General features: G+C 32.2%; 3 protein-coding genes and 1 non-coding gene across 4 annotated transcripts; 1 reads left to right on the top strand and 3 right to left on the bottom strand.

Moving 5' to 3' along the window:
- Positions 1-31,573: 31,573 nt before the first annotated feature.
- On the top strand, positions 31,574-38,890 carry LOC123660782. The gene is made up of 5 exons (XM_045595817.1): positions 31,574-31,744; positions 31,989-32,214; positions 34,184-34,357; positions 36,161-36,392; positions 37,721-38,890. Exons 1-5 carry the CDS (start codon positions 31,574-31,576, stop codon positions 37,941-37,943), a joined length of 1,026 nt encoding a protein of 341 aa, XP_045451773.1. The 3' UTR covers positions 37,944-38,890.
- On the bottom strand, positions 32,645-32,715 carry Trnag-ccc. Its single transcript has one exon. It is a non-coding gene; the product is annotated as a tRNA-Gly (tRNA).
- Positions 38,891-42,192: 3,302 nt separating the features above from the next.
- Positions 42,193-54,121, bottom strand: LOC123660790 (deoxyribonuclease-2-alpha). The gene is made up of 8 exons (XM_045595827.1): positions 53,757-54,121; positions 52,633-52,807; positions 47,263-47,368; positions 46,671-46,886; positions 46,036-46,261; positions 45,337-45,519; positions 43,751-43,913; positions 42,193-42,813 (listed from the first exon to the last, which is right to left on the bottom strand). The coding sequence occupies exons 1-8, from the start codon at positions 53,876-53,878 to the stop codon at positions 42,712-42,714; spliced, it is 1,293 nt and encodes a 430-aa protein (XP_045451783.1). The 5' UTR covers positions 53,879-54,121; the 3' UTR covers positions 42,193-42,711.
- A 1,772-nt stretch (positions 54,122-55,893) lies between these two features.
- On the bottom strand, positions 55,894-62,945 carry LOC123661261 (probable methylmalonate-semialdehyde dehydrogenase [acylating], mitochondrial). Its single transcript, XM_045596248.1, has 9 exons — positions 62,932-62,945; positions 62,319-62,429; positions 62,136-62,242; positions 61,320-61,433; positions 60,588-60,754; positions 60,137-60,257; positions 59,126-59,275; positions 56,897-57,037; positions 55,894-56,550 (listed from the first exon to the last, which is right to left on the bottom strand). Exons 1-9 carry the CDS (start codon positions 62,943-62,945, stop codon positions 56,066-56,068), a joined length of 1,410 nt encoding a protein of 469 aa, XP_045452204.1. The 3' UTR covers positions 55,894-56,065.
- Between the last annotated feature and the right edge of the window lie 9,144 nt (positions 62,946-72,089).

The following is a 72,089-nucleotide window of genomic DNA, read 5'->3' as shown; positions in this document are numbered from 1 at the left end:
TTCAAATATCAGTTTTGCATATCAATATTTTATATTTAGTATACATCTTTACACTAAATTAAAAAAAGATTTAAATTTAGTATTTAGTGTTTTTAATACCCTATAACATATGTATGTCTACAAAATTGTATAAAACGAGTTTGCGAATTTTTTTACTGTAATAAACTGTCGCAACATAATTTTCGAGTTCACTTTTAAAACCAACAAATTATTAGAACAAGGTTGCTAGCAAAATTTACAAACGTAAGAATACTTTCGTCAAAGTAAAACTTTGAAGTTTAAAGTAACGTTTGTTGTATTTTATTTATAATTTCGTTAGGAATTTAAAAATTCTATAGGATTTATTCGTACGTGATTTAAAGTCACAGGTATCATAAGGGATATCAGGCATCTAAAATAAGGTTAATTATCGTAAATTATACTTACTACACCTTGGAGTACGCAATATTGCAATAATTTGTAGATTTACTTATTTTAGCTGGCTTGAAATAAATTAGGAGATCCAGAGGAGTTCACGTCATCTCGGCCTTAACCTTGACTCGTCCGTTACGCTCCGAAGGTCATAGGTATTGGTGAATTTTTTACCACCGTGTATATCAGGACTCAGAATGAGATCTCATTATATTGTTTTTATGTTGCTTCTGCGAATAGTGATATTTCATCACAACAATAATTTAACTAAACATTGTATCTAGTAAAATAAGTATCCTTTTCATATGGATCCAATATTTATTGTTGTCATCAAACTTAATAGAGAAACAGAAGACAATAATAACTCTCTTATATACTTTAAAGGCAAAATATAAATAGTATATAGTAAAATTGTTTAATATACTTTCTCCCAGTTTCAGCTGTTGATTAAATACTATGAATTCTAGAGTTCTGTTTTATAGACTCCATTGAAAATAATAAGTTAGCGCTTCAATTCATTTATTTCACACATACAGTTGCTTTAAGCATCATCTACTGCTAAACGAGCAATGTTACGGTCAAAAGGTGCAAAATTAATGTGCAAATAAATAAATATTTTGCTCCTCTCCAAGGACATTTCGTACGGCAAGCCGTGATAATAAATACACCTTTTATTAAGTATTAGGAATAAAGATTTTTTATTTATTTAGTTTTAACGATTGTTTACACGCAAACGCCAAAAAACGACCTTAATTAATATTGTCAAGCAATAAAATTACAGATCAGGAATAACTCAAAAGTACTCATCAGATTTCGATTAAATTTAAATGGAACCACGTGACAATTAGCTTTCGAATAAATATTTGAAGTCGGTTAAAAATGAATTTTGCATTAAAAAACTAGACAAATATTTGGTTATTAGCAGAAATTAAACTTATTACAGAAGCAAAATAACGGACGCCGCGAACATTAAATTTGATTACCCCGAATTTTTTTACGTAATATAAATTAGAGGCAGTAATTCTAGACGATTTCGTAACACGTAAGCTACAACTTCGTAATAGATAATTTGTTACCGTTCAATTTTAACAATAACTTATCAATATTATTTCGCACTGTAATATAGTAATGTTCAATTATCTTTAAAGTGTTATTAAGTTTTCTTTTATTTTAAAATATTACGATAATAAATTTATAGTGTATTACATAAGTTTTTGTAAAACAAAAAAAAAAGAAGAAACAATAAATGGGTGAAAAGTGTAGTGAAACAAATGTAAAACCTATATATAGGAGATATAGGAGAGAGATTTAATTTTTCTAATGTTTTGAATTAATCAGTACATAACCTTAAAATCTGAAATATTGTAATCGAATTTGATATAGCAGAAGACTGAATTAGTGAATTTTAAAAATATGTCACGTACAAATTTCATAATTTTATGTTCGCATGAAATTAAAACTACTTTATTTAAATTGACAAGTAATGCGACGTCGGTAGTCGATATAACAATCAATTTATTGCATATTATTAGGGATCAGTTAAAAAATACTCGTCAGATTTCGATGAAATCTAAATGCGATCACTTGAGAAGCACATGCTCTCGATATAAAAAAAAATCTAAATTGGTACATACTGGGTGTAGTTAGTAAGTTATGAGGTATAATACAAAATAGGTAGAAGAAAAAATAATCTAAAGCAATGAGGTAACACACATGAAAGTACAGTTGTATTTAATACTTGTTCCTTTTTAGAAGTCGATTATAAATACCTATAAGAGTCTGATAAATCGATGAAGTATCAATTCTACTCGTTTCTAGTCATGAATAAAAAAACACAATGAAATACGATAACTAAGAAGTGTGAATGAACTTCGAACTAAAAATTAAATCCTAAACTAAATTATTTTATCATAATTTGTTAAATATAATTTAAAAGTATTATATTGAGTGTTTGTTATAAGACGGTTTTATGTAACTCGCTAAGTGAAATTACGCTAGGCGCAGGTTCTTCCTTCACGTAATCATTGAAATCCTAAACCGTGAAATTTCACTTCGTGCGAATCGCTCAATTGAATACTTTGAAATATATGTAACTCGCGCGGTATCATCTATATTGATATTTATTTTTACTGCCAATAACACACCCTAGTAATGTAGTTTTGTAACGTAGAACCTTGAGGTTGCCGTCGAAAACAAACAAACGCTTTACATTAATTATTACTATAATTAAAAATTACAAATAAACAAGTAGGTAGTCAATGTAAATTTAATATTAATCATGACCTCGTGAGTGGTAGTAGTAATACTTATAGTAAATTAAAAAAAAATCGTAGGTGTTAAGGATGTTTTCAACATATAATTCAGAGTTTGTTTCTTTGTTTTTGCAAGATATGTAAGCAATTATTCAAATTGCATTTAATGCTACAAATGAGCATTTATGGGGAATGGAAAGAAAAAATAAATAATAAATAAACGCTTCATACTCAACGGCCCCCAGTAGGATTTTCTCCTGTGTCGGGGGTCCGGAAACATGCACAATACACAAGCACAAACGCCCAGACCAGGACAAACATCTATATGGCCAACAAAATACAATAATGGCTTGTTTGTTGATTATGATTATGAGAAACCTAATCTGACAAGACGCATGGATCCATGGGGTACGGTTCCTTATCTGAAGCTTCCTTATTATATCTAGCTACCTTTTTACAACTAAATTATAAAATGGTTAATTAAAAGGTATTTGATTTTAATTTTAAGAAATAGTTTCTTCGAGTGTTTAAGGTAAAATTTAAAAAACTTGAATATTAAAAATAAAAATTCAAACAGTAGTAATTAAACTTATTAAAAATATAATAGTTCATTTAGTTACAATTCATTATTAGTAATAAACAATTTATATTTGCTACATACCTCGCACATTCAATTTCAACAAATTTCACGCTTAAAGAATTGGACAGATTACAGCCACGGTCCATAAATTATAGTGTAAAGAATTACAGCGCTTTATTATGAAACGAAGATGTGTAAATTGTGCAACAGTTTATAATTAACATAATTACCCAATATATTGATATTAAATAATATCTCTGATTAAAAAATATTGCCTAATGTGCCAGAGAGATAGTTATAAATACTTTCATTTTAACAACTAACAGAAAACTTTTACTATGTGCCTTCACTCGTGAATAATGTATAAAAGTCGATTTTGTCGCAAGTATAACATGAAATACATTAATTTCTTTTTTTACTTTATTTCTTTCAATAGTAATAATTCTTACTTTAACTTTGGTTGTTTCGAAATAATTTTTTTAATTTCTTTATTTTTTAGTAGATACTTTGCAATTCTCATAACAGCGGCGGTAATAAGGGGGCGTTCATAACATACGTGAGATGTTTAAGGGTCGTGTCAAATCTCATCTTACGTTAGAGAGATGGGGGGGGTGTCTCGGCAAATATCACGCAATTTTTTTTATTGCAACAAAAAATATACTATTTTGGTCCATTTAATCTAGATTGTACATGCTTAAGATTTAATTTTTAAGCGTAATCCTAATACGACCATTCACTTCAGATCAGATCATTCACTTATTCTTCTTCGTTCGAAAGAAAATAATTTCATTCATACTTCGACGTTATACATCTACTGACTGTCAAACCACCATATTTGTTTTATGCCAACGGCTTAGAGTGGCTAGATCAGAACAAAGTTGAAGGAGCAGATAATTTTACTGAAAATCATATGGACACGTTGGTTCCAATAGTCTCGTTCAATTTTTAAATTTTTATTACACTTATAATTAAACTCTCAGCAATATTGATTACTAAGTCTTAACTAGTTGCAAATAAAAGCACGAAGCATTTTTTTCTTTCTTTTTACAATAACAATCTAACGCGTTAAGGTAAGAAACCTACATTTTGAAAAAATCTCACGTGAGATTGGGGTTTGGGGGAGGGGGTTGAATAAAATCTCACGACATCTCACCAGGGGGGGAGGGAGGGACAGAAAATTTAAAAAAACACCTCACGTAATTTATGGACGCTAATAGGTATAAGACTTTTATAAACAGTGATATTTTTTTTTTATAAGCCTAGTGTCTAATTAGGTTCCGTTTTGCCTGCTATTATATACGAAACCCTAAAAGCAGCTGTTACATTACATTAAAAACAATAAAATTAATATAACTTGACGTATCGTCGTATGACGTATTGACGTTGGTTGATCGTAGAGGGTTGAAAATTTAGGGTTGTATGCATTTTTTAATGTTGTTTCACAAAAAAATAAAAAATAAACAATTTATCTAAAAATTAAATATATATATATTTAGGGGTGGACTACCCTTAATATTTGGGGGGATGAAAAATTAGATGTTGTTCGATTCTCAGACCTATCCAATATACACACAAAATTTCATGAGAATCGGTCAAGCCGTTTCAACACCGCGACACGAGAATTTTATATATTATATAAAAAATATGTGGGGACTGCATTTCTTTATTTTTTTAATTCGCTTTAAGTAGGTAGGTTACATATACACTTTTAGAATTCAAATCAAGGCCCAAATAAAATTTTCATCTAAATAAATTACATTCAATATGCGAAAACGCAGGCAATGCAACAGATACACACGCAATCGAGTCAATTCTTTTGTTACTTTATATCAAGCGAAATAGATATTTACGACGTATGAATTAGGGTTCTTTTTTAAATGTATCAGTTAGTTGATTTTTGTATCACAGACAAATCGCTGATAGTTTCCCGTCTCGGTGACCTTCTTGATTAGTGATATGCATTCGGCCTCTATGAATAGTGATCGATACGTAAGGCATACGTTTCCGTTGAGTTACGACACACGTTAAATTAAATTTATAGCCTATTTTGTCTCGTACATTACTATTGAAACTTAGTTATCAATACTGCCAATTGTATTGTATGTAGGTGACATATTAGAGGTATAATAAAAACGTTTAGGTGTAGTTAATTTGAAACCATCCTACTTTCTATAATAACAATTCTTAGAAACAAATATTTGTGCTTAGGTGTTAATGATACCATCATAAATTTAATACGCAATTCTAGAAGATTCGTGTAGTTTTACTCGTTGTTGCTTTACTTTATTAGATCTTTACGAAATGTTTTAGAGCCCAGCTCCTCTAGACCAGGTCAGAGTATCTGATTCAAATAATAAAAAAAAATACTTACTAAATTTACTATAAATATTAATACAATGTGGAAAAAAACTGAAATTAACTGAATTCCAACATCGTGTGAAAATATTGTAAGTATCACACATACAACCTTTTAACCTTAACAAAAAGTAAAATATTTTTTAGTTGGTAAACTTATTTTCCACAATAATTAACTTAACACACATGCAATAAGTGCGCAAAATGTGCTAGCACGACCGCTCCTAATGCTTTATAACTGTACGGCTTGTTTTTGTAAAACGAAAAAAAAAAAACATTTCCTACAACAATGGAACAAGAAAAACAATTTTGTTTGTAAACACTGAGCGTCCGTCAATTCAGGCTGACCTACTTACCTTACCTTGCCGCTCCTATTATTCGACTTTGAACCTTAAAACAAGCTTAAAACGATCGTTATACACCACCCACAAAAATCTAAACTCGCTGATATTATAACGCTTAATATTTTGTTTGTATAAACGCAACAATCTTGATATATACCTACTGTTTCGATGCTAAAAATTCTTTTAACGTTATAAACTTTGTTGCGATAGATTAATATGACGCTAAGATATTCAACTGTACGTTAAATTATTATTATTGGTATTACATTGGATAATACCTACTTAGTAGTAGGTATTTGGATATCAAACAACATTGTTTCGTAACCTATAAAGTATAAAATAGACGAGAAAGACGCGGCGATAAAATTAGAAAAAACTTATTATAGCGGTACTTGTCGAAGATAATTTTAATAAAATGTTTATTTAAAATTATCCTTCATATTATTTTCTTGCTTACTTATTCATGGCATACTAATGAAAACTTATGGTAGGTACAAAAAACGTAAACGATTGTTAATTGCTTATGTAAATTTGTTAAAGAATATGCTAATTAATTTGTTTATTTTTCTTGATATCTGTCGTTAAATCTAGTGACATTCGTAAAAGGTTTACATTGGCATTAGATGGAAAATTAATAATAACCTATTTAGTAAATAAAGCGATAGTTATCCGCAACAATTTAAATTATAAAAAACAACCTTCTAATTTTTAACATCAAGTGCCTAATTTGCTATCTAGTTTTAGCTATTTTTTGTTTACTTTGTCTAATAACTATTCGATAACAATATCCAGCGCGACTAGTCTCTCATTATTATTACGATAAAATCACTGCCATGAGCTATTATTACATAAGTATTCGTGTTGTTTGCGTTTAGTTTAAGTATATATCTTATTGAAATTTTCGTGCAAAGTTTTATTTATTAAAGTAGAAGATAAAAAAAATAGTTATTATGGGTTATCCCTATAAGATAGACATATACCATTGCGGGCTTTTTGTAGACCTTTTTAAGGTGTCCAGTGCTGTAGTACATTATTTTGATCTATCTCGCAGGGTTCAGCCAGCGTTTGCAGTGTAAGCGCAAAAAAATGTGTTTATTTACGATATCACATTGGAAACCTCTAAAATTATCAGTGTTCCTCTACTATATTATGCATGTATTATACCTTCCTCTTGAATCGCTCTATCTATTTAAAAAACTTCATTAAAATCCGTTGCGTACCTTTAAAATTCTAAGTATACATAGGGACAGACAGACAGCGCGAAGCGACTTTGTTTTATACTATGTAGTGATTATACATATATGTACTAAAATTTTAGAATAACTAAATATATGTAGAAGTAAACAATAAGACATGAATTTTGTATCAGTTTCGACCCGCCTCTGCTTCTAACGGTTGTTGGGCATCTATTTTTTTTTATTAAACACACTTGTCACGAAATGTGCGTGGTTCATCGCAGCACATTTCTAGTAGAAACATCTTGCAATAGTTTATTTAAAAGAATTTTTTTATTGGTAGTTCATTTTAAAGCAAATTGTTCTTAATTTAAAAAGAAGTAAACAATGATAGTTGACTAATATAACCCGTTCATGCAATTTTGCAGTGACCCTGCTTTCTGCTCCGGGGGTTGTGGGTTTGATTCCCGCCCTGGCTCTTGCTGTAACCTATACGTTTATCTATATCTATATGTATTATTAAAAAAAATTATATCCACCATCTGTTACCCTGTTACCTTAAACACGGGCATTCAGTTCAGGTATCTTAGGAACCGGCGACCGTATTTGTATGTCAAACATATTTATTTAATGATCTATTAATTATTTATAGAAAAGCAGAGATTTTCTTAAATACTAGGAACTAAAGATAATAATTTACATCAACCTTGCTGTTCTACGGGGGTCGGTATGTGAATTAATTCTGGAACACATTGGTGTTTTCCTTCAACATTGAACTCTAGTTAAATGTAAACAAAGAACAAAACAAGCTGTGTAGCTACGGCAATAAAGAATATAGCCACACCCTCTCTTCCCGTGGGTGTCGTAAGAGGCGACTAAGGGATAACACCGTGGAACTTATAAAGCCGACCGATGGCGGGATAACCATTCAACTGATGCTTTGAAATACACAGGCCGAAGACGGGCAGCGGCGTCTTCGGTGCGACAAAGCCAGCCCTGCGGTCACTAGCCCGCCTGCCCAGCTTCGTGACTACGGGCAACACACATGAGTTCACGCCATTTTTTGACGCGATCTTGTAGAGGCCTATGTCCAACAGTGGACTGCGACAGGCTGAAGTAATATGATGATGATGATGAAAGAACACAAAATTAATTCTGCCTAGATTTATCATTCCTCCTTGGTTAAGTTTTTTGGGAGGAGAATGAGTGTCTTCGGTTATAAAAGTAAATATAATATTGTAGAATTTGAAAAAAAATGTAAAATATAAAAATTTACAAATAATAAGTTCACTTATTCCCCCCTCCTTAAGAATGCCAACCTTTTTGCAATAATTGTAGTAGTAAATTCACAATATCGTTGGGAATTCAGACAAAAAATACTTCAGCGATTTAATTCCATTCCACACATAGGCATAATTAAAAAAGAGAGTGACAAAATAATTAGATATATCACTTAGCATATAATACAAGCGAGAACTACAATGAGTTAGCTAATACATCTTGCATTATAGTCAACGTAGTCGTAGAGTCGTAACCTTGACTCCTAGTAATTATAATTGCACATAAGATCGTCCCACGGGCCTATTTCGTGCCGTTTTTATTATTCTATGACTGTTTCTTGGTGCAATACTTTAAAATTATTATCGTCACGAAATATTTAAACATATAAAGTGTGATAAACTATATCGGTCAAGAACATTGTTTTTCGAATATGTTATTACTGTTAAAATTGTTACTGTACTCATACAATGCCTATCTTTTTAAAATCTATATAAATAAATTTGTACTATTAACTTTTGATAGAAAGAAGTCTGTGCGGGCAGCTATTTACTTATTGTTTAACTCGGGTAGGGTACAGCAGGAATTTCCTGCTCAAAATCTGGAGCAGCCCGACTGGGGTAGTAACCTCGACCTTACAGAAGACTACAGCTAAATAATACTGTTTTCAAGCAGTATTGTGTTCCTGTTGGTGAGTAAGGTGACCAGAGCTCCTGGGGGGATTGGGGATTGGGTCGGCAACGCGTTTGCGATGCCTCTGGTGTTGCTGGCGTCTATAAGCTACGGTAATCTCATACCATCAGGTGAGCCGTACGCTTGTTTGCCGACCTAGTGATATATATTTAAAAAAAATTACAAAATAAACAAAAAGTGCGTGCGTACAAAGTACACATGTCAGAAGTGAAACTTCTTTGGCAAACTAATTTTTAAGTCTCGTTTATGTTTATACAAATCTAAAGCTTTAGATTTCCGTTACAGCGCCATCGATAAAAACGTATATGTATGTACCTCTACGCTATTTTGTAATCATTCAAAATACGAATCGTATTATTAATTTTGTGTCTGGTAATTCACGTTAAACTAAAAATAAGTATAATATTATATTTAACTCATGACTAAGTTTACAATATCCAACTATATATGGTTGAGAGGTCTCTAGGTGCCTATTTGGTCAATAGGCATAAAATCTAACGGTTAAATTATTTTATTAATACGGTACCGCGGTTTCCTTTTAAATGCCTACGAAGCTTGATTAACTCCGGGACCCACATTCAATGACCAAAAGAGAACTATTTATCTTACACGCACGTAAGTAGGGCATTCGTATTTTGAATGATACCTATTAAACTAATTGAGGTTTAAAGAATTTGTTGTAATTGTTAAAGAGATAAATATTAAAACATTTTGAACGAATGTAAACGATTTCTCTCTATACGAGATGTTTCTCGTGGTTTCAACGCGTTCTTTGTGTCCAAATAGTGGAATAATTTTTGATATGTATGCCTCTAACTAAGCACAAACTCTCTTTTTACAATGTAACCTTAGCTTAATGTAGTTGCATTCTTTACAAAAGTGTAGAAAATAGTATTATAAAAATGTATATCATTTATAAATGTTGTATAATACGAACGTTCTTCGAAAAATAATTATTTATTTGCAATTAGAAAATTTTAGCTTTCAAAACCATGTACGCAATCAGTTTTGAAAACAGAGTTTCGTAAATCTTTTTCAAGATGATTTTTGCGCGTATTTCTTTTTTTCTGTAATGCCTGCGAAATAATGAATATATAAAGTCACACAGGCTAAATACATCACTGTATCAAACAATCATCTTTAGCACTATTGGAAGCCAATAACTCAAATGAATAAATTAATAAAACAGACTCAGATGAGTCATTTCAAGATTCTCAAGCAATTATGTTGTTGTATGTTTTGTTTATAAATTGTTTATAGTCATTCTAAATTATCATATGGAATGAATGAATATTCATTTTATTGCTTGTATACTACAAAAAGGAAATGAAAAGAATCGACAATTTTCTGTATCGAGAATATTTTGTCCATCCACAAATTAATCTAAAAGAATTCATGAAAGAATTGTTTTCATTCGTGCCTCGCTCTTAGAGATATTAAAAGTTTTTTTATTGTTATAATACTTGCAAAAATTAAAGTAAAACACTATAAACAGTGAGTATTGTTAGCGAATGTGATTACAAAAGGAAATATTAAATATCATCATAGAACACGTGTTTAAAGAACGTGCTGGCAATGGGCTTTCAAATCAGACTTGCTCTACATCTGTGATATGTTAGTAAGTCTATTTCTGTTTATTCGTCAAAACAAACTTTCAATTTTGCTTATCTAACCCACTTACTACTCGATCGTCGTCTTTTCAGTTAACGTAATTGATGACACAATTTGCTGCAAAATGAGAGTTATTTCGAGATAAAAACGTCATTATCCACAAATAAATGTGATTGAATCTTATGACGTAATTGTTTTCGACTGCTATTGTCAGAGAAACGAACCACACGAGACTTAAAAAAAGAATTTTATATCATCATCATCATCATTTCAGCCTAATGCAGTCCACTGCTGGACATAGGCCTCCACAAGTTCGCGCCAAAAACGGCGCTCACTGTGCAAACAACTCATGTGTGTTGCCCATAGTCACCACGCTGGGCAGGCGCGTTGGTGACCGCAGGGCTGGCTTTGTCGCATCGAAGACGCTGCTGTCTTCGGCCTGTGCATTTCAACGCCAGGAGTTGGATGGTTATCCCGCCATCGGTCGGCTTTATATGTTCCAAGTTGGTAGTGGAACTGTGTTATTCCTTAGTCGCCTCTTACGACACCCACGGGAAGAGAGGGGGTGGCTATATTCTTTAATGCCGTAGCCACAAAGCTAGAATTTTATATATGTATTAATTTTTTTATTTTATATTTATAATTTTATATATTTATGGAAAATTCTTGTTCGCGTGAAATTGCGGAAAGAATGCTGCCAGCATTTTCCCGTTCAATCGCATTTAGATTGTGTGGACAACTACTTAAACAGATCTCCCGTCATTGATGAAATCTGCGAGTCGTCAAGTTAAAATAAAGGTTCATTTGAAGGAGCTTTTCAGTAAACCCTTTCAATTAATGGGTATTGACATCTTCTATTAAAGAAAATCATTAAATTAAAGTCTAATTTACCTCACTTCTTGGTAAAGTAGTAGCCGTTTAGTAAATACTATGTGTTCGTGTCTCAGAACTTCGTTCAATTTACATTTTTTAAACTTTTGAAAAGTCTATACTGTAGCTTATATTTAATTTTATCATAACCTTTTGTCTCTTTTTTATAAGTGGTAACCATAAACTACCACTTACCTTCAGTCAATTGCTAATAAATTCTTAAGCTTAGTTTAGTTAGAAGACATCTTTGTACCTAAGTTTTTTTCGATTGTATCAAATGGCAGTTTCCGTGCTAAATCGCTATTCTTTCAGAATTTTTTTATTGAACTCATTCTTAAATCATTTTTAATTTTATGTGTGTATTCTATTTATGAGTCTTTGCACGACTAACACACGTTACGATGAAAACTTTATTTTGAAATACTATCTTAATTAAAAAAAAATAACATCAATAATTCAAAATATGTTGTAAGTATATTGTTTGATATAGAATGTGGAATGTGCAGGTTTGTCGACTCTTGAAGCAAAACAAACATTCGTGTAGGTGTGTGCGGCACTTTCACAGTGACAAAAATAAAACTTTCTAAACATTACTAAACGCTCCACGAACACGTAACGTACGAGTAGGTTGTTTACAAACTACTGCTGTTGGATATTCTACCTGTACAACTTTTTTATTCCCTGCTACTGCCTACTCTCTATTAGCCTGCTATCGTTGAAAAATAAATTATGTATATTTACTTGCCATTTATATTTGTAACTAAGTGAATTATTGTAATAACATAATAAAAAATATATAAAACAATTTATTTTTAAGTAACTCATTGCTACGTTTTTATATGCACTAATATTTTAAATATAAAATATAATGGAATAGTTTAATTTTCTAGGATAAGTTTTCATATCTTATTTTGAGTTTATATATTTCGGTGTCAGAAGTTTCATTGATTTAAACTAACAAACATACATGCATACATAAGCCATGTATAATATTCCTTTTATGTCATACATTAATATATGTACATATTAATATATTTTCTAAATTACAAAATTGATTGGCCTTGTAAAATGGGAAAAACATTATTTATTTACATCTAAGCTAAAGTCAAGCTGTCAGACTTTATTTATAATAAAATAATTCATAACTAATGCAAAAAATAATACATTATTGTAAAAGTTATGTTTTACATAAAAACAATAATAATAATTAATAGGTAATATAAATTATAAATCAAACATTTACTTATGTAAAAACATTTAAGGTCGTAATCAGGTTTCGTAATACATCGATATTTTGAGTGGAACTTGATGGACAAGTGACATTTAAATATTTAACTTGTACGTAACTCATATCTCCCGGGTTTAAAAATTGCTCGATGAATGTTTTTTATTAAATCCATGTTTTTACCTATGTTCTGTTATTAACCGTTGCTTCTGATTAAGTTTGTCCTTTGCCAGCGACGTAGTATTAAAGCACTTTAGATTTTAAAAATTTTCGAAACGCTCAATATGTTAAAATTTAAACTGATATATGTATATATAGTTCCAGTACTATACAAATTACTAATACACCTATAAACAAAATCAGTACAATGCTGTACTATACAAAATTTCGATAAAGAATACAATTTATTATACTCTTATCTAAATAAAAGTTTAACATATTTTTTTATATATTATGCAGGTTTCTCACGAACATCGAATTCTTGAACTCTTCAAAAACACGATTTTCTTAAATCAATTGAATCTCTATTAAAAATGAATCAATAAGTTTTCACACCAGAAACAATAAAATAAGAACAAAAATCAATAATAATCATCTCGTTATATGCGCACGATCAGTTCATTCTGAATGTATGTCAAGCAAGCCGCTGGAATGTATGGGAGTGGCCTTATCGGCTCTTAGCTTGCTCGCTCACAAATATCATTAACTGTCATACATTACTTGCGTTACTGGCATTTACAAAAATTAAAGTTGTAATTACATAATATTACATGAATTAAGGTTGATTTTTAAGTCTATAGCGTTTAATGTCTTCTGTGATATAATTATGTATTCATCACTAACATACGTTGCATTATTACTATTATTTCGTATATGTAATTAAATATAATTCTAAAAAAAATTGAAGAAAAAAAAACAGGAAACTGCGTTTAAACACAAGCGTATATTGTTATAATTTAATAAACATGCGTATTAAAAAGATTCATTAAAAATATTAAAAAATAAGTTTAATATAAAGGTAGATATTCTAATTCCTTCACTGCTACAGCTGTCCTGCCTTTGGAATTCTCTTCCGCTTCCAATAAGACGTGCTCCTACTCCAGCCTGTTTTAAGCAACGTATAAAGAAGTATTATATGTCCCTTAACATATAATAATATTCAGAATTTAAAAATACGTATTTTATATCAATATCTATTTTACATTTATACACGTATATTATACTATCTTGATTATTTATGTATGGATGTTCGTATATGTGTATGCGTACGAATTAATGAATCTATCATACACTATTTTTATTCATCCTTAAGAATATTGCACACTTCCTATCCGTCACTACTGTATCGTGTCCTGTGCCCAAAGGTTATCTGGAAGAAATCGTTCTTCAGCGATAAGATCGCTTTTGTACATCTTTATTTTTAGTTACTACTGTTTGTTTATATTTTGGTGTACAATAAAGAATATATTATTATTATTATTAGATATTAAATATTAATCTATATGCTAATCATAAAGGAGTAATAAAAGACTAAACCTAAACAATAACAAAACAAGAAGTAAAACAATACAAATAAATCCATCCATGTGAATAAAACGTCGCGTCACAGTTATTTTTACCCGAAGTTAATATCGTTCTTAAAACAGTCGCACAAATATAAACGGTAATAAAACCAAGAATGTCTTTTGTCTTAATGTTTCCTGTAGGAGTGTCTGAACTCCCGAATAGGATATGATATATATTTTTGTAACTGTTAACTTCACAAATTCTAATTTAAAAGGTAAGTTTTCCTGAAAAGTTTAATCCAAAAATTTTATATTTGTAATTTTATTTGATCTCAAAACCAAGATATTTTTAAATAATTGTAAATTCATATAGATATGTTCGCAGCTTTTACTCATATTAACGTTTAATTACAGATTATTCTTTAAATGTTATTAATTTTACTAATAAATTGGCATAGTAACTTTTTACTACTATGACGATTGCTATTTCAATTTTCTCTATGATTTTATTTAAATTAAGTTTTATCGCGTCTATAGGAATTTTCTCCTAAAATATTCGAATATTAATATAAGATAAAAAATCTTGAAAGAGCTTTTAAGCTTTCAAAAATATATTCGCGTATCTTGAATACAATTACTTTAAGATGTTCTTGTTAGTTTTGTTTACCTGGTCTTTAGAAAATTGAAATAATTTTGTATAAAAATTTGAGGCTTATTTTTTTGTAACAATTTACTAGATAAAAGCTCAATATTCCTATATGAATATAACATTACTCCATTACTCCTTCATTTTCCACTCCATTTATCGTAATAGGCCTTTGTATTACGTTAATTAAGTGTGAAGCTTTCTTCTAATCAGAAAGAGATTTAATTTTCATCAACATCAACTTTTTTGCAACATTACATTACTCTATGATTTATTTACTTTAGCAGATATATTGATTTAACTTATATGACACTTTATATAAAAGGTCAAACACAATAAATTAAAAATTTAGCTTTAAATTATATTATTTTAAAATTAATTTTTTACTGTTTTGGTAGGTTGAAACTGTACTTAAATAACATAAGCATTTTATTTGGAATAATAAAGATAGGTAGACGTAATAAAGCAATAGCGTATAAAAGCCAATTGCGATAAAGATAAACTTAATAAACGTTAATTGTTAAAAAAATCTGAATAACATGTAACAGTGTTTTATTATTTATAAAAAAAAAATAGCGTAATGTTGTTTGTATCTCTTTATTTGGTAGTAGTTAGTACTAGTAGCCACTATCAATTTCTATGGTTACATAAATACAAAAAGAACACATTTCAAAATAATTCTCAGAGATCACGTCAAAGGAGCGAGGCGGCGCGCGTACCTATAGTAACTAACTTTACATGGTGTTTGAACCCGGTGATCGACTCAAGAAAGCGTGTTTAAGTCTTTATTATTTAAATTGCTTTACTTATGCAGCCTGACTTGATTTATGAATACACAATATGATCTTTCATATTCTATCTTGATTATTGCAAAACAATATTGATATTATTTCTATTCATATATCTTAATGTAAATGTAATTTCTTGAAATAAACGTAATTCTGAAGTTTATTTTTAATCATAATGCTTATATGATCTTAAAACATCTAACGCTATTCATTTTAAACTAGAATGTTACGTAAAAATTGTTTTTACCAATTATATTTTATAACTGAGCATTATTTTACATTCGTTACTTTCACTTAATATTTACATGTAAATTTTAAAATAGATTTCTTACGTTATTATTTTAATGTAACAAAAATATTTTGATGGAGTGTCTGATGATCTCTATTATGACTGAGAAATAAAAAAAAATCAAATGATTTAGTAGTAAAATTGATATTAAAACGAAATAGAAAAATGATCTTATTAATATTTACATGTAAATTTTAAAATAGATTTCATACATTATTATTTTAATGTAACAAAAATATTTTGATGGAGTGTCTGATGATCTCTATTATGACTGAGAAATAAAAAAAAAATCAAATGATTTAGTAGTAAGATTGATATTAAAACGAAATAGAAAAATGATCTTATATGAAACAATAGTTGTACATTGCAATTTTAGCAGCGTAAGTCCCGATCCCGTTCGTAATTTAGGATAAAAGGTAACTATGAGCTGCTCTTTGAATAGTATTTGTCTCAAGTTTCATCGCTAAATCTTCAGTAGTTTTATCTTGAAAGTGACAAACATCCACACCAACACTTGTGATATATGCGTGTACAATACATATTTACACAAGTAAGTAGGTATAGTAATTTTAACACATAAAAATACTGTTCTACTCTTATAATTAATATGCCTAAGCTAATGGTACGTTTCTTGACATACAGTTGGATCAAAACACGCAAGTTCAGTCCTCCGGCCCCATTTCCTCCCATTCTTCAACCTACACCTATAGAGGACAATTACCTCATAAGGTCGATGATCTTGTTCACTTAAGATCAGAACGATATACGATAAAATGTAACACTTGGCTTGCATTGAGATAATCTCTTAATAGCTGCAATCACGATCGGATTAAAGCGTATTATTTCTTGATATGATATCCAAAGTCACGTCATAATAGTGTCTTCTACTAATAAATAATTGTGTCAAAAAAAAACCCGACTTCAATTACATGGATCAGTAATAAATATAACGTAGGTAGACGAAATAATAGTCAAGTAAATGTGCATTATTAGAGGATAACTTAAAAATATATGTCAGATCTCGATGAAATTTAAACGGGACCATATGACAAGCACCACCAAGAAACATCGAAATCATGGACCCCGTATGAAGGTATGAGATAACACACATAAAAATATAGTTAATTTAATAACCTCCTTCTTTTTTCAAGTCAATTACAACAGGCACACAAATATTATATTGGCTTATATCGTTTCTATCTATCTCGTATGTTCTCTCGCTAGTAGCTATAAATATTAGAAAATGTAAGTTTTATTTGTATTAATTAATAAGTTGAAATACTTAATTTTGCTTAAATGAAATCATTTTATTGTAATAATAGTAATGTTACTTTGAAACTAAAAGAACAAGTGTGCTTTAGACCACACGACTCAACTCAAACTTCCTTAGCTACATCTACCTCATATCTCCCTCTCAACTTCCGTTCGCCTCGCCCTATCACACTTTTCGTAACGCTCTCTTCATACATTCGACAGTTTACTCCAGAAGTCAAGCATGCGTAAAGAACTTTTATTTCAAAAATAAGTTGTAATAGTTCACAACATATGAATATAGGTATAGATATTTTTGTCTTCTAACCTAACGTTATTATGGCAAAATATGATCCTTCAACTTTTTGTTTTTAGTATTTAGAAGGCTTTTATTTATTTCTGGTATTCATATATCAAATTTGATGGTTATTTTAGGTAAGGGTAATAAAAGAAACAAACTGGAACTATTATGTTCGTATAGTTATAACTTATCGAATCCATTTCCAATGTCCGTTCCGTTCCGCTGATACTTTCGCGACTTTCACTTGACACTCGCGACACGGGCGTCTAACAAACAATAGTTATTACGTCACATAATTAAAAAAAATATACGACACTAACGCCATTAGGTGTTTGATTTAAACTTAGATATTGTGTAATTAATATGGCAACAGTTGCGTCATGTTTTTTTAACCCCTGACAATATGAGAGAATTTACGTAACTGTGTCATTACAATACTAAATATTATAATTAATATGACACGATCCAAATATTATTTAAAAAACATCAAAAAATAAACTGTAGTTTCTATTTTTCGCCTTTTAAGCATCCGAAGTGTATAAAATCTATTTCGGAACTGTAAAAATAAAAAACTAGTGGTTTCAGTTTGTAAACATAACTCATTAGAAAATCATTAATTGCCTGAGTTTCAATCGCAAAAAGCGCTAAAACAACATTTTAAGGTATCAAGTGATATTTTACGTTAAACCTTTTTATAAGAATAATTTTAGTATTATTATATTAGCACAAAATAAATGTAATAAAATCTTTGTGATATAACAACAAAAACTGGCTATTAAATGTCTTTGTTTTTTGCTTCAATTGTACGTGTTTGTATTTTTGTATTTGAAATTGATACACCACTCTCGACGCAAATCATTCCGATTTAATACTCACTACAAAAATTATTTCTTCTCTTTCTCTCTCTCTTATCGGTCCCTCACGTCCGAGGCTAGTGGTCAGTATCAGTGTTGCATCTGGAGCGGATGATTTGCCTCCACCGGTCTCTGTCCATGGCGTCTCTTACGAGCGTGTAAAACTTAGTGGCATATGAGTTTTTGACTTGGTCTGTCCATCTCGTTCGTGAACGACCGCGCGATCTTTTGCCCTCCGTGTTCCCAACCACAATCAGTCTCTCTAGATTTTCATCGCCTCTGTGTATCGTGTGGCTGAAGTACGACAAAATGCGTTGTTGGCATATGGTGGACAACCTGGTTTTTATATGGAGCTGGGCCAGGATCGATGCATTAGTACGTTTCGCAGTCCAAGGTTTTCTCAACATTCGCCTCCAGCACCATATTTCGAATGCATCAATCCTTTGTCTTTCTCAGGCCAGGATTGTCCATGTCTCAACTCCATACAGGAAGATAGGGAATACAAGGGCTCGTAGCAGTCTGGTCTTGGTTCTGATACCGATTCCCCTTTTCTTCCAAATGTTGTTCAAACACGTCATAGCATCCCAAACTGTCTTCTTATTTTGAGGACACAACTGCCGTCACTGCAGATTTGGGCGCCTAGGCAAATGTAGCGATCGACGGTGTCAAAGCCCAAAATATTAAGAGTATCTTTTGATAGGTTTCCGGCTCGATCCACTATCATAACCTTGGTTTTCGTTCGATTTACTGCATGCCCCATATTTTGACTTTTTAACTCCAGGCAATGGAACTGGTCCCTCATATCTTCTACGGCTGTTGCGAGAAGAATGGTGTCGTCGGCATACATGAGATTCGATAGTCTCTTTCCACCTATAGGAAAACCTGCCTTCCAATTTTCAATCGTCTTTCTAACAATGTATTGTCCATATATGTTAAAAAGTGTGGGGAACAAAATACGACGCTGTCCCACACCTTTCTTTCTTCGGAACATACTAGAGCAATCCGTATCAATCCTGATGAAGCCTGGAGCAATCTGTACCAATTACTTCTTATCCGATTTAAAACTCCTTAACTAAATGTTTATAGCATTTGTTCAACTTTACATAACTAGTTAAAAGTAAAAGTAATGTATTTAAATATACTAGTCAGTTAAGTTTATTTAGTCGTTACTAATTTGATACTTAACCAATGCAGAGAAATAAGTTAAAACTTATAGGCATTTCTAAGGGCGTAATTGATGTAATTGAGTTAAATCAAATGCTTTTCTAGACCTAACGAGATTCGCCTTAAAGACTTCGTTCTAAAAATATTACGATTGTAAATTTTAAAATTTTTATGGGTCGCTATAATTTATATGTAAAACGGCTATTTACGTTTAGGCCTGAAGGCATGTAGAACAATAAAAATCGAAATTTTCTATTGTCAAGTGCAGTTGGTGTTGCAATAGTAGTAATATATTGTAAATACATTATACTATGAATACATACAGCACAATAAATCGTGGACGCTGAAACACTCTTCATGCATATCAATATCTGACTTCTAACTGGTTGAGTGAGGTTCATGTTATAAGATACTACGTTATAACTTATATAAACAAAACAAAGATAACAAACAAAAACAAAGAAAAAAATAATAATTATAAACCTTACGAGTATTATATAACTGAAGACTTGTATTAGTTAATTTTAAAGTTATGAGACTGTAGAGTACTTATGAGTCTATAACTATTTAACATAATTATGCATATAAAAGTAACTTCATATTTTCCGTGGGCGTGCCATGTTTTATTAAGTTTCCTAATACTTTGTAGTAGGTTCTTACGTAATGAAAAATCAAAAAATTGTGCACATAATCGATAAAGCCAAGAAAACTTAACGATTATTTAAACATCACTATTATTGACCGCTCGCAAGATAAGACAACATCTTTTGGGTCAGCTAGTATGCTATAAATACGCTTAATTAGTACTAGCTGTGCCCGCGACTTCGTCCGCTTGGAATTTAACAAAAAAGTTATTGATCTGCCAGTGAAAGTCCCGTCAAAATCGGTCCAGCCGTTTCTGAGATTAGGCGGAACAAACAGACAGAGACATAAAATTTAAAAAAAAATGTAATTTTGGTATATGGACCATGTTAAAATACATATGAATTTAGTAAAAAGCGGTTCTTTTAATATTTCTAACAGACACTCCAAGTTTATTTATTTGTATAGATATATTGTACTTACTAAGTTTACCTATTTAATTGATAAGTAGGTTATTAAATTTGAGCAAAAAGTTTGCTGTTTTCAAACTTGTGTCGTCGGTAGTTGTATAACATATTTAAAGTTACAAAGCTGTTTTGTTTGGACCAAAGCTCAATTTAGTATACGGACACCGTGTTAAGCAACGGTAATTCGTCTACAACGAAATAGTTCGCAACGCTTCACCGGCGAGCGTCGAGCTTGTAATAATTACGCTCGGACTCACGTACCTCGCTTGCTCATATCGATACAAAGCCTACTGCGTATCAAATAATGATCGAAATACCGTAACTTGACAGTTTCATTAATATTCTTCTATGTATCTAATTCATAACTTCTTGAAACTCACGTTTTGTCTTAAACCTATATCCTGAAAAATACTTTTACTATAATATACTTTTACGTATGTAATATTTATTTTATAGACTAATAATTAAGTTTTTAGTATATGTTCGCGCAGTACTAAGTTCGATTAGGAGATCGATTATTCGGTTTTGCTATTGAGCTTTAATAACAATAAGTAATACTGACTAACAACCTTTAGAAATATTATGGATTATTTTTTATACATTCTATGAATATTTTTAAAATTTTAATAAAAAAAGTTTGAACACAAACGAAAAACAAACAAGAGCTTTGTTTTCTTGTGACTTTGTCCGCTTTAAATTAGTTCTGCTCTACTCTTGATATAGGAATAACAGACCAACATTCTTTAATATCATATAAAAAAAAAAACGTGAAAATTATGTACATTTTAAGATTTTCTGCTAGGATATAAGTAAAGTGTAGTTAGTACCTTTACTATTAAAGTTTGTATTTTTCTCATAAGTTCAGCAGACTTTAAAAAGTCTATTTCCATAAAAGTTTTATCATTAGTTATTTATGTAGGATACAACACACCTGGCGTTTGAATAAGTATCTAAATAACTATGTGTATAGCGAAGGAACAATTTGATAATATTCTTAACCTTTTTAACTAATATCACATCAAAAATGAGGAATTATGATGAAAAACCACAAGTATCGTTCTTTTCATAAAAAAAACATGCAAATCGTGCCATACATAAAAAATATACTATTTTTGAATCATATAATTGTGTTTGCAGGCATACGAAAAAAAACCGACTTCAATTACATCGAAGAGTAATACAACGTAGATCGACGAAAAAATAGTCAAGTAAATACGCATTATCAAAGATTACTCCAAAAGTTGTAATCAGGTCTCGATGAAATTTAAATGTGACCACATGATTAACATCGGCTTTCGATTAAATTAAAAATCATCAAAATTGGTACACCCAGTAAAAAGTTATGCGGATTTTCGAGGGTTTTCTTCGATTTCTCTGGGATCCCATCATCAGATCCTGTGATCCTGTGTGTGTGTTTCCTTATCATGGTACCACACTTAGGATATCTCCTTTCCAACAAAAAAGAATTATCAAAATCGGTTCATAAACAACGAAGTTATACCCGAAGATACATAATCTATAATCTATAATCTATAATATATATAAAATCGAAAGGTCACTCACTCATCACGAAATCTCCGAAACTATAACACCTACAAACTTGAAATTTGGCAGGTAGGTTCCTTATAAGATGTAGGCATCCGCTAAGAACGGATTTTACGAAACTAGACCCCTAAAGGGGTAAAACGGGTGTTGGAAGTTTGTATGAAAGTCCTATGTTTTTGAAGTAAGAGACTTGAAATTTAAAATGTAAGCTCTATAGATGGTGAAAAGGTGTCCAAATAATGTATCTTTAGAAATTAACTCCCTTTTGGGGTTAAAACGGGAGATGGTAGGCTGACGCACTCATCGCGAAATCTCCGAAACTATAATAGCTACAAACTTAAAACTTGGCAGGAAGGCTCCTTATAGGGCGTAGACATCCGCTAAGAACGGATTTTACAAAATTCGACCCTTAAAGGGGTTAAACGGGGGTTGAAAGTTTGTGTGAAAGTCCCATGTTTTTGAAGTAAGAGACTTGAAATTTAAAATGTATGCCTTATAGATGATGAGAAGGTATCCAAATAATGTGTCTTTAGAAATCAACTCCCTTTTGGGGTTCAAACGGGTTTACTCACTCATCACGAAATCACAAACTTGAAATTTGGCAAATAGGCTCCTTTTAGGGAGTAAACATTCGCTAAGAATGGGTTTTACGAAATTCGACCCCTAAGGGGGTAAAAAGGGGGTTGGAAGTTTGTATGAAAGTCCTATGTTTTTGAAGTAAGAGACTTGAAATTTAAAATGTTCGCTCTTTAGATAGTGAGAAGGTGTCCAAATAATGTATCTTTAGAAGTCAACTCCTTTTTGGGGTTAAAACGGGGAATGGTAGGTTTACTCCCTCATTACGAAATCTCCGAAACTATAACAGCTAAAAACTTGAAATTTGGCAGGTCGGTTCCTTATACATCCACTAAGAGCTGATTTTATGAAACTCGACCCTTAAAGGGATAAAACGGGGGTTGGAAGTTTGTATGAAAGTCCTATGTTTTTGAAGTAAGAGACTTGAAATTTAAAATGTATGCTCTATAGATGGTAGAAAGGTGAACAAATAATGTATCTTTAGAAATCAACTTTCTTTTGGAGTTAAAACGGGGGATGTTAGGTTGACACACCCATCACGAAACCTCCGAAACTATAACAGCTACAAACTTGAAATTTGGCAGGTAGGTTCCTTATGGGGCGTAAACATCCGCTAAGAACTGATTTTACGAAAACGCCTTTAGGAGTCGTCTAAGGGGATAAAACGGGGGTCGGAAGTTTGTATGAAAGTTTTATGTTTTTGAAGTAAGAGACTTAAATTTAAAATATATGCTCTATAGATGGTGAGGAGGTGTCCAAATAATGCATCGTAATATATATATATATATATATATATATATATATAGCAGACGTCCGCTAAGAACGGATTTTACGATATTCCATCGCTAAGGTGGTTTAATTGGGGTTGATAGTTTGTATGAAACATATACAGCAGCTATAAGTTCGCCTGATAGGTTATTTATCCTGCAGCCTGAAAATAAAACTAAAAATGTGGTGTTTAGAGAGGTTTTATAAAAATAACTATTAAATTTACTAAATTGTGCCTTTTAAAAAGTTACTCAGTTGATAAGCATTTCAAGTGACTGAAATAAAAAAATAATTTGCGTTAAACGTCTTAATAGTAATACATATCTTCATAACCACGAGGACGTAATCGCGGGCAACAGTTAGTGTATTATAAACAAAGTCCCCAAAAGTGTATGTGATCGATTCGCTCAAAACTTACTGAACGGATTTTCATGCGTTTTCACCATTGTAGAGGGCTCCACCATTGGCAAGAGGTAGGTTTACGGAACGGCTAAGCCGATTTTGATGAGAATTTCACTGGAAGTTTGCCGGCAAAACTTTGTGACACACTAATTTCAACGCGGGCGAAGCCGCGGGCACAGCTAGTATATATATATATATATATATATATATACTAGCTATATATATATATATATATACTAGCTGACCCGGCGAACTTCGTATCGCCTAACACAAACTTTATCGTATGGTATTAAAGTTCAAATTGACTTTTAAGTATTATCACAAATCTTTTGTATGGGAGTATAGAAAAGTGTTGTTTTTAGACTTTTTCAGGAAATTTAAATTTTTTTTTTTAGAATTTTTCTCTCCGTAAGAACCATCCTCGTACTTCAAGGAACATTTTAAAAAAAGAATTAGCGAAATCGGTGCAACCGTTCTCGAGTTTTGCGCTTAGCAACACATTCAGCGATTCATTTTTATATTATAGATTATCAAAAAATTAAAAAAAAATAGGGGTGGACTACCCTTAACATTTAGGGGGATGAAAAATAGATGTTGTTCGATTCTCAGACCTACCCAATATCCACACAAAATTTCATGAGAATCGGTCAAGCCGTTTCGGAGGAGTTTAACTACAAACACCGCGACACAAGAATTTTATATATTAGACTAGCTGACCCGGCGAACTTCGTATCGCCTAACACAAACTTTATCGTATGGTATTAAACTTCAAATTGACTTTTAAGTATTATCACAAATCTTTTGTATGGGAGTATAGAAAAGTGTTGTTTTTAGACTTTTTCAGGAAATTTAATTTTTTTTTTTTTTTTTAGAATTTTTCTCTCCGTAAGAACCATCCTCGTACTTCAAGGAACATTTTAAAAAAAGAATTAGCGAAATCGGTGCAACCGTTCTCGAGTTTTGCGCTTAGCAACACATTCAGCGATTCATTTTTATATTATAGATATATATATATATATATATATATATATATATATATATATATATATATATATATATATATATATACGGTCGAATTGAGTAACCTCCTCCTTTTTTGAACTCGGTTAAAAATACAGAACACCAATTAAAGCCTCATATTAAAATTACTGATGAATATAGCATCTACGGTAAATGATAAGAAATAAAGATACTTCGGTTGTTAACGTAAATTAGTTGTTGCATTACAAAGATATAAGTTTTAATTACACTAAGTTCTAACTTCAGTAACTACAAAAGGAACCTCACAAAAAGTTAACAATCGGCAAAAACGGCAATTAAAAAATCAAAAGTTTACCTTCTATTTCTGTTATGACTTTCTCCTTTTGTAAGACGTTTTAAAAATACTAGGATATCATAAAATAAAACAAATGTGTATAACAAACAGGACAGTCGTAGATGCGTCAGGACCGGCTAAAATTAACTACCTAACATGTTCGTTTTGTAGCTTAGCAAGTCGTTAAATCTTAGTGTTAGATTCTGTAGTGCAGTGACCAGTCGTCTATATGTAAGTATTTTGAGTTCGTTGACTTATTTCATTAATAAACATAATTCACTACGTGCTAATTGTTAATTTTTTTTTTTTTTACCAACGACAAAATAATTAAATTTATACAAAAGAAAAGCCCTAATGGGTCTAACAGAACAAAAATTAACCTTCATAATAGGCGTTTCAAACTTTTTCTTTAGCTGTCAACTTTTTCCGCCTTGTAACCAAAAACACAATTACTTAGCACTTTACAATCGAGTAGACTAAAAAGTGAAAACGTTTGTTGTCCTAAAAACCGAGAAGTAAATTTTCATATACTTATCTCCATTTTGTTGAAATAATATCTTCTGACAGCCAGGCATACAAGTATCATTTCGTCAATAAAGAAACCTAATCACTTGCTTGAAAGGGACAGACTTGTATTACCCTCGAAAGGTAGTAATTGTGACATATAGCACTGGAGGCTTTACAAACTAACTGGTGCACGTATCTTATTACGTTTATATGCATTCCGTGGCTACTTTTTACTTACTGTACTTTTTCTATACAAAAAATTTATTGATCATTAAATCAGTGTCTATCTTTAGACAAACAAGGTTCCAACCTTCTGCGTAAGTAGAAGCGTAAGCCATTAATGGCAAGTTCCTACTTGTATGTTCTTGTGTGTTCTTCTGTAGCCGTATTATATACGATTAAAGCTATTAAGAAAAAATGTTGTACATGTACCCTGTGTTCGTTAAACCAGTATTTTTACTCGACTGATTAAATTTAATTTACAACAAAATTGATTTGTCTATTAACTACTAGCATAAAGCTGCATTTAATAAGTGTTATGAAAATTTAATATATGAAGCGTGTCTACATGTGCTGTGTCTGTTCTGTGAATAGCTTGAAATAAGCAATTACGTGCATTACACTATCAGACGCAGACGGATGAATTCTAATTGCATCCATTCCTGACTCCACCGTTAACCGTAGCTTTCCGCTGAAACCAGGCCATTGCATCGATAAATATTTTTAATTATAGAAAAGTAAATGGATGGAATTGATTTACGATATCAGTAATTATATATATATAGTAATTATATATATGTGTATATATATAATGAAAATGCAACAAATTAAACAAATTTTGTGCAGTTTCAACCCGATAAAAAACAAAAAATTTTTGAAAGACTCAAATTGATATGTACCGTTTATTATTCACAGACGTATAGCCTTTCAGAAACCACCGCAGTCTTCTATCATTAAACAACATACATGACAATTGGAACCATCTTTTAAAAATGGACCAAATTACCGTGTCCACCCAATATATAATACACAAATACAAATATACAAATTAAAATTATTATCTATTAATATACTCGTATATTCGCAAATACTTATTATATTCATATTTACGTAATTACTAAACATATTACACCAGTAATTACATTCTTGGTGTTTTATTTTTACTTTTATTTTATTAAATAAAAAAATAGATTTTCCATTTAGTTATAATGGAAAAATTATGCATACCTCATATCACCTTAATTATAAAAAATACTACAAAATGAATAACAATGTTTTTACTTCGATAAAAACAAAAAACTAAAGACGAGCAAAAATATGACCATGAACTTCCTCATTCATCTTAAAAGATAACACAAAACAATACACAATAACATCTTTCTCACGTTTTTATCTTACAATTGTCGCAGCTAGCGGTGATAACGATCCAAGATCATTAGGTTTTTAGTTACGTTTTGCTGATTGATGCGTCTTTGATATTATAATTGTTTAAATACAAATGAAAACCATTTAAATTAATTAAATATTTTTGTTGAAATAATTCATATATTTTTTTTTCTATATATACTACTTTCATACATGCATAATATGTTTGAAGTACGTTACATATACATCCTTATATTTTATTATATGTATAATTAACTAAGCGTCCAAGTATCCTGGCCTGCTTTGAATTCCTTTTCTCAGATCGTTCTGAGCAGAGCAATAACGAAGTAATCGGCTCGCCAATGTTTTAGTTGCTTGGTTACTGCTCAGCTGTCAAGGCATCACTCATAACGTTTCACAATAAACTTTTTTCAAATTCAAATAGTCAACCTATGTTATGTTAGTATCTTCATATTACATGCATTTATATGTATCTAGTGTATATGAAAAAATATATGTTATGCTTACTTTTACATGCGTGTCTAATAGTACCTATCGAAATAATTTTTAAGTATTATGTTAATTACTATTGTGTTAATAAAAAGACATTGAATATTTTTTTGTAATAATTATTATTTTATCACTCTTGTCGAATGTCAAATATTGTATAAAGACAGACGCATATATTTCTTCGTATTGGTATAGTAAATATTTGTTTATGTATGTAAACAGTGAAATTCTTGTATGTCAATGAACGGTAGCTTGAACGGTAACCAGAGTGTGACAGGACATGACATTATGACATTCATTGCTGTAAATAGCCACGTGAATGGTCCATTGCTTGTTAACATTTTTATGTAAAAACTTTAAAAAAAACTATATGAAAATTTAACAATTCAAGTTTCCAACTTTTTTTACTTTTCTTGTTAGAAAACTATGAATGCTCGTAGGAGCATGTAGGTAGCTACATATGATTCTTTCTCCATAAGTCGTTACGGTAAATTTAAAGCCTATAAACTTTCTCGATAAACAGGCTTTATACCTTAATGAAGGTAATAATAAAATTTGAATTGTCAGACAGGTAGAACTCGCAGTTTTTTCTACTTTCTTTAGGTGTATGTAGTCTCCTCATGGCGAAATAAATATTTTTATTTCATTTCAAGCATTGCGGAATCTTCGAAGTTAAGACTCAAAGAAGTCAACTTACATTTTATTAGTATTAGTTTTATAATAGTAGCTTATTTTTTATATATTGTTTAATACTAATTCCGTATATACTTAATTAAAAACTAAGACCGATTTTATGATCTTATAAATAAATATTGTGAATATAATTATTATATATTTAAAACTTTCGCCTTCTGCTTCGCTTCTCTCACTTTCCATTTTTAATCCACACAAAGTATTATAAGAACATGAGTATAATTTTTAATCGTCAAATTGCTTATCACCTTAAAAACTTTATGTTAGAAAATGGAAACTATTCCAAGTTCTCAACAGTTAACGCTAAAAAACCGCGAAATCGTTTCATTTCGTTTTAACTCGGCGGAGAGAGTGCGTGTATTCTTATTTTTATTAGTTTATATTGTAGCTGTTTTATTTAAATACCATATCTTTTTAGAGAAAGATCCATAAATAATAATTATGAAGCACTCTTCACGTAGATAAAACAAGCAAAAGTGATACTCATACTTACTTTTGTTTTATATTTTGCTAAACTTTACAAGTATAGTTACTGTTACGAAATACGGCACGGTTACCAACTTAAGCAAGTTAATAATTTCCAACAAAAGTCGCTATTTCTTGAGTATTTAAGTTTTATCCCGAAACGCTTCAAGTTGAATGTAAGTAAATTAATTAAAGTAATAAATTATACGAGTTTTTTTTGTGTGTTTTATTTTCAATTATAAATGAAAAAGTTAACAAACAATGCACAAAATATTCGAAATGAGGGGTTGCTTCTAAAAATATTTTCTAGATCATTAACCTATTCACCTTATATAATAGGGTCAGAAGAAGAGTACGGTGTCAGCACTTGTATTAGCGACACTTGTATTGTCGTGGTCTGGACGTTTGTGCTTAAGTATTGTGTGTGATTCTGGACCCCCAAGACACATGAGGAAATCCTATTGGGCGCCGTTGAGTGAAAAAAATATCAGACTACCTACTAGGCTCAGTTCAAATCACCGACATTTTTAGTCAAATAATTAATATTATTAACATGACGTAATTAACGTCTAACTTAAACGCTGCTCCTGTTTTTTTTAAGGTTTAAAAATAAGTTGGTCTGTTTGGTCTGTTTTCAAAATTCAAGACGCTATGCTAACTTGAGCACACTGATAAAACTTATTTCTATTCTCTAAACTATCTACAAGTCATTGGCGAAATCGACAGTTCTTCACTGGCTCAACAAACAGCCATAAATCCAATAAATAAATCAAATCTTCTACATATCATCTTTATTTTCAACTTAAATAATTTTTCTATATTGTGTTTCTAAAATAACATCTTTGTTTAAAACACATTAAACAATACTTTAAACTAAATCAGGTGCGATTCAAAAATAATCATTTTACTATTCATTAACTTGTTGAAATCGCAAAGAAATAAGAAATTTATGTTCAAGTGATGATAAAATAAATATATAGGTACCTACACAAAATTCTAACGAGCAGTTTAAGGTTGCTTATTCCGTAAAACAAGAATAGAAAGCCACCGTTGATGCTACTAATAAATAATAAATATTTCAATATGTTTAGTGTTTGCGACACTAATGTTAACAAATACGCCACAGAAAATTAAACTGATAACTCTTAGGAATATGTAAAAGGAGGACAGAAATTTGGCACCTTGTGTCTATTTAAAATAGCCTCTTATAAACTAGTTTAATTTCAAGCGGAACCGTGAAAAAGTGGACTTAGTTTTAATATTTACCTCCCACCCTAAATTATCAATTTGTAACGAATTCCATCAAAACACGATTATTAAAAGCGAACTATTATAGACTTCAATAATGATATTATTATACATGTGTGAGTTTTTATAGTGTGTGTTCCTGATTCCTGCTTACGGCAAATTTGTGACCATTCAAGTTTCTAATCTGATTATGAGCGTTTGTCTTTATCGATTTCCCTGATGTAAAACGCCTAACAATCTCTTTATTATTATAATGATGTGTTATTGTTATAATTTCTTATACAAAAAAGTGTTACGACAATAATTAATTTTTGATATAATACAAAAAGACGAAGCTAACGTCTACCAAATTAATTTTGCATGGCACATGAGAACTTCATTGTCTGAAAAACAATTCTTTAACGTCACAAATACAATACGGCCTTTATGCGAATTGTTTACTAAATTACATCAAACTTAACACCGCTGTTGACAAACAATCAATGAACGCTTAAATTGAACAATGGAACTTGAACTAGAGCACGAGGAATGTTACTATTACACCATATAAGTATGTATTAGCTGCTGAGGGTTTGAATATGGGTTTAATATATAGGGTTTGAATATATGTACACTAGAACGTATTTTTAGCTGAATTCATATTTGACATATAACGTAGAATATTTGTACTTTATATAAGCTTTATATAAGCTATGATACGATACGATTTTTTTATTAAGTATTGTTGGGCTAACAATATATTGTTAACCATATCGTAAATTATTTATTTTTTACTAAGCAGTCTTTGTAATTCCAAACATAATCGATTTTTGGACGTCGACGTTTAGGTAATTTTTAACATGGATGACCTTTAGATTTCGTACTAAAAATATATACTTAGAACGCTTTCGTACGAAAAATATAAACTTAGAGTGCATCCAAAATTCACATATCTTTCTTGTCAACAAGATTATAACATTTTATTTTTACGCTTCAGCCTGTAGTATCCCACTGCTGGACATAGGCCTCTTTCCCCATGTAGGAGGAAGATCAGAGTTTAATCCACCACGCTGCTGAAACGTGGGCTGGCGGATATATTCCCTACTATGAGTAACGATCGCTAACAGGTATAAATGATAACAGCCGGGACTGACAGCTTAACGTGCTCTTCAAGGCACGGTGAGGAGACCCACAAGGACTGTACAAACACCCAGAACATGGCAAACATCTGCATGGCCAATACAATTGTTGTCATGTGAGTGAATCGAAACCGTAACCACCAGCGCAACAGCCACCAACCAGTGCTGTGACCGTAGCGTCAACGCGTCGTCGTTTATTTTTTACTTACAAAATATACTTAATAGTAGTTACAAAATTCGTATCTGCGATATAAATAAACAGTTGAAAAGAGACTATTTATTTTCCGTCAATAATATTTATTCAATGAAGTTATGAATATCTACTACATAAATCCATTGATCCTTTACTACTAAACTACTAAAGACTAAAGTGATTTTTTCTTTTTCAGCTAACAATTCAAACAATGCACTCATTGTAAGATGGACCCCCTCACGTGGTTGTCCCTGGGGTTGCAGCTAGCTGCACTCTGCTCCATCGTTGGCGCGTTGCTCCTTTATTTGCTGCGAAAGGTACGGGTGGCAGAAGTGCTTCCCGTTGACAGTGCTAAAACTGTTCTTGTTACTTCCGTAGACTCTGCTCTTGGACTTCAGGTATGATGATTTTAGTGTTTCTATATGAAACTTTTTTTACCCCAAAATTATAAACTCTTTACCATACTTATTAGTAATGTTAAGTGTTATTTATTTATTTATTTATTTTATATCCATTAGTGTCATCCATAATGTCAAATCTATCCTCCTTTTTGAACCAATATCTATAAATTTCTACCATAAGAAATTTATGTAGCTCCCATAACCAGAACAAAAAAAAATATTTATAATTTTACTCATACAGATAGCAACCTACCTAAGCGGTAAAGGATGGCGGGTTATAGCCGGCTGTCGTCAGGGTGGACTGGGTGCTCGTTTGGCCGAATCATGGCTACACGCTCATGTGGCTTCCACTCCTGAAGATCAGCCACCACCAAGACTGGCGACGTTGGAGCTGGATGTGGCGAGAGAGGATTTATTAGAAGAAGCGGCTAGGGCAACAGCACAGCATTTACCGGCTGGTGAACACGGTAATATATATATTTTTTTGTTATGTTGTTTTAGAGTTCCGTACTCCAGTAGGCCAAAAACAAGACTCAAAACCAAATCAATAAGTACTTTATTGTTTGTGAGTAGGCTTCAAAGGCACTTTTGAGTCGTCATTTTCAAAATAAAAATTATATTAGCTTTAATTCATTAATTATAGGTAAAATTATAGCTACTAACGATTCGGACTGTAGATGCTGCAGAGAAGCATCGGCAAGAAACTCCACCGTTTAAAAAAAAAAAAACTGCTATGAATACTCCTGTCCCTGTCTACGTCCATTTGACATTTAAAGCTTGTACAAGATTTTATACACTACAGCCACCGTTAATAACAAACATAAACTTGAAAAACTTAATTTTCCTATATTTGTTAATACATAAAAAGAAAAATATTGTTAGACATAAAAAACATACTGCACTGCCCGGGAATCGAACCCGGGTCGCAAGAATGGGAATCTTGCATGATACCACTACACCAGCAGTGCTCAATAAATAATTGTAAAAATAAGGTATATAAAATAAAAACTAGTAATTATATAATATTAATATAAGAAAAAAATATAAATTAAATATTAAAATTTTATATTCCATCGTTGAATATTATTTTAAACCTCATATGATTTATTAATTATACACTTCACTACGTGGAAGATAAGTGCCATCTATCGAGACTACGCGGAGCTACGTAAGTACACGGTGACTAAGCATAAAAGGACGAAAGTTTTTAGTTACTTGATTTAAATGTCAAGTAAATAGTGTTTGTGATAGCCGATAGATGTCACTTGTTTGATTATAATATAACTACTCACCTGTGTAGTTTTACCTACGTTAAAAAAAATTTAATACTTAGTGCTATGTTTATTTGTACATATGTACAAATATATAATAATTTGTGTCTTGCGTTATATTCATTTATAGCAAAGGCAACAGCAGTCGTTTAAAAAAAATTGTACGAATCTAAATATTTCGTTTCCATCCATTTTTTATAGCCTCTCAACTCAAGTATATCAACGTGCGTAATATTATGAATTTTACTGCATACATCCAAATTAAACACAAATTTAGACAAAGTGGCCTCAGCATCATATTTAATTTACGATTTAACTGAAATTGAATTTGCTTGTTTTTGTTGGAATAATAAAGCAACTACTAAAATGATAAAATATGACTTAACGAGTAAACTAAGGTAAGGCACAGTAGGAAATATCCTGCTCAAAATCTGGAACAGCCCTACTGGGGAAGTACCTCGAACTTACAGAAGATCACAGCTAAATAATATGCTTTCAAGCAGTGTTGTGTTCCTGTGGTGAGAAAGATGACCAGACTTCCTCGGGGGATTAGGGGTAGGGTCGGCAATGAGCTTGTGATGCTTCTTCACTCAGTCGATAAAACAGTCGATAAAATATTATTTTATAGAACTTCCTCAACATGGAAGCTTTAACGATAAATGTGTGTTGTGTCTATAGGTATATAATTATGTCTAAGTATGTTATTTACCAATATTGTACAGGTGAAATATTTTTTTGTATGACTTTAGGATAACCAACAAAAGTTATGTTCCAATGTAGTCTATTCAGACTGAAATATTAAACGAATGTGATAAACTTTAGGCTTCATAGATAAAATATCAACATCTAGTCAAGCAATAAGCCGAACTAAAAATGCACAACTTCTCTTTTACAATTTCTTATAATCTTTACCTTTACTATCCTCGTTGACCGTTGAGATTTAAATTCTAATATCTAAATTCCATTCACGTAGTGAGCCTTGACCTCAAATAAAGTTCGATAATATAAAATTATGAGCTAAGTAGCTTACAAATATATAAAACCTAAAAAGGAAGAAGTCTTGTGTTCATTTCGAACGTAATACGTTACCTACATAATAAGAATAACCCCTTCTCTGAACAAGCTTTACAGCCTATATTTTTCTCTGTATTTTTCTTCTGTTCAGGAGTATGGGCAGTAATAAACACGGCGGGGAGCAGCGGGCGTGGTGGTGCTGCTTGCTGGGAGAGCGCGCTACGTAGCAACGTTCTTGGAGCGCTACGCGTCGCCAGGACATTCTCGCCGATGCTCGCCGCCGCTGCTTCCGACCACCCTTATGCTGGACGACTGTTTTATATCGGTTAATATTCATTTTTGAAGTAAAACTTATTTACACACGCTTGTCTTGGGAAATAAACTGGTGAATAAGTGACGAGAGCGTTACGAAAAGTATGATCGGGCGAGGCGAACGAAAGTTGCGAAGGATATATAAGTTATTGCAGATAGAAAGAGAGAGAGAGTTAGGTACGTTTTCGTTTTACTTCAGTCGTGTGGTCTAAAGCACACTCGTTTTTATTTTTATTGTTTCTATAATTCTTACTTACTAATATCCAATTTTAAATATATTTACAAAAAGATATGACTATGGGCGACACACATGAATTGTGAACTTGTCGAGGCCTATGTCCAGCAGTTGACTGCAGAAGGCTGAAATTATGATGAAAATGATGATACAAAAAAACAAATAAAAAAATATTTAAGATATTATTTATAATCAGTTATTATTTTAACAATCAACTGTTTGTAAATTGTCGTAGTAAATTTACATCTTTTTGCGATATTATATACTATCATTATAAACTAACTATATGTTACGTAGTAAAACAATTTATAAATTTGCATCATCGAAATGCACATACAGAGAACTGGTATCAGTAGGTAATTACTGCTAAAAGATAAGGAAGGAACAAAAATGATAGAAAGCTCGAAACGAACATTAAACTTTTTTTAAGTACTTGTCTACAACATTAAAAGCTTGATAATTTTTGTAAACCTAAAATCCTGTTTCCACTAACACAAGCTATTTCACTTACGACGGTATTAAAGATTAACCACATTAAAGATTATAATATACCAGCTGACCCAGCAAACTTTGTTTTGCCATATATATTATTAACCCCCTTAATCCTCTCCCCTTTATAACTTAGGGGTATGAAAAATAGATGTTGGCTTATTCTTAGACCTACCCGATATGCACACAAAATTTTGTAAAAAATCGGTCCGTTTTGGAGGAGTATTTTAACTAACATTGTGACACGAGAATTTTATATATAAGATTAATCTTTTCACCGTCGAATGGGATATTATTATATGTATACTACCTGTGAATCTAAAACTTGTAGTTTATTAATTGAGGCGAAACAGGCCCTAATAAGTAGTCTTATTGTACCTCCTTCTTTTCTATTCTTGTTGAGAGTTCCTGTGGTGAGTATCAGGGGTAGGTGGTGAGGGTCAGGGGTAGAGTTTGCATCGCGTTTGCGATGCGTGTGGTGTCGTGGATGTCTATAGGCTACGATAACCGCTTTCCATCAGGTAGACCGTACGCTTGTTGGCCATTCAAGTATGTAATATAAAAATATGTGGTGTCATGGGACACCAGGTAGGAACGATGTTCGTTCAGATAGTATAGAAGCAAAACAATTTGAAAAAAAATAATGTTGAATTTTATATATATTTTCTAGTTCTTGATTTTTTTTTTAATTTTGTTGATTGGTTTTTAATTTAGTACATAAAAGTATTTAGGAAATTTAGTATTTTAGAAAATAACAAATACCGTAAAATAAAATAAATCAAACAAAATAATAATAATAATAATAACAATAATAATAATTCAAACTATTAAGTGAAATAAAAAACATGTCTTTATTTATTTTTGTCCACAGTATAAAATTACATAAATAATTTTAAAAAAAGTTTACTAGTGATATTTTAGTTTTACAAACGTCATATTATACAGTTGTGTGACTGATATTACGTCACTTCCGTTATATATTTTTCTTAGGGTTTTAGTATCACATTTTTTTCAGTTCGATCGCCCAGCCAAATGTCAAGCCTGACTTCTTCTGAAAGAAAAAAAAAATGTAACGTAAATTGATTGTTGCAGGGCTAACATCAGACACCGCTTGCGAAAGTCTATCCCGGTCGGAGAACGACACGGGCGAGGGCAGTGCGGGCGCGGCGGCGGTGCGGTGGGGCACGTGGGGCGCGGCGCGCGCGCTGCGGGCGTCGCTCCGCGCGCGCCGCCTGCACGTCGTGTTGCTCCACGCGCCCGACCTCTCCGCTGCCGAGATATACGCGCCGCCCGTGCAGCTCACTCTTCCGAGCCAGCCTTCGAGGTATTTTTTTTTTATACAACTAAGTCAGCAAACCAGCGTACAGCTCATCTGAAGGTAAACGATTACCGTAGCTATTGACGTTTGCACCACTAGAAGCACCACAAACGCATTTCCGACCCTGCCCACGATCCTATCCAGGAACTCTGACCGCCATAGTCACCACAGAAACATTAAAGTTACTAGTGACTTTTTAGCCACCTACCCCACCTTGATAATATGTGGTGGGATTTTAGGCTAAACATAACCAATTTCGAAAAATTTAGAATATTTATCCTTAAACAGACAGATATGTAATTAGGCATCTTCCTTTATTGCTTACTTTTTTTCCCTGGCTATTAATGAATTTGTAATAATGTTTTTAAGTATTTACTATGGAACTGTTAATGTTAAGCATCTCTTCTTAACTTTGTTATATGTTCTTTTTTAATATCCGAAACTGTTTTTGATTGAATTATACTATTGTGTTTGTCATTATGTATATTGCTGGAATACTGTTTGTTTCCAAAATAAAAAAAAATAAACCTTGATGCGAATTTCTAGACAAACACTAAGCTTGCGGGGTGTTTGTTGCTGTTTAGAAATCGCGCGTTCAACGAAAAATAAATACACGTGATGTCTCATTACAGCCCCCACTTTTGATATTTCGTGATTTTCTTCCGAACCCCTTTCTCCTTTCGAACTCACGTGATTAATGGACAGCCCCTTATCGAAGTCACGTTTTGAGATACCTATCCTATCAATGTTGGTGAGAGAAACAATGATAACCGCAAAATGTTATCTATTTCTAGTGAAACAGCAGTAGATACTATTTACACTAGACACATCCATTACAGTAGATGAGTAAACAATATCATTACGTAAAGGGTATTTACGTATCTATTTTTTCACGTTGGAAAGAAAAGGTCTTTAATATTGATGACACTTTTATTTATTTGCTAGCTGACCCTGCAAACGTTATTTTGCCATATATCTTATTAACGCCCTTAATCCCCCCCCCCCCCTACAACTTAGGGTTATGAAAAATAGATGTTGTTCAATCTCAGACCTACCCGATATGCACAGAAAATTTCATGAGAATCGGTCAAGCCGTTTCGGAGGAGTTTAACTACAAACACCGCGACACGAGAATTTTATATATTAGATTTTGCAAATCATAACAATCATAACTAATAATAACGCATATGCAATTAACTATAAATAATAAGCATATATTTTGCATTGCCTTTTTTGCTAAGTTATTTAAAAAACATAATAATAAGTATTTATATTTTGATATATTTAACATAGAAATGGATTTTCTAAATGGTAAATTAAATATCTATTTACAGTCGACCAGAGACCCCAAGTTCCGAAGTCAGCTCATCCACTGCTACTTGCGCAGTCACCATGCCCGGAGAAGCGGCGGAGTACAGCGCTAAGGTGCTCCCGACCAGTGCATTAAAGGTCCTGGAGGAAGCCCTAACTAGCCCTTCGCCCCGCGACTCCTATTACTTGAAGATAAAACAAGACTCCTGGTTTACGAGGATGCCCTCTCTAAGAGTTGCTCATTAATTATTATTGTCTACTTCATATTGAATCAAATGGAATTTTCCAAAATATCTATCGATTCTCTAACTTATCAAGTCATTTTTTTTTCATTTAAAATTATACTAATCATGTAAATAGATACGTTAATTAGATTAGTTCTGTATTGATTCGATTTTATAAAATTCTTTCATAGGCAGATTTTTTTTTATTTTTAAGATCATTAATAATTATATTATATTATTAATCCTACTAATCGAGGGACGCTTTAATTATAACTGCCTTTTTTACACGAAACTATAATATTGTTATTTTTATCCAAAGAACTTTTTAAATATACAAAGTTATATCACAATTATTAAAGCACTATTGCACATTTATAACATTATATTATATCATTAATTTCGTTTGCTATAGGTACTATACAATTAATTTACTATACTTAATCTACTTCTAGATTTTATCACGACCTGCTTATCCCTTCGACGACACGGGATAGTAGATGAGTTGTGCCAAATGTTTGGTGCTCACTTAATTTGAAAATATTCAAAATTACAAATGGATTAAACTGTCCGTACCATGCGACCTTACGAGAGTGATGATGTCACAATACGAGTTTTATTATTTTATTTTATCGATTTTTATAATTCGCAGTGCCAATTATCTACGTTTGGTTTTTATGGAAATTACATTGTCTGTTAATCCAGTGAAGCCATTTAAGTCACATATGAGTCGGAGTACTATGAGTAAGGTTTCATAACTTAGCGTAGATAGTTTGACAGTGAGTGCGATTGTAACAGTTGATAGTGTTAACTATCAACATATTGAACAACGTAGAACACCGATGTAAATATTGTTTATGTTGTATTAAAAAATTCTGAATAAAAACTTGTTTCATTTACCTATAAGCAATGCCTAAAAATCTTTAAAAATATATTGTCTACATACCTATTTCAAATAAACTTTAACTTTTACTCGGTCTTTTATTTAAACATATTGAATAGCCCGTTGGCGCAGTTTGCAGAGACACTGCTTTCTGCTTCGGGGGTTGTGGGTTCGATTCCCGCCGCGAATCTGGGTATGATACATATGTACTTATTTATATACTAGCGACCCGCCCCGGCTTCGCACGGATGCAATGCTGATACTAAATATACTACAGAATATCTTTATTTATAGTGTGAAGCCAGCTTATGACATGATTACTAACATAATAACAACAACATTCAAATATGCATCGTTAGATTACATGTTGTTACAGAATGCGTTGAAGAAATAAAGGTTCACTGTTCGTTCCCCGTAGGTGATAGCGTGATAATTTGTAGCCTATATGTTGACCCGACTTCTTAATAATATTCGTGCCAAATTTGAAGTAAATCCATGCAGTATTTTTTGAGTTTATCCCGGACATACATACAGACAAACAGACAAAAAAAAATCCTAAAAACTATAGTTTTGGCTTCGGTATCGAATGTAGATCACACCCCAAGTATTCTTTCAAAAAAATATTTAATGTACAGTTTTGACTTTCCTACCATTTTATTGTATTTTATATAGAAGTATTGTTTATATGAATTTATAGATAATAAAATATCTAACTATATCAACCGACAGTTACCTATAACACTAGCATTATGTGACTTACCATGTGAATAGACGACTGTGTGTGTATGTTATATACATAATAAATAGTCTTGCTATAAATATTGTTACAAAAAAAAAAAAAAATTATTGCACGAAACATTTATTACTTTTACAGTGATACCAGATGATAGTATAAAACCAGTGAAGTGGTCTTTCTTTGGGAAAATTCTTCACTGCCAATCCTATGGATTGTTTTAGGAACTCCAAATTATCGTGGCATTTAGAGCAAGCAATACTCTCTAAAACTGACCATAAATCATAATCCAGCAGATTAAGGCCGGGACTAGATGACGGCCAGATTTCAGGTCTGATGAAGTCCGGCACTTCGGTTTCTAATCAAGATTGGGTGGATCGAGCTTTATGACCCCGCCCCGAGTCTTACTAAAAGGACCTTTCTTGGTTATTTGTGTTGGTGTCATCAAGGGACTTAACTTCCTTCTCAATAATGGTATCTTGAGACACTTGTGCCGATATTCTGATACCTTTTTCACAAAAATATGACTCAGTCACTCCTTCATAACCAAAACCCCACCAAACCATCACTGAAACTGGATAATGCCCACGTTGTACTCTGTTGACTAATTGGGAAGCTTCTTTAGAGCTTTGAGCATAAATACGGTCATTTTATTTGATAAAATATTGCTCAACTAGCTCTTGCACGCGGCTTCGCTCGTGCAGGAAACCTACCTAAGGGTTAAGACTTTGTATTTGGAAACAATTTAATTAATTTTATGTCATGTCCGTCGTCTTTGACTTCGAAATAACTGCCATTTTTGCAATCAACGTCCCAAAAAACATAAATAACGTCACCTATGTCGATTATTAAGTTTATTTACCCCATTTCACCCCAGAAGGGGTTGATTTTCGCAAAATCACGAAAGATTTATTTGCTTATTTATATTGGGAGTACTCCTATGAAGTTTCGAATTGAAATATCTATTAAATATTGTTGCGCCATACAAATTTTTAACCACCATATTACCCCTTTAGGGGTTGAATTTCGAAATATCATTCCTTATCCCTTGTAAGGGAAACTCTGTGCAAAATATCAGTTTTTAGGTCCAAGGGTTTGGACTGGGCGTTGATGAGTGAGTCAGGACTTGTCTTTTGATATAAAAAGATTGCAAAAAAAATCTTCGTAAACAGAATTTTTCTGTGACATCCCTTTTCTTGCTTTGCTTGTGTACCGTTTAAGTAGTTGTTTTGATTTTACCACCGTATTCTTTTTTATGCAAGACCTAAGTCATTCAAGTTCTAGGTGCTATCTTCATCTACCGAAATTAAATATTTTGCTTTCGGATAGGATTTCTTTGAATTCTTTCTCGTTCTTCGAGTTTTAAAAATTGTATTTAGCTCCATACCTACTTTGTGTAATGCAATCATAGCGATTGTGTTCTCTTTATCACCTCACTCCATTTTAATATCACAAAACTATTTTTACTATGCATTGGCGCGAAAATGAGAAAACAATCATATAAAAATGACAGATTCCAAATTTAAATGTAATATTTTGTTTATTTTTAACTGTAATGTGTAACAGTATTTATGGCCAGACTACGTATGTGTGTATATATTTGATGATGAAATTAATGGAACTAATAAAAAAAGTTTAAATATTTTTTAAATTTTTACACATAGGTTCTTTTACTTTGAAATAGTTTTCAACGCATAGCAAATAACCGCCGTTTAAAGAATCATCATTATCAATATAACTATCAATATCACTATCACACGCGGCACGCCCAATACCGAGGAGGACCTCGACCTAGTTGCCACCAATGCGCCGCTGTGCTCACTGCGAATCTCATTTCGTCTGTTTCAGTGTTAATGTAGGTAAAGTACACTCTCCAGTTATGTGTTCCATACTGCGTACACTGAAAAGTTTATTTATTTTATCGATACGTACCTAACGTACCTACGTAACCTACTTAATTTAGATTTCAACATATTTAAGTAAAAAACACCGACAACGTCCAAATGTGGCAAACAAGCCTTCGTGCGGTCCACCTGATGGCGAACCGTTACCGTAGCCCATGGACGCCTACAAACCCAGGTGCATCATAACCTCGTTATCTAAAAATATAAATAAATTTTACCCCAAATAATACGTGCTAGAGTATGTTGCAACATCGAGTCGGAGGTTAACTATTTATCAAAAGGTTCCCCATCTCTGAGGAGTCTGAGAGTGACAAATGAAAAAATTAAGTCGAAGAACAGTGCTGTATCTGGCCACGGTTTGTGTACGTACCACCTGAAATAATTTTAAATTTATAGTGATCATCTAATTGGATTCTTTCATTTATTTTGAAATCTATTCTGAAAATATTGGTACTAATAATTTTATTTTTTTATTATATTTTATTTCCGTATGAATTTATAAATAAATATTTCATGTGTCAACTTGTAACGTTACAATTACTATTCCAGTGGAACAATCTTGTTATCTCTACAACGCACATTTGCGTGTACTAGTTTCAATAAAAGACAGTAATCTATTGCAGACAAAACAAGTAAGAAAATTTCAGCAAAATCATTCATGATTCTCAAAAATAAAACAAGGACTAACAATTTTATTGCAACGATAAAACTAAAATCAAATACTGAAAATTAATGTAAATAAAAACAAATTCAGTGAGTTTAAAATAAATTTATTGCATATCTTACAAATATTGGTTTTGTTCTTATGAATATTTAAGTTGAGCATATTATAAATTCTTACAATTTTTTATAGTGTACAAAAATTAGAGAAACTTTCGATATAAAAATTAACTTATAATGAAAAACTATTTACAATATTAGCACACTGATTTTTATATTGAAAAATATACGAGTATGTATATGAATAAAGATAGTTTTAAAATTTTTATTCGCAGATCTGTAAAAGTTTGGCATACACATTTAGTAGCATTATGTAACTACAAAATAGTAGTCACAATTATCCCTAGTCATAAATAATACCCCATTCTTCTAAAGCATAAATATTTAGAAATTTATCAAAATATTTAGTAACGTTACAAATAACATAACAGTAGTTACCATAACAATTACTCTTATTATTAAAGTAATCATTATTCATAATTATGTGTCAAATATCCTAACCTATACATCACAGTTTTCTAAAAGTAACCTTAATAATAATGTATCTCCTAATTCAGTTACAAGTTTGAACAGACTCGATGAGATGTGCAAAGTTTCCCCATAATATTGGACCCGAAGTACACACCGTTCCACCGCCACGAGATTCTTGTGGTAACTGGAATAACGAAGTCGTATTATTTATATTGTTGAAATTATTAATATTTAAATATTTTGTATATATTTATATTGTTAAAATTATTTAATTTCCATGAATGCCCAAACATTTCAGCATTTATTTAAAATACATAATAACAGTAATTATGGAGGTAAAATTAATAACGTTTTCAGTTGAGTAAGAAAGTGTTCTTCGTGGATTTTTTAATATATTAAATAAATAATTATTAGAATGTTTAGAATTACCTAATGTGCGGGTAACACAAAAATAAAATCGTACAAATTAAATAATTATTGTATTAATAATAAATTGACTAGTTAATAAATTAGATGCCTATAAAAAGTCTATAACAAAGAAATGTACTGAAAAAGGCTTATACCTGACAACGGTATTAACTGTTATAATTTCTGAAGCAGTATGCGTGTAACTCATAACAGCTGTAGATAATATTTTGAAAATTTTAATATACAGTATTAAGCACAAAAAAATACACGTGATATTTAGGTAGAAGAGGGGGGGGGGGGTAGTAAAACCTCAACACATATTACGAAGGGGGTAGTAGGGGCTTAAAAGTTTCTTAAAAAATCAAGTTGATAATAGACGACCATGTATAAAGAAACGTGATAGCTTAAAGTAGAGAGGGGGAAGCGTCTGTTCGAAATACGGCTAGCGCTGTAGATTAGAGTGAGAGAGAAGGAGACTGCCTACCACTGCCGTATGCGTGAGAAAAAAGGAAGCTAGACAGACGGCGCCGTAACGCGTTACGTAACGAAGCGGTTTACCCTCCCATAAGAAGTTATGACTATGACTTCTAACGCCTACTTTGAAATTAAAAAGAAATAAAAAAAAAAATTGCATGTTTTTATAATAAAAAAGGACATGGGTTCAAAAGCCCGTGGATGTAAAAAAAAAAGAAGTTATGACTTCAAAAACTTACCGCTCGGTTAATATCGCCCACACAGACCCAGTAGTCGGCCACTTTGGCGTCCTGGCTGTTGTGCATTTTGTGCGCCACAGCCACCGTCCACTTGGAGTGGTCGCTGTGAGATGTGAACGACATCTTCGCGATCGAGAACTTGAGACGCTCTATGTTGCGTACTCTGGATTTGAAATATATAATAATATGATTATTTTCAATTTAATAGTAGAATTAGATTAGGAACCAACCTGCAGTGAAGCAGTGAAGCTAGGCCTCCTTCTACTTCAAGGAAAATGAAGCGCCCAGAAGTGGGTCATTACAGACTGAATTGTGAGTAGAATTAAAATTTCAAAGATAAATTTTTCGTTTTTAAGCAATAAACGTGTTAGCATTCAAAAAATCATCTTGCAAGACTAATGACTTTGATAAATATGTTCGTCTAACTTGGCAAAAGTTTCATTTTTCAAAATTGAAAATAAAAGACATAAATTATATTATATTAATTATAAACATTTTTAAATATTTTTTTAATACCTTAAAGGAATGAAAAGTTGAATAAGTTCTTCAAATTTTTTTTAGCAAACGAAAAACAGCATTTTAGAAGATGCTTCCATTTGTTCCTCTAGTTTGTTCCAATAGAATGTACCTTATAATTAGCATAGAAAGTTCATATAGTTTTCCCTTCAGCCTGTAATATCGCACTGCTGGGCATAGGCTTCTTTCGCCATGTAGGAAAAGGACTAGAGCTTAATCCACCACGCTGCACCAATGCGGGTTGGCAGATATTCCCTATTATGAGTACATAATAACAACCGGAACCGACGGCTTAACGTGCTCTCCGAGGCACGGTGGGTCTCTCCACAAAGACTGCACAAACAACTAGACCACGGCAAACATCTGTATGGCCAATACAAATGTTTGTCATGTCCGGGGATGGAACCCGCAACCGCCAGCGCAACAGCCACAAACCAATGCTGAGACTGTTGCGCCAACGCGTCGTCTCGTTATACTCCACGGCAAAACTTTCCAAAAATTCCTATAATAGAAGTAGATACTAATGCTCTGCATGAAAATTTCAGTTTTATTATTTATTAACTAAGTCGGAGATCAGAAAACTAAAGAAACACCTTCAGTTCGGACAGCCTGAATATATTTTAACCGACTTCAATATGTGAGGTCCTCAAATCGACTGTATTTTTTATGTGTGTTACCCCATGACTTATTTACTCGGTGTGCCGATTTTGATGATTTTTTTTTAAATCTAAGTCTGGCGCTTGTCCTGGTCACCTATTTAAATTTGATCGAGATCAGACGAGCACTTTTAGAGTACCTAATCTCTAATAATGTGTATTTACTTCACTACTTTTTCATCTACTTATGTTATATTTTCTTTGCGTTTGCCAGTAAACACAATTATATCATTAATTATATAAGAACTATTATTTATTTATTTATTCATAAGTCAACACCAACAAGTAGTACAACAACAAATACAAAATTAATAAAGTTAACATCGGTATCTAGATAATTGCCTACTTTTTTACAGGTGTTCCTAAATTACTAAGAACTATAATTTTAATATATTATAAATGTAAAATACTCACTGGAAATTTCGGGTACACTCCGAGTCCAAAGTCCCAGGACCGTTAGTCCAAGACTCGACTAATAAATCTGACTGCAACACTTCTGCGACAAGGCCGCTGTACAAATCGTCGTTGAACATCGCGCTTTTAGCAAACGAAAGAAACTTCCGACCGACCAAAGTTTCAAAACTTTCTATGTGGTACCTTTAACGAAACATATTTATATTTCGCTTTTTATTTTAATCCGCCAACCCGCAGTGGAGCAGCGTGGTGGATTAAGCACCAAACCTTCTGCTACATGACAATTATGATTTAAGGAGGAGTTTCTCACTTCGATTGTATTTTTTATGTGTTACTCGAATAAGTTTTTACTGGATGTACCGATTATGATGAATCTTTTTTATTTTTAAATTTGAGTAAAATCGGTTGATTAATTTTTGAGTCATCCCTAACAATGTACACAGTACTTATACTTGTAATTGTAAATTGAAGTTATTTTTTTTTTCTTGTTTGTGAACAAAAGCTATTATATTAGCTTGCGTGCTGATATAAACAAAGCAAATATCTATGATTTTTCAAAAATCATAAAATATCTATCAAAAAAATCTATTTGTTATTTTTTTTAATAACAGCTATTTAACAAATGATTAAAATGAGCTAGATGAGGCTGTTTTTTAAAACTAGTAATTCATATTATCATTTTATTATTATCAAACTTACCAAGGACCGGTATCAACGGTCTTATTTCGTATAACATCTACCAAATTAGGCAGCTCGCTATCAAATTCCTGTGGTATGTGGCTGTGTACTATAAGAGGCTCGTTGTATTTCAATTGTGTTCCAATTTGATTGAGAGTCGATGTAGGAACTGACACACAAAGAAAAGTCTGGCCATACTTCGTACCTGTACTTGGGTAGCTATATGAGCTTACGTTTAAGCCATTCACTGGAAATAAATACACGAATTTAAATGACTTAAGTATATTTTAAAGAACAATTTAAAAATATTTATTGAGGTTTAATCCTCAAGAACTACAATAGGGCGTGGAAAGTACTCAGTAAAATTTGGTGGTGGTTTTGACTTTGATATCCTTTTTACTAACTATTAATAATCAGTGTTGATTATAGAATAGAAATGAAATATATATTGCAAATAAAAATTAAATTTGTTTCATTCATAAGTTTTAAAATCTATACTAAGATAGGACGTCATTAAAATAATACAATGTAAATAAACGGGATATTATCACTTAAGGGTATGATGGTACTCTTACTGATGTCTGTACCATCAAAGATTAGAAAATTAGAAAATATTTATGATATTGTGCTTCAAACTCAATATTTTCTATACTTACTATCTGGAATAGGAGGAAATCTGGGAACAGAATGTACCAGCCACAGAGCTGTGAATTTATCTCCTAAAACAACTCCCTTTGTGTGACCTTTCTCTACTCTATTCTTCATAAACTTTGAATGCATTTTACACATTTCAGCTAAATCATAGTCATCATAATACTTATCGCCCAGCTTAAACTTTTTGAACTTTTTTACGCCTGCTTGCTTCATTTGTACTGTAATAACATATTATTAATTAACGAATACTTTGTGTGGTTATATGTTGACCATTACGATATCTATGACGCATTCCTATGACTCATATGAGTGGCATGATACTTTATAGCCTATAATCTGCTCGAATGAAAACGTTTCCTGGTGCAAAAAGGAAATCATTGAAATAAATATTATAACTGTATTTACATATTTTTCTGTATATATATATATTATTCTTAATATTAAAGATTTTATTCTACATGAAGAAAAAGGTCTATAGGTACCTTACCTATAATTTCAAGTTTTATAATTAAATTTCGTCATTAGGAAATATCTACCTAAGCTATATAATATAATATACCTACATAAGATATACAATATAATTTTTGCTATTACCTTTTTTACTTTTTGAATACATTTCAGCAACTGATTGCAAAATATCAGGTTGATGTTCTGTTGCTGGAGGCTGATCATTGTACACAACGGATATTATATTTTTGTCCTAAAACAAAATAAGGAGGTTGATATCACAAAGAGTTTATGGACGAGTTTTATGTCATATGTTCATTGAACTTTAATGTTACCCTCAAAACTAATTTAAATAAAATAATTATAATTTTCAAATGATGATTATTCTTTATCAAGCTACAGTTAAAAATTTAAGATTCTGAAAGTTAATACAATATTGTGATAAAAATATCTCAGTTAATTATTTGGTTTAGATAATTAAAATCATCTAAAACTACAATTTAATTTAAAAAAAAGTTGATTGTAAAATATACAGTAACAATGCCGTCAAAGTAATCATGTTACAAAACACTTTAGCCATAATATACCATTATATTACCCCGTAGACTAAAAAGTACATACTATTAATAGTATATAATTGTTATGTCAGCATTGAATACAAACATTTCTTACATTTTTTATTTTTTTGAACAATTAAAATATTGGTACATATATCACTTTTAGGTACAACATAAGCTAAAATTTTACCATGTACCATTTTGGCCGACATTTTGGTTAAAAATCTAAAACCAACTAAATAACACACAACTGAGGACAGCGATAATATGAAAGTGGTTAATAATAATTGTGTTTGCTGGCAAACGAAAAAGAACCGACTTCAATTACATCGACAAGTAATACAAGGTAGGTAGACGAAAAAATAGTAAAGTAAATACGCATTATCAAAGATGACTCCAAAAGTTGTAATCAAATAAACGTCGGCTTTCGATTAAATAAAAAACCATAAAAATCGGTACACCCAGTAAAAAGTTATGCGGATTTTTGAGGGTTTCCCTCCATTTCTCTGGGATCCCATCATAAGATCCTGGTTTCCTTATCATAGTACCACACTTAGGATATCTCCTTTCAAACAAAAAAAGAATTATCAAAACAACGAAGTTAACACCGAACACACATAAAAATATATATATAAATAAAATCTACATATATGGTCGAATTGAGTGACCTTCTCCTTTTTTGAAGTTGGTTAAAAAGAGTAGGATTTTTTTATGTATTCGACCCGCTGACAGTTGGTCTCTTTACAACCGACTAGTCGGCTAGTCTATAATTCGCACATCTCTAGTAATTAAATTACTACCAACAAAAACAGCCAGGTATTTTCAGGTAATCTGTGTTTGCGTTGTCAACTCTCGGTCTATAAAATCGATTGATGACTGCGCGTTGTAAAAATACGCAACAAATCCGCTAGATGTCGATAGTTTACCTCACGTGCTTAAATACGTAACACGTGGTTCAATAAGTCCCGATACTAAGTACTAAAAAAAGGTCTTTTTTATAAAATTAATTTTTATTCATCAACATAGTCTCCTCCAAGAGCGATACAGTCCTTCCAACGCTTTTCTAACTTTTCTATCCGATGTGTGTAGAACGATTTGTCTTTGGCTTCAAAATAAGCCTCCGTTGCTGCGATAACTTCACTATTTGAGTCAAATTTCTTACCCTGAAGCATTTTTTTGAGGTCTGCAAACAGCCAGTAATCGCTGGGGGCCAAGTCTGGCGAATAAGGGGGATGAGGAAGCAATTCGACGCCCAATTCGTTAATTTTGGCTATCGTTCTCACGGACTTGTGACAAGGCGCGTTGTCCTGGTGAAACACCACTTTCTTTTTGTTCATGTGAGGCCGTTTATCCGCAATTTCGTACTTCAATCGCTCCAATAAGCACATGTAATAGTCACTATTTATATTTTGCCCCTTTTCAAGGTAGTCGATGAAAAGTATTCCATGCGCATCCCAAAATATAGACGCCATAACCTTACCGGCCGATGGCCGAAATGGTATATCCAGGTTTCATCCATTGTTACATACCGACGTAAAAAATCCTTTTTATTATGATTCATCAGCGCCAAACATCGCTCTGAATCATTGATACGTTGTTCCTTTTGATTAGTTGTAAGCAAACGCGGCACCCACTTAGAAAAAAGCTTTTTCATGGCCAAATTTTTATGTAAAATAGTGAAAACACTACCAGCTGAAATCTTCACTATCTCGGCTATCTCTCGCACTTTTACCTTCCGATCTTCCAATACGATTTTGAGGACTTGGTTAATATTTTGTTGAGTCACTGCTTCATTTGGACGACCTGAGCGTTCCCTATCATTGGTGTCCATGCGACCGCGTTTGAAGTCGGCATACCACCGACAAATGGTTGCTTTAGAGGGAGCTGATCCTGCATAACATTTTATAAGCCATTGCTATGCTTCAACGGTATTTTTTCCCATTAAAAAACAATGTTTTATCAACACGCGAAACTCGTTTTTTTCCATTGTATCGAAATTACAACCGTAGTGTCACATAAATGTTTCAAAATCAATAATTTTATTGTTCCATTTTTAAAAATTTGACACATATTCTTGTATTGATAGCCAGTACTTTTTAAAAATCAAAAGAGTTTTTAATATATGCGCCATTTCCAGGTTAGTCTCGGGACTTATTGAACGATCTAGTAAAAATTGTCAGGTGAAGAGCGGTGAAGGGGGGGTCAAGCGAGTTGAAACGCGCGAGGTAATTCGGATAGGGGACGCCCTTAAATTAAAAATCATAGAAAACGGTACACCCAGTAAAAAGTTATGCGGATTTTCGAGGGTTTCCCTCGATTTCTCTGGGATCTCATCATCAGATCCTAGTTTCTTTATCACAATACCACACTTAGGATATCTGCTTTCCAACAAAAAAGAATTATCAAAATCGGTTCATAAACGACGAAGTTATCCCCGAACTTACATTTAAAAAAAATATATAGTATATATATATAGTCTATAATATATATAAAAGCGAAAGGTCACTCACTCATCACGAAATCTCCGAAACTATAACACCTACAAACTTGAAATTTGGCAAGTAGGCTCCTTATAGGACGTAGGCATCTGCTAAGAACGGATTTTATGAAAATCGACCCCTAAGGGGGTAAATCGGGGGTTGAAAGTTTGTATGAAAGTCATATGTTTTTGAAGTAAGAGACTTGAAATTTAAAATGTAAGCTCTATAGATGGTGAAAAAGTGTCCAAATAACATATCTTTAGAAATCAACCCTCTTTTGGGGTTAAAACGGGGGATGGTACGCTGACTCACTCATCGCGAAATCTCCGAAACTATAATAGCTACAAACTTGAAATTTAGCAGGTAAGCTCCTTATAGGTTGTAGACATTCGATAAGAACGGATTTTATGAAAATCGACCCCTAAGGGGGTAAATCGGGGGTTGAAAGTTTGTATGAAAGTCCTATGTTTTTGAAGTAAGAGACTTGAAATTTAAAATGTAAGCTCTATAGATGGTGAAAAAGTGTCCAAATAACATATCTTTAGAAATCAACCCTCTTTTGGGGTTAAAACGGGGGATGGTACGCTGACTCACTCATCGCGAAATCTCCGAAACTATAATAGCTACAAACTTGAAATTTAGCAGGTAAGCTCCTTATAGGTTGTAGACATTCGATAAGAACGGATTTTACGAAACTCGACCCCTAAGGGGGTAAAACGGGGTTTGGAAGTTTGTGTGAAAGTCCCATGTTTTTGAAGTAAGAGACTTGAAATTTAAAATGTTCGCTCTTTAGATGGTGAGAAGGTGTCCAAATAATGTATCTTTAGAAAGCAACTTCCTTTTGGGGTTAAAACGGGGGATGATAGGTTGACTCCCTCATCACGAAATCTCCGGAACTATAACACCTACAAATTTGAAATTTGGCAGATAGGCTCCTTTTAGGGCGTAAACATTTGCTAAGAATGGGTTTTACGAAATTCAACCCCTAAGGGGGTAAAACGGGGGTTGGAAGTTTGTATGAAAGTCCTATGTTTTTGAAGTAAGAGACTTGAAATTTAAAATGTACTTTCTTTAGATAGTGAGAAGGTGTCCAAATAATGTATCTTTAGAAATCAACTCCTTTTTGGGGTTAAAACGGGGAATGGTAGGTTGACTCCCTCATTACAAAATCTTCGAAACTATAACAGCTACAAACTTGAAATTTGGCAAGTAGGTACCTTATAAGGCGTAAATATTCGCTAAGAGTTGATTTTATGAAACTCGACCCTTAAAGGGCTAAAACGGAGGTTGGAAGTTTGTATGAAAGTCCTATGTTTTTGAAGTAAGAGACTTGAAATTTAAAATGTATGCTCTATAGATGATAGAAAGGTGACCAAATAATGTATCTATAGAAATCAACTCTCTTTTGGAGTAAAAACGGAGGATGGTAGGTTGACTCACTCATCACGAAACCTGCGAAACTATAACAGCTACAAACTTGAAATTTGGCAGGTAGGTTCCTTATGGGGTGTAAACATCCGCTAAGAACTAATTTTACGAAAATCGACCCCTAAGGGGATAAAACGGGGGTCGGAAGTTTGAATGAAAGTCTTATGTTTTTGAAGTAAGTATATGCTCTATAGATGGTGAGGAGGTGTCCAAATAATGCATCGTAATCTATATATATAAAAGAGAAAGGTCACTAACTCACTCATCACGAGAACTCAAAAACCACTGGATGGTCTATCCATCCAGGTTGGACAAAGATAAAATTTGGCAGGGAGGTAGATTATAGTTAGCAGACGTCCGCTAAGAACGGATTTTACGATATTCCACCGCTAAGGGGATTTAATTGGAATTGATAGTTTGTATGAAACATATACAGCCTGAAAATAAAACTAAAAATGTGGTGTATAGAGAGGTTTTATAAAAATAACTATTAAATTATACTAAATTGTGCTTTTTAAAAAGTTACTCAGTTTTTGATAAGCATTTCAACTGATTGATTTCAACTTGAACGATTGACTTAAATAAAAAAATAATTTGCGTTAAACATCTTAACAGTAATGCATAGATATGCGCGAACATCATAACCACGCGAACGTAGTCGCGGGCAACAGTTAGTGTATTATAAAATCAAGTCCCCAAAAGTGTATGTGATCGATTCGCTCAAAATCGACTGCACGGATTTTCATGCGGTTTCACCATTGGAAAGAGGGCTCCACCATTGGCAAGAGGAAGGTTTACGAAACGGCTAAGCCGATTTTGATGAGAGTTTCACTGGAAGTTTGCCGGGAAAACTTTGTGACAAACTAATTTCAACGCGGGCGAAGCCGCGGGCACAGCTAGTATATATATATATATATATATATATATATATATATATATATATATATATATATATATATACGGCCGCATTGAGTAACATCTTCCTTTTTTGAAAAATAAATTAAAATACACTATACATTGAATACTATGTAATCAAAACATTTTCAAAGTACCTGGTACAGTGGAGCTAATGTTCTCCCAACCATTGACCGTGGATCTCCAATAGATAAATCAGACATAATCCAACCTCCTCTGAGTTTTGATGGAGTAAGGTGCATATATGCAACACCTCGTCGCACTAGTGGGTTCAAATGATTTTTTTCTCTTGGTAGTTTATAGACATAGAACCTGAAATAAGTATGAGCTTATAAAGTACCTAATTTAAAAAATTATTATATTAAAACAAAACAAAAGAACATCTTGTATTTAGTAAAAATTAATCACAATTATGTATGTACTATCATAGATTTTTATTGATTGCACAAAATAGAAACATTATTTTAAGATCATTGTTGTCAGGATAAAAAAAGAAAACAAAAAATAAATCAATAAAGTAAAAAAAGATGGTATTAAGTTATCAAATACATTCCTTAGTGGCCATTCATAATAACGGAGGCGGGGTTATGAAGAGTGAATTTGTGTGACAATGGGTGAGTAGGGGTCCAAAATTTTGTGGTATCACATATTAAAATATAATACATATAATTATTAGTATTAAAATAAATTATTTTTAATATCTGTGTTGCATTAATGTTGATTTTATTCGAAAATAATTTGAATGGAAACAAAAATAATGTCACAACTGATGTTTCGCAATTTAATAAATAATATTTTATAATTTTAAAATTGCAAAATATGTGTATGGAGGGGTCAAGAAATCGTGGTATTTGTGTGAACCATTTTTGGATGGCCTTTATAATTGTAATTTTTTTTTTAATATATTTTTAAATATCTTTTTCTAATTTTAGTAAATCACTTAGAACTAGCTAGAGACTAAGAACTTAATAGAATAATTAGGTAAAGGTAAAGATAAAAATATTTATTTGTAACAAAGAAACAAACATGAGTAATACTTTATTGATTGTAACTAATATAAATAATATTTCAGTAATCGTATGTTAGAACACGACTTGTTATGAATAATGAGAGTTTAAAAATAATATTTATGATATATTTTGTCACATTATGGAATAAATAACTCACTTAAAATTTTAACATTAATTAGAATTTAATGACAAAATGCTTTCCAGCATAAGATATTTAAAAATAACAGACTTTTGAACAATAGTATTCTTACCAATCCACCGGTTCTCCTTTTTCATTTCTACATTGTGGTGTTAAGGCATTAGTATAACTCATAAAAAATATAAAATATATTAGATTCACGCAACTATAAGATGAGAGACGTGCACGTTCCATTGTTAAGAAGTACAAAGTAACTAGGGACGCAGGAAACTCGAAATGCTCGTGGTTATGATGTCACGCTGTTCGATCAAAACATTTAAAGATACCAAACAATTAAATGTTTACATAATATTGCCAATTTGTTTCCTTTTGATATATAAATCAAACGGTGAGATGCTGACATGCCAAATATATACACACGAATTGTTTCAATTGCAAATTTGTACATAAAGCTACTTTTTTCCACCTTTAAAAACTTTGTTAAACTTATATACTCTTTGCTTTGTTAGTAAACAATAATTTAAACTTCTATTTTGTCAAAATAATGTTGTTGTTTTAAAATTTATCCCCAATAGGGAAAGGCAAAGGACTATAATCCATACAGCCTATTTGTCAAAATAAGCGATGTGTGACATTTGTCAACTTTTTTAGGGATGTTATGAAGCTTCGTAACCGTAACCGAAATTTCGATATCCGAATAAAATTCTAGCTGTAATCTGGATTCTGGGTGTTTGTGTTTTTGTTTTCATGCACACCTTTGTCACATCCTTCTACGGGACATTGAGTGCAAGGGGTTTAATTGTAATGAATTTTATTTATCAATAAAATTCGTAATCGAAGTAAAAACTAAAAAAAACTTAAATCGATTTCTTACTTAAGGGAAGGCTTCTACGTTAACAATATTTATCTATCGTCACATTTCAGTAATGTGTAGTGTTATATTTGTGTTTATAAATGTTTATGTACCCATAGTTAAACCTTATATTCATTAAAATTTGAGACTTTTATTCATCTCCCCTTTTGATTTTATTACTTTGAACTTGTATATTAAGTTAAAACAATCACACAAATTTAACTACCGGTTAACTAGTATGTTTAATAAGGTTGAAGACTGATTTTGAAAAACGGTTTTGTATTTGTAGTTGTTGTTATTGTAGGCCTACTCTAACTAAAATAAATGTTATTTTTACAAATGTTGAAACAATCATATTTAATATTTAATCGTCTTTTAAATATTACACTTCGAAACGATTAAAACCCTTATAACAGCAGATATATGACGTCATAACTAAGCATTTACAGACCGCTATAACTACAGTCTTATACACGGGTCGGGCAACGTCAGTAGTGGGTACGTCGGTTTAATGGCCACCAGGGGCATGACGATCGCTTGGAGTACTGTGCAACGAAGACATAATAGCATTCTGTCTCTTTTTCTATCACACGTCACGTAATTATGTTTTAAAACATAAGCAATTACAATGAAACGTCACTCAATATAACCAATTACAATAAAGTGTCACCACCGCACCACGTCACCGCACACAGCGATAGCAGTGACGTACAGCGGCGTTGACGTGAATGAAAAGTAATGAATTATCGTACTAATCTAATTGATATTGAAAATTGAAATTGATTGAAAATTGAAATTGAATTAAAATTGGCCTAATTGAAATTGGGCTTAGTTTTCTGACTTGTATATAAAACAGTGGCTATAACTTTTACGTTTTCCTTTAAAATAAAATTATTTCCAAAGTACTATTGGTGTGTAATTGTATATTATAAGCGCAAATTACTGTGGAATAGCAAAGTTAAAAATACAATCAGACCTAGTAAAATGACATCTATTAGATGCTGCATCACAGACTCACAGACTGTTGGTATGCCATGTATGGGAATCATTTACATTCACACCCACGTCCAAATAACCTTACTTATGTTTTCTTATGTGGACTTATTATTTAACTTGTGATGTCGTGTATAATATACTTTCAATAGTATATTGAACCTTATTACTTCATTCTAAACCATGTATCATAGCCGATAAGGTATTTTGAGTTTATATTATGAGGAAAAAAATTTTTGTTTCAATATTTTTGGCTATACTTTAATAAATTATATTATTTTAGCGAGTTTTTATAGTATTTTTATCAAACCAATAAAATTTACTAGTTAATAATATGAAATAAATCTTACAGCAATATGATGATGGTAATTACAAATAAGTTTCAAATAAAATAAACGGTAGATAAAAAAATATACCTTTATTTGCTGAGCAAATATTAAACAACACCCATAAAACAGATTCTACTTATCACAATTATGGAAGACATACATTTGTACAATGTACATGAATGTATAAATAATCAACATAAATGCTGTAACACTTTTGCTTACATGTAATAAAATGGCACTGGTTTTTTACTGTTGGGTTGGCATAGATACTGCAGCTTTAGAATGGGATACATCGCTTTGACGCCAGTACGATACTACAGTCTTCAATTCAGTGTAAAAGTCGATGCCTTGCTTGCCGCAGAAGTGATTTGTGCCCAAGAAACTACCTCGGGTACCAGTGAAAGAAAACATGGAAAGAGGGACTGGAATTGGCACATTCACTCCTACTTGTCCAACATCTATTTCTGCAGAGAATTTCCTAGCTGTGGCGCCATTTGTAGTGAATATGGCTGTACCATTTCCATAGGGATTGGCGTTGATCATTTGAATAGCTTCATCTAAGGTATCAACGAAGAGGCACACAAGTACTGGACCAAAGATTTCTTCCTTATAGCACTCCATGTTTGGTTTGACATCAGTAAGTATGGAGGGTCCAACAAAGTTACCTTTTTCAAAACCTGATACTTTAATACCCCTTCCATCGAGAACGAGTTTAGCACCTTCTTTGACACCTGAAATAAATTTACAAGTTATGAATATGATCAAAGATGTCTGAACTTTACATAATTACTAATTGCAGGACTGTGGTCTCGAATACAGATCAGTTGTTAACGAAAAAAAAACTCATTGTGTATAAATAATTTTAAGGAAATATGTAATGAAAATGTGGGTCTAATCTTTCTAGAACTAAACTTAATAATTTAGTGACCACAAGTTCGATACTATTAATTGACATCTCGTAAACATTATTAGGGAGATTTGATACTCAAGTGAACTTCAATAATTGCCAAACAAAGAAAAAAAAAACAAGAAGAAAACAATAAATATGTGTATATAGCTTAATTTTTTTTTAGTTACCGGATTCCATCAGTCTAATAATCCTCTCCTTAGCTTTAACTGAAATAACTGGGCCCACATCGGTCCCGGGGATATGACCAGCGTTAACTTTCAATGCCTGTGCACGTTTCACCAGATCCGGAATCCATTCTTTTGCCTCACCTATGTAATATAAATATTTAGATAATTTTACAAATCTTATATATATATATATATATATATATATATATAGCCAACCCCTTTCTTCCCGTGGGTGTCGTAAGTGGCGACTAAGGGATAACACAGTTCCACTAAAACCTTAGAACTTAAAAAGTCGATCGATGGCGGGATAACCACCCAAGTGCTGGCTTTGAAATACACAGGCCGAAGTCGGGCAGCAGCGTCTTCGGTGCGACAAAGCCAACCAGCCACCAGCATGGTGACTATGGGCAAAACACATGAGTTACACCATTTTTGGTGCGAATTTGTGGTGGCCTATGTCCAGCAGTGGACTGTGATAGGCTGATGTCATGAGTGGTATATATATATATATATATATCACTCATGACATCAGCCTATATATATAAACTAGAAGATAACTAAGTAGTTAAATAATTTAAATACCGCTTGTTATAATTAATTATCTGCTTATAAGTACCTACCAGTTTTATTTTTAAGAACTAAGTTATCTGTTTTGTTGATAGCAATACTATAAAACCCCGTTGTTTTATTGGTATCGTAAAAATTTGTTTATTATATTATTGTAATATTTTCAATATTAGATAAGTACAGATAACCTTTAACTGTACTTATCGGTATTATCCATATTTTGAAGCCTGACCTACTAAATTAAGTTCATTTTGCGTAAGCTTAGTAATCGTGTGTGAATTACAAATGTACGACTACTCGATAATACAATTTCTCGATATGCTCTTTAATAAATAATAGTTTCTCGAAAGGTAAGTCTTAATGTGATTTAAAAGTTTAACGGAGATAAATTATTTATTTAAAATTAAATCAAGAAAAATATCATATATATCAAGTATTGTACGGCGAAAGTACTTCGTGAAAGAATTTGGTATGTTTAGAAATTTCGAGACGAGTAGGAGATTTACAGTACAGTATGTATGCATTATACGTATGGATTACATTTGAATACGTATTAAGGGGCAGACCTAGTGTGAATTTTTTAAATACCTTTCAAAATAAAATACTAAAATTCTAAATGAATATTTCCAAAAGTTTAGTACATACTAAATGCTATAAGTAAGTTATAGCAGTCTACCGCGAATACCAGTATGTCCTCTGAAAGACTGCTACAAAGTAAAGATGAAAATATTGTGATTGATCCAACTCATGGGTATTGCATTATTCATTTTTTTTTACACAATCAGTAATTTAGTACTAATGTGTAAAAAATTTAAAAAATCTGCCATTTAATCAAGCAACTCAGCGGGGTTTTTGCTGTGATTTGTGAATGGAGGATTGCGGTGTGTCGTACTTCGTACATCATGTCATCATCTGTGGTGCGCTTTTTATGTCTCGGAATATACGGAATTAATGTTTTTTGCTGTTTAGTGGATTTAGCACAAAACTGTACGAACTGCCACGAAAGATGGTCGATCATCTCAAAGAAGATGAAGGCGAAATATATGGGCCCAGAATAGCAGATTAGCTGTAGCCATGATTTTCGTCTAGTCATCAAAATGAAATCAATCAATTTATCTTTAAACGCGCTTTTCTCGAAACAAGATTTTTCAATCTGTTGCAGTTGTGTCGGAAAAAAATTATCTAATCACTGATTTTTTTTTCTTCTTATTTTGTATACATATTATGTTTTTCAGTGCAATGAACTATCAGATCTTCGATTGCATGAAATGTAATGTTTGGCGGGTCAAAATAAATTTCATTTTCGAGCAAAACTTGATGTTGTTTTTAGAGTCCTGTAATTTTGCGGGATTTCGTTTTTTTTTCATAATCGTAGTCAATTGTATCGGCAATACCTTCTAGTTTAATAAACTTTTTTTATTTTTTATTTCAACCACGGTGAAGGCCGCAATCACTGCAGCAGTAGAGGATTTTTTTTTAAGTTTGGAAATTGCGAATAACTCGCTAAAAATTTAATTTATTTGTTTTAAAATTTCAGTATTTTTATTAATTGTGTATAAATATCCTCAAAATTATAAAATCCTTTTTTAGGTGGTCTCACTAGGTGTGCCTCTGAAATATACGATCAGCCTTTTATTTCATCAGGTATTGTGAAAATCTTACCAACAAACACAGCAGTACTGAGAGCCATACACCGTTGTCCAGCAGCTCCGAAGGCAGCACCGGTGAGCTGGTTAAGTGTGTGTTCCTTGTTAGCATCAGGCATTATCACACCGTGGTTCTTTGCTCCCATGTTACTTTGTACTCGTTTACCTGTTGATGATTTATTTGTATGAGGATTACTAACAAAAGATAAAAAAACATTAATAATAGTTTCTTACCCACGAGCTTACAATAGAATGTTTTTATAATGTCAGGTTATTACAACATGCATTATCACGTCAAGTAACACAAAGAATTTTAATATAATTTCATCATCATAATTATTTCAGCCTATTGCAGTCCACTGCTTGACAGAGTCCTCCACAGTTCCCTCCAGAGTTTGCCCCAAAAATGGCGTAAACTTGTGTTTTGCCCATAGTCACCAAGCTGGGCAGGCGGGTTGGTGACAGCAGGGCTGGCTTTGTTGCACCGAAGACGCTGCTGCTAATATAATTTAATGATGATAAATCATAGTCTATAGTTTGCTAAAGAAAAGTATGTGTATCAGTCATCAGCTCAGACATGCGGCTGGAGTTTATTAAAAGCGTATTAAGCAGGCTGTTCGACTTATAACTGCGTTCCTTCAAATGAGGGGTCCTGTACGTGTTGCAGATAACGTTCCGCGTAATAAAAAATCTTAGTCCCTTTTTAAAATTTCACTTTGTTTAAATAGACGAGCTACTTTGATAGACTCGTTCCGCATGATACCTTTCGTGTGCGCGTAAGCTGAGCTATGTGTGGCGAACTACAAGGCGCTACACCTCGGGACACCGAGGTCGCTCCGGGAAGTCGTCGGCAACACAAGGGGTCTGCTAGGCTTCCTCAAGGAGCTAGGCTGGCATGAATAAGGCCCCAAGCCAACCACGCAAAATAGGCGCAATGAGACGTCGAGTTGCGAAGAATAGCCCGTGAAGAAACAGCAACAACAACAACAAGCAGCATAATTTACATAAATATTTTAGTAAGTTTTACCTGCAGCTGAAGCCCTATTATAGATATGTTTTCCAGCTGCATCACCACCAACAAACGATACTGCCTTGATATCTGGATTGTCACAGATGAAGTTTACAGTGTCATGGGTTCCATGTACAACCTTTGCAAGATAATATAATGGTTTAAAAATAATTTTTGCACATCAATTCTTATATAAAAAAAATAACACTTTTTATGTAGTAATTTATTATATTTTCTTTCCAGCAAGTTTTTTATTTTTAATTATAACAACTAAAGAAAATAATAAAAACAATTATTGAAATCTGTTCTATTGATATTGTCCACATATTACAGCCCGAATGGGGCAGTACTTTGACCTTATATATTAATTTATTTCTTCAAACTTATTTGGAAATACATTTAGAAGACTGCACCATTAAAAATGTATGTTAACTTTTAAATATGTTAATGTAAACATTACTACACTTACATTAACCACACCAGCCGGAGCACCAGCCTCTTGCAACAGTTCCATCATCATGAGAGTTGCACCGGGGTCCTGTTCCGAAGGCTTGATGAGGCAAGTGTTGCCAGTTACTATTGCAGGTGGGAACATCCACAGTGGAATCATTACTGGGAAATTAAAAGCTGCCACACCTGAAACACGTTTCTTTTTAATTAGTTGCTGTCTTGATTTCACATAATAATAATAATAAATGCATTCATTTGTACTTACGCATGCTGTAAAAATAATATAATATAATATGGTACTTTATGATATTTTCTAAGTTTTCTAATAGAGAATTATTACGATAAGCTTAATTAATCATCAAACGTTTTTATATACAATTTTATTAAAAAAGAATCACTACTAGACTCATTCTAGACAAAAAAAAAATTAAAGTTTTATAATACCTTGTAAAGGTTCTTATGGAATGATATTTAAAAAAAAATATTGCTAAAATTTGAAAAATTTCAGAAAAATCTAATGATTGTTTCAACTTTACTCGATTGACAGTTCGCAAGACAGCACAACGTCTGTCGGATTAGCTAGTATTTAATATATATGTACATGTATGTACAACAAGCATTTCGCTTATTTTCATTAACTGCTATATTAATTGTTTATTTATTTTATAGCATTATGTCCAGTAGGTTTAGACGGTGAGGCTTCAAATGCTAACAAAATTTAGTCTCCAAGTCATAATTATGCAAAGATCACCTCCTACAACTCCCAAAGGAACTTTGTAACTATGAGTGTCCATGTCCCTTGCAATATTTTGAATACAGTCGCCTAGTTGAAGGCTTGTAATGCTACAGCAATGTTCTACCAACTCTGAAAATTAAAAATAACAGTTTTAAACAAAAACAATTAGTACAAAGTTACATTTATTAAGTAGAAATATTAGAATATCTAAAAAAGTCAATAGTAGGTTGGTAAGGTATTTATAACATTACTAATGGACCTGGCAGACATTTTTCATTGACAGACAATTTGATTGCTGTATACTGATAGCAGCGCCACCTACCGAGTCCTGTTGTGTTTTCAAACCATCCATGAACCCATACAAATATACGTAATTTTTTTTTTACCAAATCAGTTCAGCCGTTTAGGAGTTCAGTGACAAACACACGCACAGAAGAAATATATATATATATTAAGAAAGATATTGATATTTTAAATTTACATCATTCTGTTAACCTTTACTGCTGATCACATGGTATTTAAATGGGATAAGTATAAAATATATAGCCATAGCCCATAGAACTAGCAAGTTGAAGTGGCTGTGGATTGGTCATGTGTGTTGCAGGACTGATGGGAGTTGGAGCAGATGTGTCCAGGAGTAGTGACCCCTTGTTAGTAAAAACAGTTTAGGATGCCCATCGGTCCGCTGATCTACGCAAGATTGCCGATAAAGGGTGGATGAGGATTGCAGAAAACCGGGATGTTTGATGCGACCTTGGGAAGGTCTGTGTCCAGTAGTGGACTGTGATAGGCTGAAGCGAACAAATATAAAATAACACTTTAATTACTTACGAATTCCTCTCAAAACATCTCCTTCAGCATCAGCTATTGTCTTGCCTTGTTCTTCTGTGATTTTTGCCGCCAATTTGCTTTGGTTTTCTCGGAGCAATCGTGCAAATCTGTAATATATTGCTTTGAAATACCTATATACAATTTTAAATTTATATATAAAGATATTTTATATAAGACTATTACTTGAACATGAGCTGTTGGCGTGTCATAATAGTACTTTGACTCCATGTTTTATACGCGTTTTTGGCAGCTTCAAGTGCTGTGTTTAATTCTTCTTGAGTTGTTTCTGGTACCCTATAACGAGACAACAAAACAATTTTTATTAAATGAAAAACATTTATAAATATATTTAAAAAACTATTATTATTATTGATATTTTAGTTTGAGTGACTAGCAGTTTCGTTTGTAAATGTTAATTTGTCAATTCTAATTTCATATTATTACAATTCACAGTACATTAAAATTCACTTGTTTGTTACAAGTTTTCTGACTAATTAAAAATAATCCTTACTAATCAGAGAAAGACATTACTTCAACGTCAAACACTTCATGACTTAATGAAAAAGTAAACAAGATATGAAATAAACAATTTATTATCAGTGATTATTTAGATAATGTGCTATAATTGTAGGAGAAAAATTACACCTAATTTAAATTAATTTTTACATTTTATTACAATATTTTTAACTACTTATGAACAATCTGTTATTTTAAGATGTATCAAGACTTAGTAAATATAATGTGGAAGAGATTATCAGTTTTGAATATGTTAATTTTACGAAGTACTAAATAATACCTTTGTTTATGCATAGATCAAAGTCAATGAAATTAAATCTTTTCCATAAAACATATTACTTTTTCCTGTATAATTCTGCGCAAGCACAACTCTCTTAAACAATTAATGATAGTATATATCTTAGATAGCCATTGTATGTCAAAAAACCCATAACCATCAATCTGTGACTCGTTGAATCATAGAAGAACAAAAAGGTTTCCATAGTAACACAATAATTTTAAGCTATTACCTTCCAATCACTTCATTAGTTGCTGGGTTTGTAAGCTCAATCCAATTATTTGTCTTCGAATCTAGAAACTGTCCATCTATAAATAATTTTGTTGTAGGAGCTGAGCTGCTGTAGTTTCTACGAAAAAGTAAATGAGACTGAAATAAAAGATAATAGTTAGTGAGAAAAGAATTTTCCATTTTTCTTTTTTTATTGAATAGCTTATAATCCTCTATTATAAAACATACTTTATTAATTCATATATTTAGGCACTTGCAGTCAGGTTTTGATCACCTCACAGAAATGTTTGTATAATAACAGATACATATATTATACAGAGGGTAGGTGTGGTCTAGGTGTATTTGTATGTTAAGTGTGATTCTAGCCCTCGAAATAAAATTCACATTAAATAAACAATAAATATAATATTATAATATATTAATAATGCAATAAGACTAAGAATTAATATTAAAAAATTAGTTACATAATAGTCTTCATATTGCAATATTTACTAACTCATACTAAATAATAATGATAAAAAATGTAGGTATTTATATTCAGCCTCATTCAAACAACCTCTTTAGCACTGTTGCGCACAATCCTTACGTGAATTATTGATCAGTATATGATGAAACTTCAGTAACAAATATTCAACTGCGCAACAAACCTCTGGGGTTAGCAATGAATAATGTAGACAGTTTAAATAACAAATTGGCTGAATGATGTATATTTTTGTCTCACATTCTCAATAGTATACAGCAATCAGCAATTCAGAAAAACAAGTTGAAGTATATGTAAAAAACACTGTCGAGCAATGAAAATCAATAAATTAAATGTATCAATCAAAAGTTAATTGTCAATAATTTCAATTCAACGTTAGGGAAAACACGACAATTGAAATTTAGGAATGACCATGCACTTTCTCATATAAAAAACGAGCGTGCCTTAGGCCACACGACTGAAGTAAAACTTCTTTAGCTCCATCTAACTTATGTCTCCCTCTCAACTTCCGTTCGCTTCGCCCGACCACACTTTTTGTAACGCTCTCGTCACGCATTGACCAGCTTACTCCCCAAGTCAAACAAGCGTAAAGAAGCTTTACTTCAAAAACAATTATTAAAATTAATAAAAAAGAATTGCAAAGTATAACATAAATGTATGGAATAAAACTTACTTCTGATTTAAGAAGTTTTAACATTGCCGAGGCCATCGCTATAATTTATTTTTGTTAAAATATGTGCACTATGTACAGAGCGAGCTAGGTGGGTTCGAGCCTAGTCGACTGATTAAAATACAAATGTGGTGTTCTGACCTTGAATTGATAAAATTAAATTATTCAAATCCGCCAGTCGGTAACGGCGGTCCTATATATGTAAAACTAGTATAAATTAATATTTTGTTGTTTACATTTTAAATGTCAGTGTCAGTCAGATAGCCGCAACGTTCCATTTTCACGAAGATTATAGTCATCATCATCATAATATACCCGTTTTGACATTTGAGAAAAACCCTAGAACGTAACTTGGAACGAACCTGTAAGAATCGATAAAATAATTTATTGTTAATTACCTACACATTTTAAAGTGTTTTTAAAAAATACATAAATTTTTTGGCATGTTAAATAATATGATAGAATATATTACGGTATTCTTTTCACGCTTACTTTATAGTAGCATGCAATTTTTAATTATTACGAAACATCTAAAAAACAATTACATCTTAAGTTCTCAGTCTTTGTTTTAAATACTAATGTTCACCAGCTTCATTCGATTTTAATAATAATTGCATATTATGTAGTAATCTTCACTGATAAGAAAGGGCTTGGAGCTCAAAACAGTAAATAAAATTAGAATTGGCTAATAACCGTCATAAAATCATAAAAAGTTATTTCATTATAATAAGTAAAACTTATGTAAACATTAGTAAACACTATAAAAAATAAATTAAAGACAAATTTAATAGACCTTTTGTACCATTGTATCATTTCAAATTACCTGCAATATTAAAGTTTAAGATAAATTTTCTAATCAGAATTTTCATTCAATGCACTTTACATTACATAATCAAATCGATCAAATAATCATACAGACTTGAATTGATTTATCGTGCCTCTGGAGTATCGAGTACCAACTCGTATTGTACTTCAGCATTTACATCGTGATGGCAAATGTCTAAATGAGCCTATTAAATTTTGACGCGATTGTACAAAAAAATCGATTATTATATAAATCGATTATTTTTTCACAACCCAATGAACAATTATTAATCATTGCAGTATTTTCTTATCTATTTTAATTAATAATCATAATAGTTTATTACGTTATCACTATAAGATTCATTTTCTTATTCTGTATAAACATTATTATAAGTTTTAAGGTCCTGTTTAATGATGTGGTTATTCCTAATTTTCTGGTTGAAAACCTTTTTTTTTTAGCAAATAGTTTTGAGTAAATGCAATCTGACATTATTTTATGTATCCACAACAATTCTGTGACTAAACAAATTGTAAAATTTTAAGTATTTTAAGAATTAAGTTAAGGTGACTATGAGCAAAACACATTTTTGGCGCGAACTTATGAAGGCCTATGTCAGCCAGTGAACTGTATTAGGCTGAAATGATGAAATGATGAAGAATTAAGTTTATTTAGACTAGTCCGTTGGCCCAATTTGTTGTTTGATTCCCGCCTGACTCTGGCTGAAATATATATTTATATATATGTATTATTTCTTTTTATAATTTATAAAAAATATATTTAGCTATATCTGCTACCTATAACACAAGATTAAATTGCTTACCGTAGAAACAGACGACCGTGTATGTTTTAAGATATTTATTTATTTGTTTACTCAAGTGGCGGCATACCAACTGTCTTGAAGATAGAGAAGAGCACAAAACAACTAAACTTATAGCTCTAGTAGTTTGTTTAGGAAGTGACATCGACCGTACAACGATTATAGCCTTGATTAGTTGATTTTGTTCTTGCAGATATTCATTATTTTATTATGTTAGAAACTGAAAACATAAAACGTAAAAAAATAGGCATATTCAATAGGCTTCTTAGTTAATAGTTTCCTGACATAATAAAATAGCAGCTTATTTCGTCAAGTGGTTCTCGTGTTATTTTGCTATCATCCGTACATCCATCCATCAATCATCATCTATCCAGTCAAACCAATAAAATTTATTTGATCGATCCTTTTTACTATAATATTATTCTAAAAGAGACTTAAAATAATAATTTTTAATTTATAGTTTGATGTATTTACTAGAAGTGAACTTTGTGTTTTTTAGAAGTGTATACTTTATAGCATATTGATGCATAGTTATAAAAATATAGAGGTTAAAGGGTAAGAGTATTTTTGTATTTTTCATTTTCTGAGAGTAAAGAACAGGCTCCTCGGAGGCGTGCAATTGTATTAGTTATAGAAGAACAAACACGATTTATCACGCGTAATTGACTTCGCCAGAAGTTTACTGTGCCTGAATGGCAAATTTTGCACGAAAAACATTGATCGAGGCTTAAAGGGGAAAAGGGACAGTATATGGTGAGTGAAGCTTAAGTTAACGTATCATAAACATATGCAGTAAAATTTGACTTCTGTACTCCTAACACTTCTAACAACTTCTATTCGCGAAACCAATTTTTTCCCGATCGCTTTTAAAGGATTCTCTGCCCGTTCTTTGTCATTGCGGCATGCAATCAAGACCAGCCTCCTAGGTTAGTAATATACGGTAGTAATATAGTGGTCGTTCACGAATATGCGGGAAAAAAAATTGTCTATATAGAATTCTGTAATCCTATAATGCTTTATGTCCAAACTTTGATATTTTTAATGGCTCCTTGGCTACGGCAAGAATATTATTCATGGATTGGTAAAATAGTTTGTAATATTCTGTGATTAGTTTAAGCTGAACATGTCAAGATTGCATGCTGTGTTCACTGTAATAAGAATGAACATTGTACACCTTTCAAATTGTTACACACATATCTTTCTTGTGCTGTGTGGCTACGGCACTAAAGAATTTAGCCACCCCCTCTCTTCCCGTGGGTGTCGTAAGAAGCGACTAAGGGATAACAAGGTTTCACCGATGGCAGGATAACCATCCAACTGCTGGCTTTGAAATGCACAGGCCGAAGACGGGCAGCAGCGTCTTCGGTGCGACAAAGCCAGTACTGCGGTCACCAACCCGCCTGCCCAGCGTGGTGACTATGGGCAAAACACACGAGTTCACGTTATTTTTGGCGTAAACTTGTGGAGGCCTATATCCAGCAGTGGACTGTATAGGCTGTAATGATTGATTGATTGATTGATGATTGATATCTTTCTTATATTGTATCATTCAATATGTGAATCTAAATAAAAAAATTAAAAAAACTTTTTTGGACTAAGTATATCTTGTCTTTAAAACTTTTGTTTTACTTTTTCTAAGAATGAAATGTCATAGTCGTTATTTAAACAGGCCATGATGACCTAATCTATCTCGTGCTGTTAAAGTCTAATCGTAACTTATTTGCAGGCTAAACATAATCCATAGCTGGTGAAACACCTACAGAAATAACGAAAAATATTTATATCATCCTCTTGGCGTCAAAAATAAATTAATAAATCATGAATTATTTTTTTTTACCTAAACGATAATGATGATGTATTAAATATTAGTGACAAATATCCTATACAATGTTTTAATTACGCTTTTAAAGTTTAAAATAAATAATGTAAAATAAACATGATCTGTTTCTTTTTTATTTACCGACCTTTTAACTACCCTCGTACAATGTCAATGCTATTCAACAAATGTTTTTGTTGATTTAAAAGGCTGGCCTTTTAAATATTATTTTCACAAGTTTAAAGTCAAATTTTAAAGTATAATTATACTGAGGAGCCTTTGTTCGAGATTCTATCACATAAATTACACCCTCGAAGTTAATTAGGCGATTAGCATACTTTGTGTCATTGCAATGGTTGCACGTGATATTTTAAACGGCTCACATCCGGTAGGGTAGGCACAGTCAAGTTTGAACCATAAAGAGTAGTTTGTTCCGAGAATAACGCTCTGTTGATAAGTTAACACTTGATCAAACAGTTTACATTGAATAAAGTTGTTATATCACGTGGAATGTTTTGGGAAGATAATTTCTTAACTTTTTATATATATGAGAGTACGATATGAAATTGGATACTCTTTTAAATAAAAAAAATAAAAATTGTCTATCTATAACCACCTACAGTATAAGTAGAACAGTTGACGCAAAATTAAAGAAATATACTCGAAAAAATGTTATAGGAGTGTAACTATTATTAAGTAAAACAAATTCTAAAGTTAGAAAATAAAACGTTCCATATAAATATTACTATTTAAGCAAGTGTGATTTAAAATGACCACCAAGCTCAATGTCTAGTGGTCCCAATGCACTAACGCGTTTTCCATTTTGCATTAGTAGCACTGATTTATAAATTTATTAAATTAGATCAGTGCCTTGCTTACTTGTGATACATTAACAAATTTCTACAGCAACACTACAACTGGTAAAAATAAAAGTATCAGATATAAAAATTATGTACCAATATTTTTTAAGAATTTTTCCTCTTTGTACCTATATCGGTTTCTTTATTACGCAAATTTACTCGATGAAATATTTACAGTTGTTAATGTTTTTCTGCTAGTCTAACATGAGACATTTTGTGGTTTATAAACAATATTTTTAATTTTTATTTATTTTTAGAATCACCAACGGAAGGTAAATAACACTTCTAAAAAAAGGAACAAAAAATACCGTTTAAAGTGCTAAACCAATTATGGGGATAATTAGTAGGGTTACCGGAACCAGTCTATGACAACCGCGATTTTGATACTTTGTCTTAACGGAACCGAGATTTTCCGATTCTTTCGGTCCTTTTGAGTTATTATTATATAAAATAACTTTTATTCTTCAGAAGTGTAAGTACTATAATAAAACATTTAAGTAGTTGTCGTTGGATTTAAAGTAATTTGGCAAAAAAAAATAATAACAATATAAGACTTGAACAGAACTTAATCATTCAGTCTTCTCATCGACATTTCCTTGTTTTTCTATTCTCGTCTTTGTCATCTTTGCGAAAACAGTAAAGGAGCTAGGCCAAATGCTAGAGGGCCTAAATGAGTCGTCCCGATGAGTCGGTCTCGGTATAAATTTGGAGAAATCAAAATATAAACAGACAAGTTAAACCGAGGCCGGTATCGGTCGATAATACCCTTCTCGAAGTTGTTCAGGATTAAGTCTACGTATACCATACTATTCAGCTAGGCCGAACGATTTTGGGAAGAAAGCCGATAGGAGAATTCAGTTGAGCTGGGCGGCGTTTGGCAGGCTTCGCCGAATATTCACTTCGATGATTCCACAATGCTTGAAGACAAAATCGTCCTACCCGTATTGACCTACCTGTATTAATATATGATGGTTCTGCTCCACTGCTCCAAGTTTAAAGTCACTGAACGTGATATAAAACGGGTATGTTTCGAGTCTCTCTCAAAAATAGGATCAGAAATGGGAATATCCGGGAGAGAATGAAAGTGACGTAGTCTGTCGAATAAGCAAGTTAAAGTGGAAATGGGCTGGTTACCTGTGTCGCAGGACCAATGGCCGCTGAAGCAGACATTTCCTGGAGTGGAGGCCGCATGTTGGTCCAAACGCAGGGTGGGACCCTCTGACCCGCTGGACACATGATCTACGTAAGATCACCGACGGGGGCTGGATGAGGACTGCAGAGAATCGGAAAGTTTGGCATGAACTTGGGGAGGCCAATGTCCAGCAGTGGACTGCGATAATCGATATGTGATATGTGAAGATAAGTAAGTCTAAAATTATCCATAATTTGTACAAGTACCGTCACAAATTGTTCACGTCCATCTCTATAGTGTTGCGCCACTGATTACAAGAGATCTATTATCCCGAAGAAGAGATTCTAAAAATACAAGTTTTTTTTTTAAATATATAGACTAGCGCTTGACTGCGTGTAGTAGCAGTAGTAGCAGTAGTAGCAGTAGTAGCAGTAGTAGTAGTAGTAGCAGTAGTAGCAGTAGTAGCAGTAGTAGCAGTAGTAGCAGTAGTAGTAGTAGCAGCAGTAGCAGTAGTAGCAGTAGCAGCAGTAGTAGCAATAGTAGCAGTAGTAGCACGAGTAGTAATAGTAGCACTAGTAGCAGCAGCAGCAGCAGCAGCAGCAGTAGCAGCAGTAGCAGCAGTAGCAGTAGCAGTAGCATGAGCTATGTAGCTAGGTATGTCTACAGCATTGAATTCATTACTTTTGGAGACGTTAAAATTTATGTGTGTGTATATTCATACCCAGACATTAATGTGTTGAATGCTATATCGTCAGTAATTTATGATGGATTACTGCAATAAGACAGAAATTTTAATATCGTAAAGATCTTAATTTTTGATGTTTCCTAAGTCGATCGACGTACGATTGACGCAAAGTTAATGCAGTATCCAAAGATTGTAGTATAGAAGATTATAATAACAAAAAAGATCATTTTATTATTGTAATCATAATATATGAAAATAAAACGATTATAAATATGTGTATTACTATCATTTAAAGCACTAACTCTTCTGTAAATATTAGAAGGTAGCTACGTAAAAAAAAAACATATTAGAGTTCCTTATATTATACTAGCGACCCACCCCGGCTTCGCACGGTTGCAAAAACTATCAATGTTCCTCTATTATATTACGCATGTATAAACCTTCCTCTCCAATCAGTCTATCTATTAAAAAAAACCGCATCTCAATCCGTTGCGTAGTTTTAAAGATTTAAGCATACATAGGGACAGAGAAAGCGACTTTGTTTTATACTATGAAGTGAATTAGTGATTGTTATTTTCCTCGCTAGAGACCTCCGATAATAAACGCGTGCGATCGCTGCTAAATTCAAAGTACTATTAATAGAGAGAACCGCGGCCTCCGACGCGCTCTCCCGCCGCAAAATACACAAATTTAGCCTATAACATCCCAATGCTGGACATAGGAGCTTAATCAACACTATAAATAACCATCGCTATCAGGAAATTATGATAACAACTGAGACCGACAGCTTAACGTGTTCTCAGAGGCACGGTGAGGAGATCCACAAGGACAGACATCTAAACCGGAAAGAGATATTTGTAAATATAAATATCTATTTCGAGCGTAAATCGAATCCGCAAACCATCGGTGTTTTCGCGCCTAAATGCACCGCTACATCAGAGCGATTGTTACGACATACATACGACATTACTTAAAGATAAAAAACTAAGCGTAATTTTAAAATAGCAACCTTATCACGTAACTCAATCCGAATAAGTCACGTAGGTTAATTAAAATGAAGTACCAACGCCGCATAGATCGCCGAGTGCAGACATATGTATTATAGACGATGATAAGCAGGTCATTGAACTAGCTATCGGTCATGCACGGCACGGTTGTTGTGAATGACGAACAAACTGCAATCTTTCCTATGTAGGATGAATTTCAATTTTACAGTTAATATTAGCTAATATTTAAAAGGTTTTATGTACTTACAACATTTTCGTTTTAAAAGTTCTTTGTGTGTTGTAAAAATGTAAATAAGAAGCTTAATATTATAATATCGTAGAATAAGCGGTGTAAGGATCATTGTTAAAAATCTTCATGAGACATAAACAAAGGTATAATATAATACATAAACATGAATTAATAAGAAATAATAAAACCTAATGAATAATACAATTGCATTACCACGCGTTATAGTGCATTAGCAATATTAATTCAGTTTTTGTTTATGCGCCATTGTATAATTTCTACATGATTTGCAAAACCAGAGATGTCAATAAATATTAATGTAGTTATTTTATAATTATATATTATTTCAGTGAGCGAAGACACTTCGTAGAGATCTTTCGATAAAGGTAAAAAATAGGTATATGAATAAATCAAGCATAATAGTCAAGGGC

The sequence above is a fragment of the Melitaea cinxia genome, chromosome 16 (assembly GCF_905220565.1).
Source record: "Melitaea cinxia chromosome 16, ilMelCinx1.1, whole genome shotgun sequence".
Classification (NCBI taxonomy): Eukaryota; Metazoa; Arthropoda; class Insecta; order Lepidoptera; family Nymphalidae; genus Melitaea; species Melitaea cinxia.
The sequence above is the reverse complement of the archived record's forward strand: the minus strand, read 5'-3'. Positions and strand labels throughout refer to the sequence as shown.

Excerpts from the sequence above, each read along its gene's own strand:
- LOC123661261 (XM_045596248.1), bottom strand. Across the intron at positions 62,243-62,318 it reads CGCCAACAGCTCATGTTCAA|ATTTGCACGATTGCTCCGAG; the intron begins GTAATAGTCTTA and ends AATATATTACAG. Across the intron at positions 60,755-61,319 it reads TCCTTTGGGAGTTGTAGGAG|GTGTGGCAGCTTTTAATTTC; the intron begins GTGATCTTTGCA and ends AACGTGTTTCAG.
- LOC123660790 (XM_045595827.1), bottom strand. The coding sequence starts at position 53,878 with ATGGAACGTGCACGTCTCTCATCTTATAGTTGCGTGAATCTAATATAT. Across the intron at positions 47,369-52,632 it reads CATTAGCTCCACTGTACCAG|GACAAAAATATAATATCCGT; the intron begins GTACTTTGAAAA and ends ATTTTGTTTTAG. Across the intron at positions 46,887-47,262 it reads GTATTCAAAAAGTAAAAAAG|TACAAATGAAGCAAGCAGGC; the intron begins GTAATAGCAAAA and ends ATGTTATTACAG.
- LOC123660782 (XM_045595817.1), top strand. The coding sequence starts at position 31,574 with ATGGACCCCCTCACGTGGTTGTCCCTGGGGTTGCAGCTAGCTGCACTC. Across the intron at positions 31,745-31,988 it reads ACTCTGCTCTTGGACTTCAG|ATAGCAACCTACCTAAGCGG; the intron begins GTATGATGATTT and ends TTACTCATACAG. Across the intron at positions 32,215-34,183 it reads TTTACCGGCTGGTGAACACG|GAGTATGGGCAGTAATAAAC; the intron begins GTAATATATATA and ends TCTTCTGTTCAG.